Source organism: Tiliqua scincoides, chromosome 4 (genome assembly GCF_035046505.1).
Source record: "Tiliqua scincoides isolate rTilSci1 chromosome 4, rTilSci1.hap2, whole genome shotgun sequence".
In the NCBI taxonomy this organism is placed as follows: domain Eukaryota; kingdom Metazoa; phylum Chordata; class Lepidosauria; order Squamata; family Scincidae; genus Tiliqua; species Tiliqua scincoides.
Window position 1 is genome coordinate 7,401,211 of NC_089824.1, and position 70,827 is coordinate 7,472,037.

General features: G+C 47.5%; 4 protein-coding genes and 2 pseudogenes across 4 annotated transcripts in view; 5 read left to right on the top strand and 1 right to left on the bottom strand.

Annotated features, from left to right (window-relative positions):
- Positions 1-2,775, top strand: part of LOC136647586 (mas-related G-protein coupled receptor member H-like) — a 2,849-nt gene extending 74 nt beyond the window's left edge. The window contains exons 1-3 of the mRNA XM_066623211.1: positions 1-47; positions 1,870-2,097; positions 2,141-2,775. The exon at positions 1-47 is cut by the window's left edge and continues 74 nt beyond it. Coding sequence (XP_066479308.1) covers positions 1-47; positions 1,870-2,097; positions 2,141-2,775 — 910 coding nt within the window. The remainder of the gene's footprint in view (positions 48-1,869; positions 2,098-2,140) is intronic.
- Positions 2,776-5,804: 3,029 nt separating this feature from the next.
- Positions 5,805-7,809, top strand: LOC136647587 (mas-related G-protein coupled receptor member H-like; annotated as a pseudogene).
- Positions 7,810-20,056: 12,247 nt separating this feature from the next.
- On the top strand, positions 20,057-21,037 carry LOC136647589 (mas-related G-protein coupled receptor member H-like). Its single transcript, XM_066623212.1, has one exon. It carries the CDS (start codon positions 20,057-20,059, stop codon positions 21,035-21,037), a length of 981 nt encoding a protein of 326 aa, XP_066479309.1.
- Positions 21,038-26,421: 5,384 nt separating this feature from the next.
- Positions 26,422-27,405, top strand: LOC136647591 (mas-related G-protein coupled receptor member A2-like). Its single transcript, XM_066623214.1, has one exon. It carries the CDS (start codon positions 26,422-26,424, stop codon positions 27,403-27,405), a length of 984 nt encoding a protein of 327 aa, XP_066479311.1.
- Positions 27,406-34,345: 6,940 nt separating this feature from the next.
- LOC136647594 (proto-oncogene Mas-like) lies at positions 34,346-35,265 on the bottom strand (annotated as a pseudogene).
- A 16,073-nt stretch (positions 35,266-51,338) lies between these two features.
- LOC136647595 (mas-related G-protein coupled receptor member H-like) lies at positions 51,339-52,325 on the top strand. Its single transcript, XM_066623223.1, has one exon. The coding sequence runs from the start codon at positions 51,339-51,341 to the stop codon at positions 52,323-52,325; it is 987 nt and encodes a 328-aa protein (XP_066479320.1).
- Positions 52,326-70,827: the final 18,502 nt, after the last annotated feature.

Here is a 70,827-nt window from a genome sequence, read left to right on the forward strand (position 1 = left end):
TCTCTGGCACAGTGGCTATTGGTCGTGCTTGAGGAAGTGGCACAGGGGTTCGTGGGGTGTTTCACCCACAGGTCAGACACACAGTCACAAGGACAGCAAGAGACTGATAAGCAGAAGACCGCACACACAAGAGTCTGGTGCACCACCTTTGTGTACCTTTTTCTCCCATAGAAATGTACAGAATCTGTTGTGGAGGAAGCTCTAGAAAGAACCTTCCACTGAACTGAATAGAATCTACTTCTGTGTGGACCTGATCAGGTCTGTGCTGTTCCTGCCTCTTTACATCTCTGTGCTCAGCTGTGCTTTACTGTGTTAAAACTAGCGTTGCAAGGACTCCTTTTTGTCACCTTCCTTTTTGGATTGCCAGTGATCAATAAAGCAGCTTTTAATCACAATCTGCATACTGTGCTTAAGGGGAGACAGACAAATCTGGCTTCTTTCAAGAGGTAGAAACTCACTAAGCAGATTCTCTCTGTTCTGTCCAGGTACAAGCATCAAAGGTGTGAAGGGTGTGAAGGGTCAGACTTATGTTAACTTCCCAGCTGCCACATGGACCCTGATGGGACTCCTCAGAGCAGTACTAAGAACATAAGAACATAAGAACAGCCCCACTGGATCAGGCCATAGGCCCATCTAGTCCAGCTTCCTGTATCTCACAGCGGCCCACCAAATGCCCCAGGGAGCACACCAGATAACAAGAGACCTGCAAGGCTTCCTGGGAATTGTAGTTAAGAGCATAAGAACAGCCCCGCTGGCTCAGGCCATAGGCCCATCTAGTCCAGCTTCCTGTATCTCACAGCAGCCCACCAAATGCCCCAGGGAGTACTTGCTCTGTTGCTGGCATAATTCTTAGGAACTGTAATGGAAATGCACAAGATCCCTCGAGGAGGTAGCATGTGGTGTCAGCAGTGGCCCCTTTAAGGGTTAAGGCCTGGACATTCAGCAGAGGTTTTGCTGCACAGCTCCAGCCACTAGAGGCAATGAGGCTCTAGGGATATAAGGAGCACCTTATAGGAAGGAGGTAGGAAATTCTGAGATGGCAACTGCTGAGGGACTGAAGGACAGATGGGGTAAATGGACTTCTGACAACTGCTAGAGTCACTGGTTGGTGTGTGGCTGCCATGCCCAAAACCTGCTGAGAACCCAGGTGCTACTGTAGTGGCAGGAGGAGCTGTGGGGAGGAAGGAGGACCTCTGCAGGTTGAACAGGTGAACTATCCTGGTGGTGGGGTTCAGCAGTGCTGAAGGGCAGAACTAGGACCACTGTTGGGGAAAGAAGGGGAGCTAATTAGCTTAAAGTGGTTATAATTCTCTAGATGGAGCTTGGCCTTGAGATCAGGCAAAACAGGTATACTATACCACTCAGCTATACTAACCTGTTCCCCTTGCAATAACACTGAAAAGGCAACAGGTGTGACAATGACAGAGCAAATGAAGAATAGTTAGGAGCATTTGGAATAAATCTTGCTGTGAAAGGTCAGGGCTGAATAACTCTCCTGTCCTGACACTCATCTGCGTGTCAGGGAATAAGAACTGAACTGACCAGTTTTCAGCAACATTGAAAATGGAAGCAGCGATTGCTATTTTTGGTCTGAAGCTCCATTGATACCAGCCACTCACTGAATGCAGGAGGCCAGCAGAACCAGAGGGAAAACTATGCCTCTTATTACTGCTTGTCTGCCAGGATGGCACAAATTAAATCCAGGTCTCTCTCTCTCTATTCCCCCAGACAGGAGTGTTTGTCCAAGAAACTGAGTCAAGAATCAAAAATTTGAGATGATCAATTACTGTTACACACCCCCATCAAATATTATGAGTGCTAATCATACAGTGGACAAAGGCACTGCTGATTCTTGGCATAATGCAACAGTTTTAAGAGTGTCTCTCCTTTGTGCCTTCACCTGTCTGGTCTGCATATTTGGACTTGCGGGGAACGGAGCAGTCCTCTGGCTTCTTGGCTTCCGCATGAAGAGGACTCCCTTCAGCATCTATATCCTGAACTTGGCTGTCGCTGACTGTGGGGTCCTGATATCATCCATTCTTATGGCTATAATAACTATTGTACGAATGCATCATCTTGAACAAACACATCTCTATAAGAGTTTGCTTTCTGTTTATGCTGTGAGTGGATTTATTTTCTTTTTTTTTTTACAGCTCCAGTCAATTTCTACTGACATCAATCAGCATTGACAGGTGTACATCTGTCCTCTTCCCATTTTGGTATCGATTCCGCCGCCCTAAAACGTTTTCCACTGTTCTGTGTGCCCTGATATGGCTTCTCACTTTCCTGGTTCAAGGAATTTGCCTCACTGTCTACTTTACTTGGAGCTCTTATGCTTTGTTCGCACTATTCCTTGGAATTTTGGTGAATGCTGTGGTCTGCCTCCCACCCATTATGGTGTCCACACTGATTCTGTTTGTCAGATTCTGCTTTAAATCACAACAGCGCCAGCGGGGTAAGCTTATAATGGTCATCTTGCTGACTCTCTTCTTCTTTCTCATCTTTGCCTTTCCATTGAACATCATATATTTAATTAGGTTTAGTGATTGGTCTTCTCTGGAGGATTGGTTAATTGTAACATGCTACAACCTCCCTGAATTTGGTTTGTTACTTTCATCTCTAAACAGCTTTGTTAACCCCCTGCTGTATTTCCTGGTTGGGAGAAAGAAGAGGGGTCTCTGTAGGGAGAACCTGAAGCTCGTTCTCCGAAGAGTTTTCATAGAGGAGGAGGAAACCTGTACAGAAGAACCGGAAACCCAGTTAGGTGATCTGTAGAAGCCCCCTCCCCTAAGTAAAAATCTGGCTTTTTCAATTTCTCATGCAGATATCCTGTAATTCCGAGTTTCAGCTCATGTAAATACAAGCATTCCCCCCTATCCATGGGGGATACATTCCAGCAGCCCCCTACAGATACAGAAACCACCGATAAGAGGGGACCCTATCTCTTCCCCCTGCACACGAAATACCTTTGTTTTTCTTCTTACCAGTGGTGCCAAGCAAGAGTGTCTCTTCCTTTTACACAACACTATCAGCATGCAAGCTTATAGAAAGGGAGGCAGGCAGGCTGGATGCTAGAGGAACATAGCCAGACGATCAACAGGAAGAGATGTGGAGGGAGACCTCAGATGTGCAGTTCCCCACTGGAAGCATAAGATTAGATTGAAAATGCCCTTGAGTTCCAGATAAGCATGTATAGGATTTCAGTCTGAAAGCGAAAACAGGTACTGTGTATGGGTGAGACTCATGCTCCGCTGCAGTCCTTGGTGGCCCATATAGTACAACCCTACCTGACCTCTCTGTGCTGGTGTCCGAAGGAGGTCCACTGCCCTGGAACGCTCCTCATCATTGTCATCAACCCTTCCTATAGTATTGTATCGAATCATAGTACACTCCTTCTGTATTCCAGAACCACAATCAATGGGGGACTTTCCTGCTGTTCCTCAGTCACACACACCAAGCATTTGTGTTTGAACTTTCAGGAACGGCAGCCTCTTCACAATCAGGTCCATATCCTGCCACCCTCAGACTGCTCCGTGCTGTGGCGTGGCAGGCCCACGGGCCTTGGGCCCTCAGCATGATTGTCTGCCCACCTCATCGGCCCTTCCTATGGAATTGCACTAGCACACCCCTCCTGTATTCTGGAAATGACAGGCGATCTCCTAGTTAATAGGATCACAACTGCTATGGCATGACGAACAGCCAGCACCTCACTCATGCGCCACTGCAGACCCTGTTGGTCCATAGAGCACAGTCATATCTGACCACACTGTGCTGGTGCCAGAGGGATGACCTTGGGTCCTCCTCCTCATTGTCATCACCCCTTCCTTTCGTATCAACTCATATTGTATCATGTATCGTATTGAATCTTATTGCATCGTATCAAAATGTGTTGCATTGTATCGTGTCATATTATACCATACCGAATCATATCGTGGGCAGCCCATCGCCTCTGGAAGACCGAAGTCATGTCTGAGCCATGCCACTGGGACATGGGTTCCCCCATGAGTCTTCCTGACTGCAGGTCAGTGCACCATTCCCTTCAGACTGGAGATGTGTCTCTGAGCGGCACAACACACGTGATGGCCAGGCCGCTGCCTGCTTGACATGCAGAGGGTTGTCTCATGTCCAGGGTTCTGTTAGGCTGTCATTGTGCACCTGGATGGTGGGTACTCCCCCCCCCCATCTTGGAGAGTTGAACGCCTCTCTTCCAGAAGTATGAGGCAGCCTCTGAGTCGGGAGCTCCACCAGCAACGGGCTGCTTGACTCCAGTAACTCTCATGAAGTTTGCCTTATGGCCTGTCCAAGTTCTGATGCCTCCCTGTGGCTCCCAGGCAGTCAGCACTGTCCTACCATCTGTGCTGATTGTATAGTGGTGTTGTGTGTGTGTGGAGGGGGGGGGAAGAGTTGTTGCAGTATGTTGGCACTTCTGCCTCTTGCCTCCCAGAAGCAGCGGGAAAACCTGTAGTGTGGACCTGGAGCAGTGTCCACCCACAGTGACGTACTCTGCTGAGACAGCCCCACCTGTCCTGGGCCCACCAGAGTGCCTGACTTTCTCGCTGCATCTAGCCCATGCCAGTTCCTGACCCCAGTGCAGCCCTCCCTTTGTGACTGAGGCTGCAGCAGTAAGCAACCCAATTTGCAGGCATTCAGAGTAGATCATAAAACTTGAAAACTTCCAAGATGACTTACTTGTGGAAAGTGTCCTGGGCTCCCTGACTGCTCCCCACTGTAAGTGTCAGACTACACCCCTCCTGTCTTCTGGAAATGATAGGCGCCCTCCTATAACCCCAATAACTGATTATCTGGATCCATTTCAGTCTGGCTTCAGGCCGGGGTTCGGGACGAAGACGGCAATGGAATTAAGAGCAACTCCATCTCTGGAGACCTTTCAGCAGGGCCTCGAGACCTTCTTGTTTATGAAGGCATTTAACTAACACTGGGGGCTAGTGCTTTTTTTAAAATGACTTCTATTTTAATAGTGGGTGATCCTGGGTGTTTTAATGTTTTAATTGTTTTAATGTGGATTGTTTTTAATAATATATTATTTTATGTTATTGTTAATTGCCTTGAGTCCCCTTTGGTGTGGGAAAAAGGCAGGATAAAAATCCTATAAATAAATAAATAAATAAATAAATAAATAAAATTAAATAAATCACAGTTGGTCTGCCACCTGGCCTAGGCCGAGCACCTGCCTGATGATCCCAGGCACTTACAAATGCTTAATAATCCAAGACTTCTTTGCTGATTTTCCATGGAAAGCGGCCTCCCTGCTTTGTCCTTGGAGTGACTGCATCATCATCATCATCATCATCATCATCATCATCCATCTTGCTGCTCTCCTCCCACGGGGTTTGTGTCCCTTCCTTCCTGTGAAGGAAGAGGACTGGGAGGGACTTCAGACTTCCCATCTCTTTCTTCCAGAAATGCCTCTAAGTGTTGCCCTACATCGGTGAGAAAGAGAAGGTCTGGGGGGCCCACCCGTGGGGCCTCTGCCTCAATATATGAGCGGCACAATTCAACCAATCTGGTGCATTGTCAACTTTTTGAAAATCTCCCACCCCCCATCTCGGAGAACAGGACACCCTTTCCTTTCTTCCAGAAACACCTAAGCGTGCACGGGAGAGCCACATTTCCGTCCAATCTGCTGCATGCACAGTTTTATGAAATCCTCCAGCCCCCCAACTTGGAGAATATCCTCCTGTCCTCTGGAAACGTCCTGCTGTCAGTCATTGTGTGCCTGCCTAACGAGCAGCATCTTGTGTTTCCAGCCTGCCTCCCTTGATTAAGCCTACCTGATGGGGTCCATGGAGCTCCTCCTGGTGCTGCCAGCCATCCACCATCTCATGCCAGTAGCAGTGCCACCACTAGTGCCTTCTCCACCCCTGGGGGTCTGGCCACGTTGGTGGCAGGCAAGCAAACAAGTGCCCTACCTACTGCTGCTGATTGCGGGAGTGGAAGAGAGGGCGGGGATGGGTCGAGCACCCCTCTGACACCTCCAGTTCACACTTCGGTCAGCTGTGTGTCTGAGCTGTGAAACACATGCTCACGAAGCAGAGTTAGGTGAAGCAGGTTGCACACCAGAGGGGTGTGTGTGTGTGTGTGTGTGTGATTCTTGACTGTGTGCTGCTTGCTTGACATGCAGAGCGTAAATCTCTCATGTTTGGTTTGTTAGGCTGCTGTTATTATGGGACACCTGGACAGATAGTGGGTACTTTGGCTCCCCCAGAACATCCTTCCTTTCTTCCAGAGTCATGCCTGAAAGTAACTGAGCAGCATTTTTTTAGCGATCAGTGGCAGGCTGAGACTTGAGTCTTTTTGAGTCGCGAAACTCAGAAAGTCCGCCTGTTATGACTCGTTTTCGAGTCGAGTTGTGGGGGCGGAGACTTCGATTTGGGCCAAGCCACGCCTGACTCATCCATCCATGCTGTATCCTATCCCCCTTCCTGGATCTGAACCGCTGACACAGATCAACATGGACTTTCGCCAGTGATATTGCTGATGCAGGTTCAAGTTCACCCATTGCCGCTGTTAGGGCTTACCTTGTTCCCCTTAACAAATTCAGTTTCTAACCTTAGCTAGCCAGGATTCCAGATCAATAATAAAAACATATGAAGATAAAGGACAAGCTTGCATAGTACCCCAAGAGGAAAGGTATCTAGGTGAACAGAACCATGATCTGGAAACTATTCCTCTTATTACTGCTTGTTCACCTGATGGCACAAACTAAATCCATCTCTCTCTCTCTCTCTCTCTCTCTTCCCCCAGACAGGGGCATTTCTCCACGAAGCAGAATCAAGAACAACAAACTTGAGTTGTTTTTTTTCTGTGACCCATATCCATCACTTATGAGTACTAAACAGGACAATCATGCAATTGTCAATGGCACTCTTGATTCTGGGCATTATGCACCAGTTGTAGGATTTTCTCTCATTTTTACCTTCACCTGTGTGGTCTGCTTATTTGGACTCCTGGGGAATGGAGCAGTCGTTTGGCTTCTGGGCTTCCGCATGAAGAGGACTCCCTTCACCATCTACATCCTGAACTTGGCTGTGGCTGACTTTGGAGACCTTGTATTCTCAATTTCTATAGCTGTAGTAAGCATTGTAGATATGCATCTTGTACCAAGGCATTTTTTTTCGCAGTTTGCTTGATGTTTATGTTGTGAGTGAAAGTCTTTCCTTTTTTTTTTTTTTATAGCACTAGCCAATTTCTACTGACAGCCATCAGTGCTGACAGGTGTGTGTCTGTCCTCTTCCCACTTTGGTATCGATGCCGCCGCCCAGAAAAGTTGTCCACTGTTCTGTGTGCCCTGATATGGCTTCTCACTTTACTGGGTCATGGAATTTGCAACACTTTCCTGTTTCCTTGAAAACTTCTAGTCTTCTCCCACTATTCCTTGTAATTTTGGTGAATACCGTGGTCTGCCTCCCACTCATGACGATCTCCACACTGATCCTGTTTGTCAAATTCTGCTTTAAATCACAACAGCGCCAGTGTGGGAAGCTTTTAATGGCCATCTTGCTGACTCTCTTCTTCTTCCTCATCTTTGCCTTCCCATTGAACATCATATATTTAATTGAGACTAATCCTTCGTCTTCTTATGAGGAATGGTTAAATTCACTTTGTTATAATGTCGCTGTCTATGGTTGGTTATGTGCATCTCTAAATAGCTTTGTTAACCCCCTCCTGTATTTCTTGGTTGGGGGAAAGAAGAGGGGTCTTTGTAGGGAGAACCTGAAGCTCATCCTCTGGAGAGTTTTCATAGAGGAAGAGGAAGCCCATAGAGAAGAACCAGAAACCCAGTTATGAGATCTGCAGAAACCCTTTCCCTTAAGGAAAAAATCTAGCTTTGTCAGTTTCTCATGCAGATATTCTGTGATTCAAAGTTTCGGCTCATGTAAGTAAATGGGACCCTATCTCAGTCCCCATCCCGCACAAAATTCCTTTGTTTTTCTTCTTACCAGTGGTGCCATGCAAGAATGTCTCCTCCTTTTACACAACACTATAAGCATCCAAGCTTATAGAAAGACAAGCAGGCAGGCAGGCTGGATGCTAGAGGGACAAAGCCAGACCATCAATAGGAAGAGATGTGGGAGGGAAACTTTGGCTGGGCGGTTCCCCACTGAAAGTTTAAGATTGGGCTGAAAATCCCATTGAGTTCCAGATAAGTTTGTATAGGATTTCAGCCTGAAAGAGAAAGCAGGTACCATGCATGGGTAAGATACTGGAAACTTATGATAGTTGGTCACTTGGGGCAAACGGGTTCCCTGATGTAGGAGGAAAAACTCCAAGCATGTACAGAACAATTCTCTCAGAAATTTCAGACATTTGCCTTCCCATGGATGCTCTCAGATGGTTGTCTGTCGGAGAAGTGCTTCAATTCACTTCAAACATCACTTTGTGTGAAACCCTAGATGGGTCGATCGCCTGATTTGACAGGCTGAGTTAGGCAGAGGAAGAAATGAATTATTCTCCTCCACCCAAACTCCAGCATCTCCATGGGATGCTTTCATAATGCTCCCATCTCCTGCTTGCAAATGTATCTGTAGTGCCTATAACACACCTAGGAAGCTGGTCTCATGTTATTGTCTCCTTTCCTTTCTTTACTTCTCTGCAGCTTTATTCTCTGATGAGAGGAAAGATTTTCTTTTTGTAAAAAGATCCTCCAGATATAATTAGGCTATATGAACCTAGTGGAAGAGTTGTCCTTTAATGTCTCTCTTAAAATCCACCTGCAGCATGAAGCTTTGCGCTGCCTTCACAATGTGACTGAGTATTTTTATGTATTGCAACTTTCTGGTATTAACCATTTTTGTGTGAGCATCGCTGGGGGTTTAATAAAGTCTTGTTTATATGTTTGACTGTCTCTTGCTGAGAGAGAGAGAGAGAGAGAGAGAGAGAGAGAGAGAGAGAGAGAGAGAGAGATTTGAAGCTTGATCTTGAGCAGGAAATTCCAAATTTTCCACACTCCAGAATATCCCTCCAAGAAGTTCTTCCCTCCTCTCATTTTCCTTGGTGACTATGGTGGTTTTGGGTCTCCTGGCACACTTGAGGAGGAGGAGGAAAGAAGTATGAGTTGCAAAAAGGTGAATAAAGAACTTTGGGAGGCAAAAAGAATGTTCTCTGGGATCTGGGTGGTGGGTTTCCAGCCTCATACTTTAAGAACATTCTTTTTGCCCACCAAAGGTCTTCATCCATCTCTTTTTTCTTCCTTTACTTATTTGTTTGCTTTGAGGGGTCATGGCATGAAAAAGGTTGAAGACCACTGTCCTAAACATAGCAGAATAACTGGCTAAAAGCTTCTAGACCAGAACGCCCAACATACAGCTCCTCTGTATTGTCTGGCTTGAGTTCTAGTTTGTTCTCACCCATTCTGTCCCAACCAGGTTCCAGATACAGGCTCAGGATTTCTACGTTGTTCAGCTTTCGAAGAACAACCCAAGTTTTTTCTAAGTATACAGTGCAAATTTTGCTGGAGTTGAGCAACTTCCTCCTCACTCATGAGATTGCAGAAGCACCCAAGCTCAGGAGCTTCTCATTTCCTGTGGCTAACAATAAACACATCTGTGGGAACTGTCATTGTTCTGTGAAGCCCGTGCCCCACCCGAGCAGAACCAATCTCAAGCCTTCTCAGATGTTCTTTGCTCAAGACTGGCTGCACAATGTGGGATGAACAGATTCTTTGGAATCCAGTCGAAAGTGTGACTGAGACCCTCCGGGAAAGGATCATCTGCAGTCTGTTTGCTCCCAGGTATAAAACATGGGATTGGAAGAAGGAAGGAGATTCTCTGCATGAACTCTTCTTATGGAGCTGACTTCTCCTCTTGGGACCAGCCCCTTTCTTTCTTCACATTCCTCCCCAAGTGCAACACTGCTCACTTCTCAGGCAAACCAAAATGAATCTGAACCATCCAGGAATGTCTCTTTTCAGCCCTGTTGTTTTGGTTCCTCCATTTGAAATTTGAGAGCCAGGGTGGTGCAGTGGTTTGGCAGGTGGACTTAGACCCTGGATGAATTGAATCGGCCTTTTCAGCCACACTAGACGCTGTTCCAGAACCATCATTCAGAGCGCGATACCAGAGTCTTTCGAGACTGAAGGTTGCCAACAACTAACTAAGTATTTTATTGTCTCCTTTCCTTTCATTCCTTTTCTACAGCTTTATTCTCAGATGATTCGCTCACAACAGGAGAGGAAACTGAACGCTTTCCACATGCGCTGCCTCCGACGCATTCTCGGCATCACCTGGCAGGACAAAGTTCCTAACAACACAGTCCTGGAACGTGCTGGAATCCCTAGCATGTATGCACTGCTGAAACAGAGACGCCTGCGTTGGCTCGGTCATATCGTGAGAATGGATGATGGCCGGATCTCAAAGGATCTCCTCTATGGAGAACTCGTGCAAGGAAAGCGCCCTACAGGTAGACCACAGCTGCGATACAAGGACATCTGCAAGAGGGATCTGAAGGCCTTAGGAGTGGACCTCAACAAGTGGGAAACCCTGGCCTCTGAGCGGCCCGCTTGGAGGCAGGCTGTGCAGCATGGTCTTTCCCAGTTTGAAGAGACACTTGGCCAACAGTCTGAGGCTAAGAGGCAAAGAAGGAAGGCCCATAGCCAGGGAGACAGACCAGGGTCAGACTGCACTTGCTCCCGTTGTGGAAGGGATTGTCACTCCCGAATTGGCCATTTCAGCCACACTAGACGATGTTCCAAAACCACCTTTCAGAGCGCGATACCATAGTGTCTCGAGACTGAAGGTTGCCAACAAAATTCTCAGATGAGAGGAAAGATTTTCTTTTTGTAGAAAGGTCCTCCAGATATAATTAGGCTATATAAATGTAGTCCTATAATGTCTCTCTTAAAACCCGCCTTCAGCATGCAGCCTCTGGCTGACTTAACAACATGACTGAGTATTCTTGAGTATTGCAACTTTCTGGTATTAACCATTTTTGTGTGAGCATCTCCGGGAATTAATAAAGTCTTGTTTATATGTCTGACTGTCTCTTACTGATGAGACACAGCACTAGGGAGAGAGAGAGAGAGAGAGAGAGAGAGAGAGAGAGAGAGAGAGAGAGAGAGAGAGCTTTTCTTGTACCTTTTCTCACAGGGGAACTGGATTCAGGTGACATGAATACAGCATACCTGAGCACGGAAATTCCAAGTCTCCACAGTCCAGAATATCCTTCCATGAAGTTCTCCCCTCCTCTCACTTTCCTTGGGGACAGTGGAGAGTTTGAATCTCGCAGCACACCTGAGCAGCAGCAGCAGGAGGAGGATAAACATTAGTTGCAAAGAATAGAGAGGTGGGCAAGACCTTTGGTGGGCTTTGTCATGCACTAAGAGAATGTCCTCTGGGATCTCAGAAGAACATATGGGGAAGGGGAAATGAGATGTGCAAAATGTCCCTCCCCAGATGTCTTTCTGTCCTCTGCCCCATTATAAAGGTAACAACAAAAACAGCATCAGAATTAGCCAGTGGTCCTGGAGCTGGAATGAACTCCATTCAGTTCCATACAGAGGTACTAGGAAACTAGCTGTTGTTTTCTGCTTTGTTTTTAACCTGAGTCAGAAAAAGATTCAGGGGCCTTGTAACCTCTCCTTTAAGATGAGCTTTAACAAGCCCCTGTCATTTCTTCCTGACTATGGCTATAGAGGGTTTTGCTAGCATCAGCACAGAAGATGCTAGCACAGAAGATGTGCAAAGAGGGCATTTTAACTGGGCTAATCTCAGGCCAGCTCCATAAACAGTTCAAAAATAGAAAAACAACCCAATTCTCCCCCCCGCCCCAGACCAGAACATGCAATACTGCTGACAGAGCGTGCTCTGCATGCTATGGGATGGGTGACCAGATGACGCAGAAGAGGTAAGTCAAAACCCTTCAGTTGCAACAACTAAATGACCTCCAGTGGGTCAGACCTAGGCCAGCACATTTGCTATCCAAGGAGACTCCAGGCACTCACCCGGAATGAGTCTTCCAGGTGCTGTTTGTCTGCTACACAGCAGCCTGTCTCCTAAAACAAAACGTTTGAACAGCACTGATGCAACATCTGCTGTAATGTTCCATCCCTTCCGTTGATGCCTGCCTGAAAAAGGCGATGCCAAGCAAGCATTCAGAGGGTTTTTGGTCAATGTCATGGTCTGCCGTCCACTCATCACAGTCTCCGCACTGATCCTGTTCATCAAATTTTGCTTTAAATCACAACTACGCCAGCAGGAGAAGCTCTTAATGGTCATCTTGCTGGCTCTCTTCTTTTTCCTCATCCTGGCTTTTCCAGTCAACGTTATTTACATAGTTAATGTTGCCAAATTCAATAGTGATTATGACCCTGTGAAAAAGTACCATCTCATCCAATATGGTTTGCTCTGTGCATCTCTAAATAGCTTTGTTAACCTGCTGATTTATTTCCTGGTGGAGAGGAAGAAGAGGGGTCTATGTCAGGAGAACATGAAGCTCATCCTCCAGAGAGTGTTCAAGGAAGAGAACATCTCTGGAGAAAGAATAGGATCCTCAGAACAAATTCAGATATAATGTCTGAATACAGTGGCATAGTTAGACGGGGTGCAGTTAATTGAGTTTTGAAGGGCAGCTGAACTAGATGGGCCGTTGGCCTGATCCGGCAGGGCTCTTCTGATGATCTTATGTTAAGATGTACCACAAACAATGATTTCGTTATCAAGGTTTGTAGCACAAGTTAAACCCAATTGCAATTTGGTGTCTCGCTGCAGGGTGTAGGTGTAAATAGAATGATATATGCAGGGAGGTGGCAGAGAGATGCACATATGTCTTGTATGTGTCTTGTCTAGTCTTGTATGTGCTCCCTGAGGCATCTGGTGGGCCACTGTGATATACAGGAAGCTGGACTAGATGGGCCTATGGCCTGATCCAGCAGGATCTCCTTGTGTTCTTAGTCTTGACAAAGTTCTTTTGGAATATTATCCCAACCAGAGAAGATACTCAGATCCATGTGTTGCTTAAAAACCTCATCAATTAAAAGCATAGGGAATTTCTCTTGCAAAAGGTATCTTATGCATTTTTTCCAGATTACTAACACATTTTAAATAATAGAGCTGTTACTTACCTGAGCAAATTCTGTACTAAATGATGTTTCAAGTAGGGCTATCAAACTGATCCTTATCAGTAAAGGACTTTCCTTCGAGGCGCATAGGACAAAAGTGCACAATGCCACCCCCCCATGCAATGCTGCCCCCATACTTACCGGGAGAAATAGAGCCTCATGCAATGCCAGAACCGACAAGCGAAGCATTCTAAGGCGGTCTTAAACTGTACAGGAAAACTGGAAGAACAGTCTCTGATCATGTTGGGAGCCTAAGTATAGTTTCCTGCTCGGTCCTAGAGGCAATGTTTAGCCAGGGCATTTGCCCCATTTGCTCAGTGCCACGTCTGCCACTGATCTTAATAAAAGCTTTTCTGAAGTCCATCACGGGTTACAAGTCATGATAGGTATGTGCAAGTTCCTGATTTTAGAAGCAGGCTGCCTCGGAATGCCAGATGCAGGGGAGGGCACCAGGACACAGGTTGTGTCTTGTTGTCGTCTGTGCTCCGTGAAGCATTTGTTGGGCCACTGTGAGATACAGGAGGCTGGACTAGATGGGCCCTTGGCCTGATCCAGCAGGGCTCTTCTTATGTTCTTATGTAAATTTAATCCCATCAAGAGATGAAGAAATAAAGCCAGGTGTGGACCAAATTTAAATCCATCTCCATAAGCAATGTAGGGTATGGTTCAATGAAATGTAGGGTAATGTTTAGTGTCAGTGAATGGAAAAAACTACAGCCCTGAAGACATCTGAACCATGTAGGGCTCTAAGGGTCATAACTGCACTTTGAACTCAGCCCAGAAACTGTTATGATATATGCCCCAGGCCTATAGTGAATTTACAGGCTGGATAGGGCAAGGCTAGGCCCTGATGTCTTGGCCTGCATACATACAGTGTAGCACTGCTGCATCATGGGATTGGCTGATGCATCACCATGTTACCAGACATGTCACCAGACAATGAGTCATAGGATCACCAGATCGTAGCCCGCCTCTCGTTGGCCAGTGCCAATATATATTGCAGTGTGTGCAAGCTGCTGTGTGGGAGAAGTTATGTGGAGTATCTGCGGGAAGCTACGTCGGTGGAGTTGGTGATCGGAGAATTGAGAAGTAGTGCTATCTGTGCTGATTGCTTGCTAAACTGCCTTTGCTCTGTAAATATTGTACATACTTCAAGTAAAGGACATCTGGTGGTGGAGCATTGCCGTGTGCCTCGTTATTTACCGGGAGTATCTGCCTGACTTTGAGTCTCTGGAGCCGCGGTGTCGGCTGCGTACTGCAACAGAAACAAATTTGTAAATAATCCTTGTAAATAGACCTTTGTAAATAATCAGGGATGATGTGGTCACACAGAGCAGCCTGAGGGCCCAATCCTATCCAATTTTCCAGTGCTGGTGCAGCCGTGCCAGTGGGGTACACACTACATCCTGTGTTGGGGAGGCAGTCTTGGAGGCCTCTTCAAGGTATGGGAACATTTGTTCCCTTACCTCGGGGCTGCATTACTGCTGCACTGGTGCTGAAAAGTTGGATAGGATTGGGCCCTGAGTCAACAACCTGGCTGTTGCATCTTGCTGCTTCTTCATGGGCAGCCCCACATAGAGTGCATTGCAATAGTCTAACTAGGAGGGGACCAGATCATGGATGACTGCAGCTGGGTCAGCCCTTGCCAGGAAAGGTTGCAGCTGGTAAATGATCCAGAGATGATCAAAGAACCTCCTTGTCACTAAGGTTTCTTGTCTCAAGAAGAAGCTCTGGATCCAGGACAACCTGAAGACTGTGAACTTCAAGTTGATGCAAACCCATCATGGGACAGTTTGAACATGTTGAGGAATTTAGCGTAGTGCCAGTTCTCAGCAGAGCGCAGCAGAATGCTAGCTCCAAGGACGGAGAAGGTGTCTGAGTCAAAAACAACACAGACGAGGCAGATGTCCACCACCAGTCTGTATTTACAAAACTATTTACAGATAAGCAGTTCCTTTAGAGCAAAACAGTGTATGTATTTACAGCTACAAGCTCCAACTCTCCGACATAGACTCCCGCTCTCTCCATACAATGACCCTTGCAGGTGTGCTCTACCTGCCTTGCTTATATACTGCTGCACACCAATCACAGTGGAGATGACCTCATAGTATGACATCATAATCTCACGACAGATTGCATCATCTCCCATGGTGCACCAGCAGTACCTTACATTCACTTGTATTACAGGTGCTTTGTCACTCTGACTCAGCATTTCTACATACACTTGGAATGGTCACATGGAGTCACAGAGGAATATACAGACATGCTTTCAGGCTTACATGTTGTCCTATCCCAATTTTCCCTATCCTGCCGACTACGCCAATTTGTCCCATCCAAATATTCCAACTCCCTTCTAATGCCCACTTTTTGGCTAATTAACACCCTCCTTTTCCAAGAACAACACCTGTGGTGTGCAAAGAAATGCAAACTCCTTATCAGTTGAGCAATTAACAAAATTTATTGCTACAAACACATACACTCCCTGCAAGTCCTCTTGTCCAGAGGCTTTCCCTCCCCAAAACTCCACAACTCAGTGGGTGAAAGTCTGAAGCCTCCAGTCCAAGTCCAATTCAGTCTCCAAAGCACAGTCCAGTCTTCAGCAGAGTGTCTCCTCCAACAGAGTCCTGGTAGTCCTCTCTTCTGTGTTCTCCAGCAGAGTCCTGGCAGTCCCCTTCTCCCGTAGGTCTGGGTCAGGTAGCCTCTGGGGTCCCTCTGGTCAGGTAGCATCTCCCTCTGGGTCAGGGTAGCTCTTGGTCAGGTAGTATCTCCCTCTGGGTCAGGGTAGCCTTTGGTCTGGTAGCTTTGCTCCTTCTGAAGTTGCCTTTTATCCTGCAGCCCCTTGTTATGTCCAAATGCAGCTCAGCTGTGAGCTACCTCCTTAGCTCATTCAAAGTCCCATCAAGGTCAAATGAAGCTCAGGTGTCCATCCAGGTCTCCATTGGCCTTGATTGATTACAGCTGTGGAGCCAGCCCTGCCCTTCTCAGAGCTGTCAACCAGCTGTCAAAACATGGAATCGCTGTCAACACCACATCATCCACCTGATGATCTTCTGATCTTTCATTACACATGTTCAGTCCCAGACATCAAGGCCTTGCTCTATTCAGATTGCAAATTTCCTCAGGGGCATTTGGCAGAATAGTCCTGACAGAAAAGCATCCCCCAGACCAGTAGAACACCCAGCCGAGAAGCTCTTCCATTTTGTCTGAATTCAGGTTCAGTCTGCCCTCTCCATTGAGACTCAGACAACTAACTGACCCATGGATTCTGGGTTTGCTCAATACTCAGCTTTCAAATCTCACTGCAAGTTTTAACCATGCAAACTTATCTGATGTTTAGGAAAGACTTTCTCCAAAAGCATTGAGGAACTAAGCATTTCCTGTGGCAAACAGAAGAAGAGATAATGCCTTTGTGAGTGAAATCATTGTTCTACGAAGCCTGAGCCCTACCTGAGCTGCAAAGCAACAGAGAGCACTTCTCAGACGTTCCTTGCTCTGGGTTGGCTGCTTAGTTTATTTGGGGAGAACAGATCCTTCTGAATCCAGAACAGGATTTGACTGAGAACATCCTCATCTGAGAAAAAAAGAAAAAAAGAAAAAAAGAATCTCCAGCTTCTGTGCTCCCAGGCGTGAAAAGCGTGACTTGGAAGAAGGTAGGACATTCTCTGCATGACATCTTTTATGGAGCTGAATTCTCATTCGTGGTGTCAATTCCTCTCTTCCTTCCACCTTCTCCATTAGCGTCATCCAAATCACAACAAAGTCTTTTTATTCTCATTGTTGTGTTTCTCACTCCTGTAATTTATGGGAGACTCTTTGGGGAGTTTTGGCGATCTTTTTGGGGACTTATGGCAGTGGATCTCATGATCTTGCTGTCATTCACTGTGGGACCACTGGCGCAAATGTCTGGAGCCCCCACATCTGCAAACCGGTAATTGCCAGATTATTCTGCCACAACAGGTAAAGTGGTGGCAGGGAGTGGTTTGAGAGGAATTCACGGGTAGATTGGAGCAGGGTGGGCAGGGAACGGTTTGAGGGTGAGCTCGTGTCCTTTGCATCAGCCTGGGACTGTTGCAAATGTGCCATAAGGCACATTTGCACTGACTGGTGAGTTGGCTGGGCTAGCACAGGTTCGCATGTCCGTGGAAGCCAGATTCGTTAGCCTATGCACTAACGCGGACAAATAAGTATACGCGGGCCAAGCTTCGCTGGTGCAGGGGTCGTGGGGGGCAGTGAGGAGGTGGGAGGGGGTGTTTTAGGGCAGGAGGAAGGTGGGCAGTGGGCAGGCCCATGGGCAGGCAGGGAGCGGGAGGTGGGGCCAGGATCCAGCACTTATGCCTGATCCTAGCCCTGTTCCTGGGCAGCCTGGGCCAGCCCAGGTTTGCACCACCTCTTGAGGTGATGCAGATTCCAGTAGCCCCATTGAGACTGCTGTGGCTCTCCCCAAGGTAAGGGGAATTGGTTTTCCCCTTGCCTAGGTCCGGACCTCAGCCAGCCCCAAACTTGCACTGGATACAGCGCAGGCCTCCTGGCCTGCCTTTCCCAGGACAAGTTAGGATTGTGATGTAGCTGTTATAAAGTCCTCTGCACATCACAAGGAGTTTGTTTCGTCAGATCTTCCCTCAGTACCAGCTGCTTGTTCATGGAAGGCATACCCCATTATCCCACTAGCTGCCAAGGTCAGAATTCGTGGAACAACAGAAGCAGCCGACAGAATGGACTGAGCAAAAGCCGAGCAGCAGGATGTTGGTTGGAGGTGAGAGAATGGAAGGGGAGAGAGGGGAGGTGAGAGCAATGGGGCTACTCAAGCCTGCCTCAGCTGTTTAGCTGGCTCAGAGTTGAGTGGTTCTGTGGTGGGCCGGGAAGCACGATGCTGGGTTCTGGACCCAGCAGGGCAGATCTCTGCCTGTCCCGCCCACTCCTCCCTCTCCCCATCCCTCCTTCTCCCCACCCTCCCCTGCAAGGAATGCCTCCCCCTGCCCCCACGCACCTCTCCACTGCCCAGAGCAAGGGACAAGCTCCGGGCAGCTCTCTGGCCGGCACTGGCTCAGCATGGACCGACTCTGAGCCAGCGCCAGTGCTGACCCGGCCGTGAGTCTCATCGGCACGCCTTATGGCATGCTTGCAACACTCAGCCCCCGTAGAGGCTCCTGGTTCAGAGACTGGCCAGGGGGGCTATTTCTTCAAATTGATCTCTTGAGTGGCAGGGCAGCTTCTCAGCAAGACCCACCCTGAGCAGTAAACTACTCTACAGCTGCAATGGCTGCCTCACTGCCTCCTCCATGAGCCCCGTGAGTTACTTCTTTGGCCCCATTTACCCACCGTACACACAGACAGGGAGGAGAAAATGTCACCCTGTTCAATGATGCCTTTCAGGGAAGGGCGTATTCTCCAACAGAGCTTCTGTCTGCTGGATCGAGCTTCAGATGTTAAGTCCTATTCCTGCTTATTCCAAGCCCCTGCATAGGAACAAACACCCTGGGATATTTATGGTTCACCTCATATATGTACCAGAACATGCCTGGTTTCCTGGGACTTGAAACTGGAGGACGGGACACACCCACTCCAAAAATGACACATACTGCTTGAAAAGGAATGGTTCAAAATAAATAATATTTACTCAGAGCTGGATACAATACAAAAGAGGTAAAGGCAAAAATAAGGAGAAGAGCAAGTTGTTCCCAAAGCCAAAAGTAGCAGTCAGCAGAGCCTGGAGGAGACTGGTGGAGATCTGGAAGGAGGCAGAGAAACAAAGGAGCGACTGTAATAAATTCTTAGGCAGCATTTCTTGTTTCCTCTGACTAATCTTTTCGTTTGGGGAGTGGGAGGCAGGACTTGGATCCGGAAGTTGTGCCGGATCCCAAACCCTGTTCCTGGGGAGCTTTGAGCCGCTCCACTCTCCTCGGACTTGCGCCACCTCAGGAGGTGGCACAGATCCTAGGGGACCAATAGGGGCCAGGGTGCCTTACCCAGAGTTAAGGGAAAAAGTTTCCCCTTACCTCTGGCTGAGCCACTTTGGGACCCTGTCCTGCGCTGGATACAGCGTAAGCCTCTTGGCTTGCCTATCCCAGCACAGGATAGGATTGCGCCCTTATTCTCAATGCCTTTTCTAATGACACCAAGCATAGAATTGGCCTTCTTCACTGCCGCCGCACACTGGGTCGACACTTTCATTGAGCTGTCCACCACCACCCCAAGATCCCTCTCCTGCACTAGCGTAGCTAGAGGGAGGCGGTGCACTAAGTTTTGCAGGGAACCTCCCTGCATGTGGGTGGGGGGTGGTGGTGGTAAACGGAGGTGAATGGCTCCCAAGGGGAGGGGTAGGAGCTGCTTGCAAGCTGCACGGAGGCTCCCTGCAAAACTTAGTGCACTGCCCCCCTCTAGCTACACCAGTGCTCTCCTGCTCTGTCTCAGCTCAGAACCCATTAGCCTATATGGAAAGTTTGGATTTTTTGCCCCAGTGTGCATGACTTTACACTGACTTACATTGAAAGGCATCTGCCATTTTGCTGCCCGTTCTACCAGTCTGGAGAGATCCTTCTGGAGCTCCTCACAATCACTTCTGGTCTTCACCACTCAGAAAAGCTTGGTGTCGTCTGCAAACTTTGCCACTTCACTGCTCATTTATGAAGCAGGTCATTTATGAAGAGGTTGAAGAGCACCGGTCCCAGGACGGATCCTTGGGGCACAACACTTTTCACCTCTCTCCATTGTGAAGATTGCCCATTGACACCCGCTCTCTGTTTCCTGGTCCTCAACCAGTTCTTATTCCAGGAGAGGACCTGCCCTCTAATTCCCTGACTGTGGGTTAATTATACATTAAATGCATAAGGCCAACAATAAAAGACTGGAAATTATTCCTCTTATTACTACTTGTTCTCCAGGATGGCACAGATTAAATCCATCTCTCTCTCTCTCTCTCCCCCCCCCCCCCCAGACAGGGTAATTCATCCAAGAAGCGGAGTCAAGGACCACAAACCTGAGATGATCAATTTCAGTTACACACCCTCATCACCTATGAGTGCTAAACACGAAAATCATAGAACAAACTATGGCATTTTTGGTTCCTGTAATAGTTCTGGGGGCCACACAACAGATTTAGGGTTGCCTGTCATTTCTACCTTCACCTTTGTGGTCTGCATATTTGGACTTGTGGGGAACGGGGCAGTCGTCTGGCTTCTTGGCTTCTGCATGAAGAGGACTCCCTTCAGCATCTACATCCTGAACTTGGCTGTCGCTGACTTTGGGGTCCTCATATCCTCAATTCCAAGGGCTGGATTCCACATTGTAAGAAAGCATCTTGATGACATTATGCCTAAACTTCATTTTGTGAGTTTAGGGCCTTTTTATTTCACCTACAGCATGAGTCAGTTTCTACTGACAGCGATCAGCATAGACAGGTGTGTGTCTGTCCTCTTCCCACTTTGGTATCGATACCGCCGGCCAAAATCATTGTCCACTGCACTGTGTCTCCTTATGTGGCTTCTCTACTTCCTGGTTCAAGGAATTTGCCTCACTATTGAGATTATTTGGGAACTTAAAACCCCGCTATTCTATGCATTTTTGGTGAATTCCTTGGTCTGTCTCCCACTCATTACGGTCTCCACACTGATCCTGTTTGTCAAATTCTGCTTTAAATCACAACAGCACCAGCGGGGGAAGCTTTTAACAGCCGTTTTGCTGACGCTCTTCTTCTTCCTCATCTTTGCCTTCCCACTGAATGTCATATATTTAATTAGATTTAGTCCTTGGTCTTCTCCTGAGGTTCGTTCAAATGTAAGATGTTACAATGTCACCGAATATGGTTTGTTATGTGCATCTCTAAACAGCTTTGCCAACCCCCTGTTGTATTTCCTGGTTGGGAGAAAAAAGAAGGGTCTGTGTAGAGAGAACCTGAAGCTCATCCTCCAGAGAGTGTTCATAGAGGAAGAAACCAGTAATGAAGAACCAGGAACCCAGTCATGAGATTGGAAGAAGCCCCCTCCCCTAAGAAAAATGATGGCTTTGTCAATTTCTCATGCAGATATCTCATGATTCAGAATTTTGGCTTATGTAAATACAGGCATATGGGGGGATACGTTCCAGCCCCTCCCCACAGGTACATAAACCACAGATGAGACCCTATCTTTGTGTCCGTCCCCCCACATGAAATACCTTTGTTTTTCTTCTTACCAGTGGCGCCAAGCAAGAGTGTCTCTTCCTTTTGCACAATGCTATAAGCATGTAAGCTTATAGAAAGACAAGCAGGCAGGCAGGTTGGATGTTAGAGGGACATAGCCAGACCATCCACAGGTAGAGATGTGGGAGATGTGCAGTTTCCTGCTGAAAGGATAAAATTAGACTGAAAATCCCCTTGAGTGTCAGATGTGTGTGTATAGGATTTCAGCCTGAAGGAGAAAGCAGGTACCATGCATGGGTGAGACACTGGAAACTTATAATAGTCGGTCACTTGGGGCCAACCTGTTCCCTTATGTCAGAGGAAAAACTCCAAGGATGTGTAGAGTCATTCTCTGAGAAATTTCAGACACACTTGCGTTTCCATGAATGCTTTCGGAGTGATTTCTGTCAGAGAAATGCTGAAATTCACTTTAAACACCACTTTGTGTGAAACTTGGAAGGTTCGATCACATGGGTTGATCACCTGATTTGATATGCTTTGTTGGGCAGAGGAAGGAAGGAATTTTTCTCCTTCACCCAAACTCCAGCACCTCATTGGGTTTCCAAAATGTTCCTGTCTCCTGCTTGCAAGTGTATCAGTGGTGTGCGTAACACACCTAGCAGGCTGGTTGGCAACCTTCAGTCTGGAAAGACTATGGTATAAGCCTACAGCACCCTGTATTCCCAGGAGGTCTCCCATCCAAGTACTAACCAGGCCTGACCCTGCTTGCTTCCGAGATCAGACGAGATCTGGCATGTGCAAAGTAACAGTCTCATTTTATTGTCTACTTTCATTCCTTCTCAGCCCCTTGATTCTCTGATGAGAGGAAAGATTTTCTTTTCCTAAAAAGATCCTCCAGATATTTAGGCGATATGAATGTAGTGCAACAGTGGTCCTATAATGTCTCACTTAAAACCTGCCTTCAGCAGGAAACTTTGGGCTGACTTGGCAAACAGGACTTAGTACTCGAGTATTGCAAATTTCTGGTCTTAACCACTTTTGTGTGTGCATCTCTGGGGACTAATAAAGGCTTGGTTATATGTCTGACTGTCTTTGGTTGGTTACACACAACATTAGAGAGAGAGAGAGAGAGAGAGAGAGAGAGAGAGAGAGAGAGAGAGCTCATAGTCACATACAGGAGGAAAAGACAGAGGCAGCAAGTGTTGTGTCAATTTTGACTGAACAGAAGACAAGAAGATTGAGAAGCTTCTGAGGGTCATTGGCTCGGCTTTCTCAAGGGTCAAGGTTATCTAGTTGTTTCTACTGATTCAGGTGCAATTTGTTGTCAGAATTTCAGGGCTAGGTTGCCAAGCAATGTCCTGATTGAAAAGTGGGGTGCACATGTGGAAGGAACTTGGAAACAAACCCAAAAGTTAGGCAGTACCAGAATTCCTTGTAGGAAGGGAAGAAGGACGAGGGAGCTGAGGTTGCTTTCTGGGGGAGATGGGGTACATTGTGAGCAGCCCACAAAGCAGGATGGCTGACAAAGTGCCTTTCTGTTCAAGGCTGTCTACTATTCAGCAGTGGATCTTCTTCTCAGTGGCTATTGAAGCAGGTTTCTTGGTTCTGCTCAATGGAAGTTTCTAACTACTTTTTCATGGGCAGCGCCACACAGAGCACATACAGTAGTTAACCAGGAAGGCAGTGGATCATGGACAACTGTAGCTGGGTTAGTCCTTGCCAGGAAAGGCTGCCACTGGGAATGGGCCACAGTTGAGCAAAGGCAACCTTGTTGGCAACCTTCAGTCTCGAAAGACTCTGGTATCGCGCTCTGAATGGTGGTTCTGAAACAGCATCTAGTGTGGCTGAAAAGGCCGATTCGGGAGTGACAATCCTTTCCACACTGAGAGCAAATGTAGTCTGTCTCTTGCTATGGGTCTTCCTTCTTTGCCTCAGTTTGTTGGTCAAGTGTCTCTTCAAACTGGGAAAGACCATGCTGCACAGCCTGCCTCCAAGTGGGACGCTCAGAGGCCAAGCTTTCCCATCTTTTGAGGTCCAATCTTAAGGCCTTCAGAACCCTCTTGCAGATATCTTCGTGTCTTACAGTGTAGCTCCTAAGGCCAGCCCTGCTCAGCCTGTTACCTCACAGGGTTGTTGTGAAGATGCAAGAAATAGGGGGAAAAGGGGGGGTGGCAACAGGGATGGGGGTGGGTGGATGCATTCCCAGGCAGAATGCCCAGCTAAAAGCTTCTAAACCAGAACACCCAGCATACAGTTCCTCCATACTGTCTGGACTGAGTTTAAGTTTATTCTCCCCCATCCCTTCCCATCCAGTTTTTAGTTTCAGGGTTTCTACAGTCCTCAACTTTCAAAAACCAATTCACGTTTTTCAAAGCATACAGTGCAAATTTTGCTGGAGTTGTGAAGCAATTTCCTCCATACTCAGGAGATTGCAGAAGCACTCAAGTTCAGGAGCTTTTCATTTCCTGTGGCTACAAACAACAAACACGTTTGTGGAAACTGTCATCCTTCTGCGAAGCCCCACCCAAGCAGAACCAAGCTCAAGCTTTCTCAGATGATCTTTGCTCAAGGCTGGCTGCGCAATGTGGGATGAACAGATTCTTTGGAATCCAGAAGAACTTCTGACTGAGACCCTCCTCTTCTGAAAAGGAACATCTCCAGTCTGTTTGCTCCCAGGTGTCAAAAGTGTGAATGGGAAGAAGGTAGGACTTTCGCTGCATGAACTCTTCTTATGGAGTTGATTTCTCCTCCTCTTGGGACCATTCCCTCTCTTCCTTCACATTGCTCCCCAAATGCAACACTGCTTACTCATCAGGCAAACCTCAATGAACCATCTAGGAATGTCTCTTTTCAGCTCCATTGTTTTGGTTCCTCCTCTTGAAATTTCAATGGTATATCCCTTGAGGCAGGAATCTCTTTATTTTATGGTGTTCCTCTGAAAAGCCCCCTGTTGATAGTATAACCAAGTGTACTTTCAAACGTGCGTAACATGCACACATGGTGGGGAAGAAACAATCTCATGTGCTGGGATCCTGTGTAGTGACCAAGGGGACTGCTCAGTGGTTTGGCGGGGAATGAGATAATTTGAAAGGTGCGGCAAAAATTTAGAAGTTAATAATCATATGGAAAGGGATTCAAACTGAAAGACAATTCAGTGTTTTTAGCCATTCACACAGCTAGATCATAATCATAAGCAGTTGTGTGTGTGTGTGTGTGTGTGTGTGTGTGTGAGAGAGAGAGAGAGAGGGAGAGAGAGAGAGAGAGAGAGAGAGTCTTTAAAAAGAACAGGGGCATGTAATGGTACAAGTAGGGAGGGGGGAAGAGAGTGAATGATTCCTCTTAGTCAATATCCCAAGTTTCTTAACCAATGTCCCAAAGAGACAGAGAGACAGAGAGACAGAGAGACGCACACTCCCCCTCTTACCCTTCTGAGTTTTCATGGATCTGTTATGGGGAATTGTTTGTTGGAGTGCTGAGATCAATCTCAAAGCTCTCTGAAAAGAGGTTAAAAACCAACTACACTTAACATATGTACTCTAGAGGAGGAAAATGGCAGAGGCACTAAGCATGTTGTGACTCTGACTGTGCGCAAGACAAGGAAAGAGAGAAGGGCTTTGTGGTGAATGGTGAGTTTCTGCCAATGACCGTATTCCCCTGACCTTTTCTGCTGGTTTGCATGCAAAGCATTGCAGGGATCGGGGATTAAGAGCCCAATCCTATCCAACTTTACAGCATCGGTGCAGCTGCAATGCAGCCCCAAGGTAAGCGAACAAACGTTCCCATACCTTGAGGAGGCCTCTGTAACTGTCTCCCCACCACAGGATGTAGTGCACACCCCATTAGCACAACTGCACTGGCACTGGAAAACTGGATAGGCTTAGGCCCTGGGTGGCCAAGACCAAGTGACCGCCAGGGTGGAAAGCAAAATGGCTGCTGAGCGCACACCTCAAAGGCTTCCAGGGCATGCACTATGTGTTCCCACATGGTCTGTGCACCCCTGACCTCCAGGGTGGAAAGCAGAATGCAAAAGACAGAAAAGGGCTTCCATCTACCCTGAGTCTCGGCTATATCTTTTTCAATTTGTAGGCAGGGAAGCCAAGTGAGAGAGCTAAAGTGGCCTTCCCAAGGGGTAGGGACATGTTGCATGGCAGCCCCCCAAAGATGTCTTGACCTCTCAGACAAGCAGCTGTCAGTTGTGCTCAGGGAAGCAGCAGAGAGGAAGAGGAGTGGGAAGAGAAGGGAGCTTTTTCTTACCAGCCCTGGGTGCTAGCTTGCCAGGGTGGCTCTTGTAGCATTTTGGTGCTACTTGAGGAGCAGCCCGTGATGCTGCTTTGGTGTGGCAAAGAAGCCATGGCAAGAATTAGACAACAGACACAAGTTTCAGAGAGGTTGAAAGTGCTGGAAGCAGGAGCAAAAATGAAATCAAGGGAGAAGTGAAGTGTCTCCCAGCTCCTGACCCAGCTTTTTATTAAGTCTCTAAACACATGATATAAGGCTACGTAATAGGGAGATTTCTAAGAGGATGTTGACATTCATACTGGCTGTAACCCGCCGGCTCTAAAGCTTAACCGCAAACACATTCCATAGTTACGATTTCTTCATAACATCTTCAAGGCTAGCTCTTTCTATAACTTTCCACTATTTTCCAGGGCACTGGCTTTTCAACACTAAACATAGATAACAAAGCATTTGCGCAGTCGCAGGTGTGCCTGCCAGATTGCCAAATATGCAAAGACATCTCAAAGCTCAGCGCCTGTACATTCTATATTTACTACAGCTCTTGTGGCTGAAACAAATGAACACTGAGGCTGCAATCCTATACGCACTTTCCTAGGAGTAAGTCCCATTGAACACAGTGGGACTCACTTATGATTAGACATGTGTAGGACTGAGCCCTAAGGCAAAAAAAAATGAGAGAAAGATGAAAGACATGAAGGTTTAGTGATCATCCAGCCTTTATATCTTTTTCTTCTTTATCTTTATATCTTATTTTTCCTTCTGAGACTGAAGGATGCCAATGATGATGTATCTTTTTCTTCCATAGAATCCTACAGGATCTTTTGTGGCGTGAGTCCATCAGAGAAGCTTCTCTTGTGACTTGACAACCCTGGAGGACTCGTCCCCAACCCTACATGGAAACATTTATTGTTTTGCACCTTGCTGAGGGTGAGGCAGAGGATTCTGGGGGCCAAGCTCTGGAGGCCAAGAAGAGGATTAAGACAAAAGCATGATGACCAATTTCAGCCTGACATTCCCGTCACTTCTGGTTGCTGAGCAGGAAAATTTTCCAAGGTTCAACAGCACTGTGAACTCACGGAAGGGCTTGTGGTATTATTACGCACGAGATTTAGGACTGACTGTCAACTTCAGCATCATTTGCATGGTCTGCATATTTGGGCTTGTAGGGAACGGAGCAGTCATCTGGCTTCTTGGCTTCCGCATCAAGAGGAATCCCTTCAGCACCTACATCCTGCACTTGGCTGTCGCTGACTTTGGGGTCCTCCTCTCCATAGCTGGAACGTACATTGCAGAATGTAGTTTCACAGACATGCCTCGTTTCCATCATTGCCTTATCGTGGCTCAGTCCTTTTCCCAGTTTGTGTACAGTGCCAGTCAATTTCTGCTGGCAGCCTTTAGCATTGACTGGTGTGTGTCTGTCCTCTTCCCCATTTGGTATCGATGCCACCGGCCCCGAAACCTCTCCACCATTGTGTGTGCCTTCATCTGGATAGTCTGTTTCCTGGTTCATGGAATTTGTGCCATTCTTAAGGAGGTGTGGGCGCTTAGATATTTGTTTCCAGTATTCTACGTGCTTTTGGTCAGTGTCATGGTCTGCCTTCTGCTCATCACAGTCTCCTCACTGATCCTGTTCATCAGATTTTGCTTTACATCACAACTATGCAAGCTCTTAGTGGCCATCTTGCTGGCTCTCTTCTTTTTCCTCATCCTGGCTTTTCCATTCAATGTTATTTGCATAATTAATGTTGCTAAATTTAATAGCGATTATGAGCCTGTGAAATTGTGCCGTCTTGTCCAATATGGTTTGCTCTGTGCATTTGTAAATAGCTTTGTTAACCCACTGATTTATTTCCTGGTGGGGAGGAAGAAAAGGGATCTGCATCAGGAGAACATGAAGCTCATCGTCCAGAGACTGTTCAAGGAAGAAAACATCTCTGGTGAAAAAATAGGATCCTCAGAACAATTCCAGATATAATGTCTTTTTCTCAGGGCTGGACCAAGACCTCCTGATGCCAGAGGTTGGTTCCAAGTGCTGCCCACCTCACCCAACGATGTACCAATGATCTGCTCCTCCCATTCTCCCGTGTTCTCGCTCAGCACTCTCCTCCCCTCCAGTTGTCCACCCATATCGCTTTCGACTTTGATATCCTTTTGTCTGCCAGCGCCTCCATCCAGAAGACCCAGTTACTTGGCAGTGAGGTCCATTAGATTGAATGGGATTTACTTCTGAGCAAACATGCTTTAGATCACACACATCAAACACTCTTTTCTTTTTATGTAAATAATTGTGTGATGAAAAAGTGTGTTGTTTTGTTACTATTTTGACAGTTGGTGTCTGATGTGCAAGAGTCTTACTTTAGCTGTATATTCAGCTATAGGTTCAAAAAGTGATGCAATAAACGGAATCACTGTTAACTGAGGACTCAATTCTCTGGTTTGGGTTGGCATGTAGAAGTCTTTACAATAGTGGAACACAGGAGTCTCTGGGAAGTCTGTCTGCCTCCCCCACAAAAAAAAAAAAATTGGAAAAGGAAAAATAGGTGGAAAATAAAATGGGGCACAAAGCATTCATCACACATTAACAGAGACCTGGTGTTGGTAGGAGAAGTTCCGAGTGGGGGTGACTGCTGCCCAGTTTACTGCCTAGAAGCTGCTCTCCTGGCTATCCTTGGAAAACTAGCTCCTGATTCTCCTTGCAGCAGAAGCACCTCTTAAAGACCGCTGCTCTTGGGCTAGACAGAGCTCAGTGGCACCTGCATGGGTGTGTAAGGACATGGCAGTGCCAGCTACTTCCTCGTGCCTCTCCTCAAGAGCAGGCTTGCTTGAGGGACGCGAAAGCCTTCTCATGGCTTGCGGTGGTGACTGCTCAGATTGACGCTGAGTTGATGGAGAGTCAGGCAAGGCATTCTGAGGTTTTCTTCCTCTGGTTCTGAAAAATCCTGCTTTCCTGTGACATCTTTCTGCTACCCCTGCACTTTCAGAGTCTTGTGCTTGTCTCAGCTCATCTCAGCTCATCAGAAGTGGTTTGCTACATTCTCTTCCAGCAATTCTGTAGTGACAATCTTGGTACCTTCTAATTCCTTTTGTAATCAGTCAGTCTCCTCCTCCTTTTGGTTTCCTGTCTGGAAGAGTACTCTCTCTCTGTGTTTGTGTGTGTGTGTGTGTGTGTGTGTGTGTGTGTGTGTGCTTCTATTCTTTCTACAATTAAATTTCTGCTTTTTAATGTATAACATTAAGGCTGCAATTCTATCCTCACCTGGGAGTAAGGCCCTTTGACTATAATGGGGCTTACATCTTAGTAGACATGTTTAGGCTTGGACTGTAAATGTCTTGGGGTGCAAGCCTGACCTGAAGTTAGGCTGGCACAAGTGCCTTGCGCTGTCCCATCGTCATCACGAAAGTACCATAAAGCACTTTTGTGCTGACGTAAGTGGGGTTAGGCTGGCGCATGGACTTGCGCCGACCTTCCTGTGCCAACACGGGCCCCAGGGAAAGGGTGAGTTGCATCAACCAAGCTTGGCTGATGCAGGGATCTGGGGAGGGTGGGGAGGAAGCAGTAGGGAGGCATTTTGGAGTGGGGAAGGGTGAGTGGTGGGTGTTCCTGGGGCAGGCGAGGAGTGGGAGGCAGGGCCAGGATCCAGCAGTCAACCCCAGGTAGCCTAGGGCAGTCCCAGGCTGCTAGGATTTGTGCCATGTCTTGAGATTGTGCAGATCTGAGTAGCCCCCTTGGGGATACTGTGACTTTACCTGGGGTAAAGGGAAGCGATTCCCCTTACCCTGGGCTGAGCGGCTTTCAGTCCCAGTCCCAACACAGGCCAGGTTAGGATTGTGCTGTTGGTCACATTTTGCTAATTGTTAGAATTGCTTCCCCTCCTACTGTCTCAATATCTTGCTCAACTAATCTTCAATCTGTTTTCCTTTATGTCCTCCACTAACTGAGGTTTGCTGTGGTTCCTCCTTGCTCCTCCACTTGCTCTTCTGTCTTTAATTTTAGCTTCTTGGCAAGGCTCTGAAGGCTGCCTGATGCTTTCCCCAAGGCATGTACAAAAACTGTTTTTTTCTCCTTATTTGGCTTAAACTTTGCATTATATTCCTTGCATTGCTGCATTGCAGTCATGAGAATATTATCCCCTCCCTTAAAATAACCTGGCTCCCGAGGGTCCTTTGCTCTCTTCGCTAACCATTTCACTACACAGGTCTTCTGCTGCAAACAACCTGCCTCATTATCTTCTCTTTCCTTCCCCTCCTTGACAAAACAAGGGAAGTGCTTATTTCTTAGCCAGTGATCCTGAACACACTTACATGGGAGTGACCCATTCATTGCACCTCCCATTGAAATGAATTGGATCTACTTCTGAGCAGTCTTAGTACTTTGCATCCCCTCTAGCTACACCACTGCCTTGATCCAGAGAGATAGGCTACCTCAGTGGTGAGGAGGGCCTTTGAACAGCCATTTTCAGTCTTTCCTGGCAAGGACACACCTACAGTTGTCCATAATCTGCTCCCCTTCTGGTTAATTATTGTATGTCCTCTGTGTGGGGCTACTCATGAAAAAGTTGTCAGAATCTTCCATCAAGCAAAACCAAGAAATCCTGTTTCAATATCCACTGAAAAGAGCAGACAGCCTTGAGCAGAAAGGCACTTTGTTGGTTCATGGTGGGCTGCTCCCAATGCACTCCTTCTCCCAGGAAAGCAGCCTCTGCTCCCTTGTCCTCCCTCCCTCCATTAACCTAGCCATGGTATAGCCTCGCCTCTGGGTCTGTTTGCAAGTTCCTTCCAGTTGTGCATTCCACTTCTGCTAGGTCTTGACAAGTACTGAGATCTTGGGGATGCTGGTGGACAGCTCAGTGAACATGTCGACCCAATGTTTGGCATCTAAAAAGGGTTTGAGAGTAAAACAGCTAATATTATAATGCCATTGTACATAAAAAGCCCCTGAGGACGGACATGATTGAGTCAAACAAAAAGCTGGCCTAGATGGACCTTTGACCTGATTCAGAAGGGCTCTTCTTATGTTCTTATAAACCAACCCCAGGCTGTCCTTGGACTCTTTGGACACAAAGCTACTGGCCTAGATCTGAGGAGACCCACTGGAGGGCAGGTGGCCTACAGGGAGGTAAGTAAAATAAAGGTAAATAAAAGTGTTTTTACCTCTCCTAAGCCACGTGGGCATCCATCCCATAGCATGCAGGTGTGCTCTGTCAGCATTGCTGTATGGTCTGGGCTTGTGGGGGAGAAGATTGGGCTATTAGTGTATATTTGTACTGTTTAAGGGGCAAGCCCAAGTTCTGCCCAGTTAAAAGAGTGAGAGGAGTGAAAGACAACCTCTAGCATTGTTACCATCTCTCCTTTCTGAGCATCCCTCTATTTCCCTGGGTCTCGGAGGTCCCAGAGAACATTCTCTTTCCACCACCAAAGGTCTTTGACCACCTCATTGCTCTATGGAACTAATGTGTCTCTCTTATGGTGGATTTCCCGGGGGATTCAAGCCCACTGTTGTCACCAAAGATAATTTGAGGAGGAGAGAACTTCTTTGAGGGATATTCTGGAGTGAGGAGTCTTGGAACTTTTTTTCTCAGGTATGTTGTATTCATGTAGCCTGTAACCAATTATCCTGTGAGAAAAGGAACAAGTTTGAAATGACTCTCTCTCTAATACTGTATTGTTTTGGGCAGGAGGTCTGGTCTAGAGGGTAGAGCCTCCATTTGCCTGAAGATTAACATCCACAAGGTCGCCAGTTTGAGACCACCAGCACTGTGCGACCTTGAAGCAGCTGGCAAGCTGCAGCTGAGCTGTTCCATCTGCTCAGAGCGTGGGAGGAGGGAGGCCAGAATGTTAAACCAGATCGGAGTGTAACACCTTGAATGTAGTGGTTCTTGAAAGAAAGAACCTTCTTTCAATTTGTAAAAATCCCTGCGTGGATTTAATAAGCCTGCCTATGTAAACCGCCTTGAATAAAGTCTTGAATAAAGACCAAGAAAGGCGGTATATAAATACTGTATATTATTATTAAGAGACCATCAGATATATAAACAAGCCCCACACAGTAATGGATTTAACAGTTGAATATTGCAATCCTCTGATCTTAAGTTGAATATTCAGTCATTATATTAAGGCTGCAATCCTAACCACACATTCCTGAGAATATGCCCCATTGAATGAAATAGAACTTACTTTTGAATAGACCTGGTTAAGATCATGCCCTAAGTCATCCCATGGCTTCATGTTGAAGGCAAGTTTAAAGAGGGACATTATAATGTTTCACTACTTTCAGGTGGGTCATCTAATATATCTGGAGGGTCTTTTTTAAGAAATTTTTTCCTCTCATCAGAGAATAAAGCTGCAGAGAAGGAATGAGAGGAAAGTCAACAATAAAATGAGACCAGCCTCCTAGGTGTGTTACATGCTGTCCTGATGCAAGCAGAAGACAGGTGCATTCTGGAAGCCCATTCAGATGCTGAAGTTTGGGTAGAGGAGAATAATTCCTTCCTTCCTCTGCCCAACTCAGCATGTCAGATCACATGATCAGCCCATCTAGGGTTGACTTCTAAGTTTCACACAAAGTAACATTTGAAGTGAATTTCAGCAATTCTGAGACCATTCACAGGAAGGCAAGCCCAATCCTGGGCTCAGAGGGCCTGTTCACCGCCAGTGTTTCGCTGGTTGTAGCTCAGCACCTGCCTGGGCTAGTGCCAGTCGAGCACCGTAGCACCGCAGTGGTGAGGTAGGTGGGGGTGTGGGGAGAAGTGGGGAGGAGGCGTTCTGGGGCAGAGGAGGCAGAAGGAGGGTGGGGATAGGGCAGGTAGAAGGCGATCCAGGGAGAGGGAGTGGGGAGGTAGCGAGGAGGGACTAGGTAGAGGTAGGAGATAGAGAGGCGGGATCCTGAGCCTCTATTTTGAGCTGCAGGCACAACACGGAGGCTCAAAATTCTACACTGACCCAGGGGCCACTTCAGCCCTGGACTCTGGGAGCTCAGGATTGGGCTGTAAGTCTGAAATTTCTCAGGTGAGTGTTCTGCACATCCTTGGAGTAATCCCACCTACATCATAGAACTGGTTGGCCCCTAGTGACTGAATGGAAGTTTCCAATGCTTCACTCATGCATGATATCTGCTTTCTCTTTCAGGCTGAAATCCTTTAGACACTTAACTGGAAATAAGTCCCATTGAATTCAATCAGACTTACAGCCCAATCTAATATTTCAGGGGTGCCTTTTGTGATGGCGCTGACTGCCATCAATCAGTCTGTGCTTGTCACAAAAGGCATTGCGACAGTGCATGACTTATGTTGCCAGGAGCATCAGCAGGAAGGTATGCACCTTCCTGCCCACATCATTGCTCCTCCTGTGGATCAGATAGATGGAACTCAGTGGGAGAGGCAGGAGAGGTGGTGCAATTGTTGAACCAGGGGGAAAAACAGGATGCAGGAGGGCAAGGGTAAGAGCAGGACATGGGCAAATTGAGACCTGGGAGGGGACAGGATCAACGGTGATCCTGGATTGTGTCTGGGAAGGGTATTAGGATATTGATGGCACCATCAACGGTGATGGTGCCACCAATATCCTAATACCCTTCCCAGGCACAATCCAGCAGCACGGGTCTATGCGGACATGCAGTACCAAAATAGCTGTTGCATGTCAGAGTAGACCCATCCACACCACAGAGGATTACCTTTGAGTATGGGGATGATAGTTCCCTTACCTGGAGGAGACCTCTGTAACTGCCCTCCCCAACTATAGATGTAGCACTCACCATTTTGGTACTACTGCATTAAAGGGAGGTGGAAGGGATAGGATTGAGCTGCTACTCCTTAGTAGACACCCAAAGGATTTCACTGTCACTCTTTTAATCTAATCCTGCTATATGGAAGATACCACAATAAATGATCTTTTCTTCAAGCGCCACAAGATACTTTCTTGAGCTTCAAGATGTATCTGTCTTGTAAAGCATATAGTCATATCACTGTTGTTGGCATCCTTCAGTCTCCGAAGACTATGGTATCACGCTCTGAATAGTGGTTCTGGAACAGAGTGTCCTCTCCAGTGCGCGAAGCCTGGGTAAAGTAGATATGGAGGATAGGCTGTTACCCATGCAGCAAATCCCCCCTCTCCACATTGCTGAAATGGTCCAATGGAAAGGCAGAAGCCAATACGGTTGGTTCCAGCGGCGTCGCAGGAGTTGCCAGAATGTGACTGTGTTCAGCCATGAACTGCCTCAGGGACTCTGGCTCTGGATTTTGCCTCGAGGTTGACTTGTGAAGCCTTTTCCATAACTGGATGTAGCCACAAGGCAGTGGAGGTCTGGGATCAGAGTTTTCCTTCTCTCAGATGAGCTGCCTTCCCAGGCTGACGAGTCCCATCTACCCAGTGACTGTTTAGTCACCTCTTACCACAAGTACAGCCAAACTGAGGGCCTATTCTTATCCCCAGCCCCCAAGGGACAGTCATATCAGTAGATATGACTATCTACCGATAGTAGATATCAGTTATCCACAGTTCTCCCCCCCCGTCCCCCTGATTCCAATTCCCTTTGTTTTTGTTCTTACTTGTGATGCCAGGCAAACATGCCTCTTCCTGTTAAGTGTCTGGTTGCATCCATCTAGCATCCAGTCTGCCTACCTGCTTGTCTTTCTATAAGCTTGGATGCTTACAGCATTGTGTAAAAGGATGAGACATTCTTGCTTGGCAACATCAGTAAAAGAGGAAAACAAAAGGAATGGATGCAGAGGGTCATAAGGTTCCCTCTTATCTGTGGTTTCCATATCTTTGGGAGGGGGCCTGGAGTGTCTCACAATGGATATGGGGGGATGCCTATATTTACATAGGCTGAAACTCTGAATCAGAAGTCTAAAGGATATGCATGAGAAATTGACAAAGTTATAATTTTTCTTGTGGAGGGGATGCTTCTGCAGATCTCATTACTGGGGTCCTGGTTCTTCTCTACAGGCTTTCTCCTCCTCTCTGAAAACTCTCTGGAGGATGAGCTTCAGGTTCTCCCTGCATAGACCCGTCTTCTTTCTCCCAACGAGGAAATACAACAGGAGGTTAACAAAGCTATTTAGAGTTGCACATAACAAACCATATTCAGTGACACTGTAACATTTTACATTTGAACAAACCAGAGTAGAAGACTTAGGATTAAAATAAACTAAAAATATGACATTCAGTGGGAAGGCAAAGATAAGGAAGACGAAGAGAGTCAGCAAAATGGCCATTAAAAGTTTCCCCCAGTGGCACTGTTGTGATTTAAAGCAGAATCTCACAAACAGGATCAGTGTGGAGACCGTATTGAGAGAGAGGCAGACCACGGAATTCAACAAAAATGCAAAGAATATTGGGGGGTAATGCGCAAATGTCATAGTAATATGGAAACCGAGGCAAATTCCCTGCAAAAGGAAAGAGAAGCCATATCAGGGCACACAGGAAAGTGGACAACTTTTCTGGCCGGTGGCATCGATACCACACCGAGGACAGACACACACCGGTCAATGCTGATGGTTGTCAGTAGAAACTGACTCGTGCAGTAAGCAAAAAAGAAAAGACCTATATTCACACCATGAAGATAAAACAAACTGTGAGGAAGACGCATTTTTACAAGGCTAAATACAACAATAAAAACTGAGGATATGAGAACCCCAAAGTCAGCAGCAGCCAAGTTCAGGATATAGACAGTGAAAGGAGTCCTCTTCATGCGAAAGCCAAGCAGCCAGATGACTGTGCCATTCCCCAGAAGTCCTAATATGCAGGCAACACAGATGAAGATAATGACGTCAAGCAGTTTTGTATCTGCTCCATAATACCAAGGAACCAAACAGTCATTCAGAGAGCCATTGCCCATTGTATGTTTTACTTGTTTAGTAGTCGTATGTGATGGGGATGCGAAACTGAAATTGGTCATCACACGTTTGTGGTTCTTGACTCTTGGACAAATGCTCCTGTCTGGAAAAAGGGAGAGCAACACATGGATTTGATTTGTGCCATAAGGGTGAACAAGTAGTGATAGAGGAAGAGCTTCCAGTCTGGTACTGTTGGCCTCAAAATTGGATGAGTGACCCATATCAATGGAGATTCAAAATGAGAACGACTATTGCTGCTTCAGTTTCCAATGTTGCTAAATACTGATCAAACATTCAGTCTTATTCTGTGACACAGAGATGAGTGTAAGGATAGAAGAATTCAAATATTTCACCCCAATATTCACCCAAATATTCACCCCAATCGTTCACCGCCAGATTTATTCCAAATGCTCCTAACTATTCTTCTTCGTTGGCTTGGTCATTATCACACTCCTTTCCCCTCTGGTGTTACTGCAAGAGGGTGGTTATAGTTGAGTGACGGCATGACATGATCCACCCAGGAGGAGCCCTGAGCAAATGGATTAGTTGAAGGAGACAAGAACTGCTGCCTAAGGAAGGGGTTTGTTCCAGCCACTCCTTTGCTTCTCTGTTTCCTTCCTTGTCTCCACCACTCCCCTCCTGGCTCCTGCTGACTCTCTTCTCCTCCTTCTAACCCCCCTTATGAGTTTCCTCCTCTTCCCTCTTAAGGGTTTCTTGCTCCCCTTGTTCCCCTCCTGGCTTTTCCTCTTCTCCTCCCTCTCTTGAAAGAGCAAATAGCAAAGGGTTATGGGTAAGCAATGAGTTGTCAAATGTTGACTTAGGCTTTGTCCCATCCTTCTGTGGCTCAAACACTGGCCTGGCCTAGGCCTTTTCCCTATTTTTGGATTTCCCTATTTTTTATTGTTTATTTTGTTTGTTTTATTTTATTTGTTTTTTTTTATTGTTTATTATTAAATGTTATATTATTCATTTTGAACACTTGTTCTTTGGGGTGTCCTTTGTCATTGTTTGGGTCAATTCTTGGTGGGTTTGCCATGTCCATTAGTTCAAGGTCGCAGGGGGAAAAATGCATGCTTTATTACATATATGAAGTGTACCATATGTGTTCCAGGGTATCTGTGCCTACACAGGTACTTGGCCTCTGCAGGAATAGGACTGAAAAGTTGAACCTCTTTCCAGCTGAGCCAAAACTTTTGTGGAAGAATAAGCCAATGATGTCCAAAGGCATCACTGGACAGGGTGGTCTTTGCCCCTCTGAGCATGAAAGTGGGGAAATGTGGCCATAGAACACACTCAGGGGACTCACAGAGAAGGCTTTGAGTCAGCCATTGCGGCTGAAGTGTAATTTGCTGCTCAGGATGAGTGAATCTTGCTGAGAAGTGGCCCTGCCCACCCACTCAAGCAAACTCCGTTGAACCATTGTCTGCCCACCTCCCTCCCCTTCCCAATTCTCCCCCCAACCACACTTGAACCATTACCACTGCAGCTTACCTGCTCCAGAAGGGTGTTCATGAGCCAATGGCCCAAGCAAGGGGGCCTCCTACCATTAATGCCTGTGGTCCCAGTTCCACTGTGTACAACAGTGATGTGTGCTTTGCGCCCCCACACTGTAACTTACGGCAGAAGATTATGAGGTTTGCTGTTATAAGTCCCCAACAGAACTCTCAGAAGTCCCCAAACAGGAGTGGGACATAGGTTTTAAGAGTGGAAAACACAACAAAGGGGATAAAAAGACCTCATTGCAGTTAGGCTGTGGTCTAAGAGGGGTTACTTTTGTGGATGAGTTTGAAGGAAGAGAAGAATTGGTGCCACAAAGGAGAATTCAGTTCCATAAAAGTTTCCATGCAGAGAATGTCTTACCTTCTTCCAATCCACACTTTTCAAGTCTGGGAGCAAATAAGCTGGATATATTTGCTTATAGCATAGAACGTTCTGGAGGTGTTACTTTTTCAGATTTGGAAGGTCTCAATCAAAACCTCTTATGGATTCAGAAGAATCTGTTCATCACACAGTGAACAGCCAACCCTGAACACGCAAAGTCTGAGAAGTACTTTATACTGCTTTGGCATGCGGGGAGGGTTTATAGGCTACACAGAATGATGAAATCACCTACAAATGAATGATTTGTTTTTCTCTTAGGCACAGGAAATGTTAAGTTCCTGAACATGGGTGCTTCTGCAATCCCCCATGCAGAGAAAATGACTCCACAGCACAGCCTGGCAGCTGTGTGGGACGGGGTGGGGAAAAACAAGCTGAATTTTAATCCAGACAAGATGGAGTTGCTGTTAGCTGGGTGTTTTACTGGTCAGGGAGATGCTGTTCAAGCTGCCACAGGAGAGGTTGCACGCCCTGACAAGTGCACAGTTTGTGGGTTGTCCATGATCCAAAGCGTCTTCTCGAGACAGGAGGCCTCAGTGATGAGGAACACCTGTCCCCAGCTTGGGCTCCTTTTCCAGCTGCTGCCTTTTTGTGGCAAGGACTGAGTCAGTTACAGTTCTTCATGATACGGTCACCTTCTGCTTAGTCTACAGTCATGAGCTCTACATGGGGCTTCCCATGAAGGAGCATTTCAAAACTTCCACTGATACAAAATGCAACAGCCAAGTTGTTAAGGGGCAGCGCGGGGCTGCCACAGGGCCAAAAATGGCTGCCGTGGTATCCAGCACACCCCAGGCAGTTGCTTCTGCCTCCTCAGGAAAAGGAGATTTTCTTCCCCTTCACCTTGGTAAGGGAAGTAGCCTCACAGATATGGAGCTGCTGCAGTATCAAAGAGTCCTGTGTCGGGCCATTCAGTCTGACATGGGGCTCAGGTTCCAGTGGAGCTGAGCTCCACCAGCCTGCGCCCTCCCTCACTGCACCCTCCCCTACCATGCCTCCTTCCTGCCCTCTCCTCTCCTCCCCCACCCTGGAACACTTCCTCCCCACCTCTCCCCATGCACCCCCTCACCTTGCCACCCCCTGGCAGTCTGGGCAACCACCAGGCAGCGGACCGCCAGTCTCCCACCAGCGCTACCCAAAAGAACAGTTGACAGCTCAGAGAGAATGATGGCGGAATAAGGCATTGCACAGCCAATTCTTACAGAACATCAAAGATGAGGTAGATACAAGCGTGAGTAGCCTCCCGGGACCAGGTGCCTCATTGGGACCGTATATTGGCAACCTTCAGTCTTGAAAGACTATGGTATCGCGCTCTGAAAGGTGGTTCTGACACAGCGTCTAGTGTGGCTGAAAAGGCCAATCCGGGAGTGACAATCCCTTCCACACCGGGAGCAAGTGCAGTCTGTCGCTGGTCTGTCTCCCTGGCTATGGGCCTTCCTTCTTTGCCTCTTTGCCTCAGACTGTTGGCAAAGTGTCTCTTCAAACTGGGAAAGGCCATGCTGCACAGCCTGCCTCCAAGCGGGCCGCTCAGAGGCCAGGGTTTCCCACTTGTTGAGGTCCATCCCTAAGGCCTTCAGATCCCTCTTGCAGATGTCCTTGTATCGCAGCTGTGGTCTACCTGTAGGGCGCTTTCCTTGCACGAGTTCTCCATAGAGGAGATTCTTTGGGATCCGGCTATCATCCATTCTCACGACATGACCAAGCCAACGCAGGCGTCTCTGTTTCAGCAGTGAATACATGCTAGGGATTCCAGCACGTTCCAGGACTGTGTTGTTTGGAACTTTGTCCTGCCAGGTGATGCCGAGGATGCGTCGGAGGCATTGGGACCAAGTGCCAAGGTAAACGAGTTTAGCAGCATGGCAAGGAAGCCAGAGCTGCAAACATTGTTCTTCACTTCCCTTGAGAAGAGGGGTTGCAAACTACAAAAAAAACATAGCTATGCCGTCAGATAGCCAGCAGCAGGCTGGGGGCTATCCAGTGTTTTGCACTCAGATGTATGACTATATACTTCTGGGGTGCAAGTCATGGGTGTGCCCTTAGTTCAGGAAGCTCCAGGGACACAGGAAACGAATCCTTGAACCCTTGGTTGCGGACCTAGAGAAGCAGAGGCAGATAGCGAGGGACCACAGTGAAATGTGCAGGCATCCAGGAATGTGCAGGCATCATACCACCCTCAAGCGGGCAGCTCCTCAGCTGCCAGGGTAGGAAGTCTTGGGGATCAAGGACATCAGGGGAAGGAAACAATCCCGGGGGGGGGACACCCTTCTTTGAATGATGGGCCCATATCCCGTCACACTAAGAATAGACCTTGGGGGAAAGCGAGACGGTGGCTCCTTGTCTGGGGGATTCTATAGAGAGTGGGATCTGCGATGGATGTGAGGACCTCATGGTGACTTGCCTGCCTGGCGCGAAGGTTGCGGACATCACATCTCATCTAGATAGGCTGGTTGAGAGTTTTGGGGAGGAGGTAGTGGTTGTGGGGCAGTTGCACCAGCAATGAGAGGAAATGTATCCAGGAGGCCAAATTTAGGCTGTTAGATAGGAAGCTCAAAGCCAGGATCCCAAAGGTAGCATTATTTTAAGCGCTACTTGGTCCACGCGCAGGACCAGTTAGGCTGGTGGAGCTTAGGGATCTCAATGTATGGATGAGATGGTATTGTCAGGAGGAGGGATTTAGCTTTGTTAGGTACTGGGGAAGTAAACTGGGCTTGAGAAGGGAGCTGGAATTCAGTGTGTACCACCACTCCTGCCAAACCCACCCCCTTCCAGCTGTCTTCTGAAGTCCTTGCTGCCTCTTCTGGGTCATGTGGAGACCCCTCCCTTTGCATCACATTTGGGGCACCACATACTTACTGCAGGCACTTTTTACTCTAGTTGCACCTCTGGTCCTATCTAACAATGAAACTCCTTTGGGGAACTGCTCGCCTCACCCACTCAGAATTGCGGGGCTTGAGGGATGGTGACACAGGTGGTTGACTCCCTCAGCAAAGTCAACTGTGTTATTTGGAGGTGGGGGGGCAGGTCTGTGCCTGCAGTTGGTTTCCAGCTCAACTCACCACCCTGAGAAGGGAGAGGAAACTGCACTACCCACTGGGGTTTGTTTCAGCACGTGTTGATATGTTAGCCTACAGATATCTGTTAATGAATGAATAAATTGTGACCCAAGTTTCATCCAATTAAGTTGTTTCATCTTTCATGCCCATGTGCAGGTGTAACCTGGTGGAACAAGAGAAACTAGTGGGATACAGTTATTCCAGAATATAAATTCTATAGAAAGGTGAAGGGGGTGTATCGGCAATGGTGTGGCTCTTAATGTCTAACTGGGTAGAGAATCCAGCAAATTAGAAAATTTAAAGAGACTAGACTCTTCCGCAGAATCATTGTGGATAGAAGTATCAGGTCCAAATAATAACTAAGGGCACAATCCTAACCAGGTCTACTCAGAAGTAAGTCCTATTTTGTTCAACGGGGCTTACACTCAGGAAAGTGTGGTTAGGATTGCAGCCTTAGTCCTGGGGAAGCACTATCATTTTCCTGATCAAAATGCTGAGGATGACCTCGACGGAAAAATAGACATTTCTCTCACATAGACTGGATAAATTCATGATCAGGCTTTGAAAAAGAGAAAAAAAAAATCTAGATGCACTAAATAACTGTACCTGAGAACAAGTGGATTTGGAAGTTATCAGTGAGAAGTCAACTGTAGATTTAATCCTCTGTCACGCCCAAGATCTAGTGCCAGATGCAAGTGTTGTTAGACCAATAGGGAGCAGTGATCAGAGTGCCATTTAGTTCAACACCCATGTGACAGTTTCCAACGAAATCCAACACAAAAATTCATTTGACTTCTCAAAAACAAGACTGCTGCTTAAAAGGAAGCTGAAAGGGAAAGTCAAGAGGGTCAGATCTCTCCAGAGTTCATGGAGGTTACTGACACCATGATAGCAGAAGCTCCGCTAGAACAAGCATCACTCAGCAGGGAACACGCCTGCAGGTGCAGGAGAAGGTGAGAAGATCCTGAGAGAGGTAAAGGAAGTTTTAAGAAATAGAAATGGAAGCAGTGCCCAAAGAACAACAAAAAGGAACATCAGGAACTCTGGCAATGTAAGCTGGTAATACGTAGGTTGTTGGCAACCTTCAGTCTCGAAAGACTATGGTATCGCGCTCTGAAAGGTGGTTTTGGCACAGCGTCTAGTGTGGCTGAAAAGGCCAATCCGGGAGTGACAATCCCTTCCACACCGGGAGCAAGTGCAGTCTGTCCCTGGTCTGTCTCCCTGGCTGTGGGCCTTCCTTCTTTGCCTCTTAGCCTCAGACTGTTGGCCAAGTGTCTCTTCAGACTGGGAAAGGCCATGCTGCACAGCCTGCTTCCAAGCGGGCCGCTCAGAGGCCAGGGTTTCCCACTTGTTGAGGTCCACTCCTAAGGCCTTCAGATCCCTCTTGCAGGTGTCCTTGTATCGCAGCTGTGGTCTACCTGTAGGGCGCTTTCCTTGCACGAGTTCTCCATAGAGGAGATCCTTTGGGATCCGGCCATCATCCATTCTCACGACATGACCGAGCCAACGCAGGCGTCTCTGTTTCAGTAGTGCATACATGCTAGGGATTCCAGCACGTTCCAGGACTGTGTTGTTTGGAACTTTGTCCTGCCAGGTGATGCCGAGAATACGTCGGAGGCAGCGCATGTGGAAAGCGTTCAGTTTCCTCTCCTGTTGTGAGCGAAGAGTCCAGCAAAGAGCGAAGAGTGAAGAGCAAAGCTGGTAATAAAGGATGCCAAAAAAAGAATAGCATCAAAGCAAACAATAAACATGTATTTAAGCACATTAAAGGCCAGAACAAACTAGGGAGGTGGTTTGATTGGAAAAAGATGAGGAAGCAAATTGGAAGCTTAAAGGCGGTACGAAGATTGCCACAAAAGTAAGCAAATGATTTGCTCTTGACTGCCGTACAGAAGACAGAGGGCCAGGGATGTGCGCTGACATCCTATGCTGGTGAGGCAGAGAATGTCACAGCTCCCTGTAACCTGAAAGTACTTGCGATGTACTTTCACAGCTCCTCCTTCTCTCCCCCTTTTTAAAAGGAGGAAGGGGGGGGTTTCAGAGTGGAGCAGAAAGGCTCAGAGAGCTACTGAGCAAGTGCAGCCACTCTTGGAGTCTCTCAGAAAGGCTCAGGGTGTGTGAGTGATTTCAGACAGCCTCCTCCTCTTTAAACAGGGGAAGGAGAGAGCAGACCAGACCTCAGGACCCCCCAATCCTTCCCCCTATTTAAAGAGGAGGGCCTTTCCTTCTAAGGGCTGGAGAAGGAAGGAGGTGGGTGGGAGGAGGTGGGTGGGAGGCGTTTCAGGGCAGGTGGAAGGTGTTCCAGGGGGTGAGAGGGCAGAGAGTGAGCCGCAGGGCTGGGACCCTGCAGACAGGCCAAATCCCAACCATGTTTCCCGAGCTTTAGCGGAGGCGGAGCGCGATCGCTCCGCTTTTACATTCACTGCTGCAGGGAGCCCTAACAAAGGTTCGCACCAGGCTCCCTACACCCTGAGCAGGCTGCAGGAGGCTTGGGTAAGTGCTCCCAAGCCCCTGCAGCCCCCTGAGTGGCACGATCCTGGGGATAGCACTGCTGCCTTCCACCCACCCCCGCACCTGCAAGAACTTACAGTGGCTCAAACTCTCCTAGAGAGTTTGAAAACCACTGCCTTAAAGCCAAAGCCTTACCAGGGGAGGCAACACAGGGAGGGTCACTTTGGGGCATTGCAGGCAAAGAAAAGAGTCTCTCCAGGATCCTTTCCAGCCAGCTGCTTCTGGCTCCTACCTGCTTCCACCTTCAGGCTCGCTCTCACTCCCTCCTTGCTCTCGCTGCTCGTCCTCACTCCCTCCGCGTTCCCACCTGCCGGGATCTCTTCCAGGCTCCTCTGGCTGGCTGCCCAATCAGCGCACGGGGCAGGCGCCAGCAACAGCGGGAGCATCAAAGCCCCTTCGCGGGCTGCCCCTTTTTCTGCTGCTGCCACGCGAGGCTCCAAAGCTTCTCCCACGCGTGCAGCTGCTGCCGCTGCCACCTGACTCCTTGGCCCTGTGGCACACCTGAGACAGCCTCACGGCACACCAGTGTGCCACGGCACAGCGGTTGAAAACCGCTGCTCTAATCTATGCACCAAACTATATGCACATATCAGACTCATGCTCATGGCAGATAAATGTCAGGAGTATGTTGTATAAATCTTATCTGAGCATATGGCAGGGAAGGGCGACCAGAGCTTATCATTAGAATATCATTTGTGGGTGGATTATCATTGTGGTAGAATATCATTTGTGGGTGGATGCTGATCAGGAAGTTTATGAAACAAGCATTGCCCTCCTTGTCCCCAATAAACATGTGAGAAAAGCCATCTGGAATATAGGTTGGGCCACATTGATTGAATGAGGGCACAAGCCTAACCCTTGGGTTAGGCTGGCACAAGTCACTTGTGCTGACTCGGAGGTGTTGCAAATGTGTCATAAGGCATGTTTGTGCTGACTCAGGAGTCAGGGAGGCCAGTGCAAGGAGTTGCTCTGGCCTCCCTGCCAAGGCCCTGCATGGCCCAATGGCGTTTGGGCCTCTTCAGCCTAGAAAAGAGATGCCTGAGGGGGGACATGATTGAGACATACAAAATTATGCAGGGGATGGACAGAGTGGATAGGGAGATGCTCTTTACACTCTCACATAACACCAGAACCAGCGGACATCCACTAAAATTGAGTGTTGGGAGAGTTAGGACAGACAAAAGAAAATATTTCTTTACTCAGTGTGTGGTTGGTCTGTGGAACTCTTTGCCACAGGATGTGGTGACGGTATCTGGCCTGGACGCCTTTAAAAGGGGATTGGATAAGTTTCTGGAGGAAAAATCCATTACGGGGTACAAGCCATGATGTGTATGTGCAACCTCCTGATTTTAGAAATGGGCTATGTCAGAATGCCAGATGCAAGGGAGGGCACCAGGATGAGGTCTCTTGTTAGCTGGTGTGCTCCCTGGGGCATTTGGTGGGCCGCTGTGAGATACAGGAAGCTGGACTAGATGGGCCTGTGGCCTGATCCAGTGGGGCTGCTCTTATGTTCTTAACTACAATTCCCAGGAAGCCTTGCAGGTCTCTTGTTATCTGGCGTGCTCCCTGGGGCATTTGGTGGGCCGCTGTGAGATACAGGAAGCTGGACTAGATGGGCCTACGGCCTGGTCCAGTGGGGCTGTTCTTATGTTCTTAACTACAATTCCCAGGAGGCCTTGCAGGTCTCTTGTTATCTGGCGTGCTCCCTGGGGCAATTGGTGGGCCGCTGTGAGATACAGGAAGCTGGACTAGATGGGCCTGTGGCCTGATCCAGTGGGGCTGTTCTTATGGTAAATTTGTGTAGGCTGAACTTGACTGCCTCAGGGATCTGGGGAGGGCAGGGGGGGAGGGGAGGAGGCATTTCAGGGCAGGGGGAGGGTGAGCGGCAAGTGTTCCCAGGGGTGGGGGGGATCAAGAGGCGGAGCCAGGAATGTGGGTCTTCCAGATTCACTGGTCGTCCTGCACTTTCAGGTTTCAAGGCAGTGCGCGGCTTCAGCAGATGCTCCCTCACCCTGCTGCTTCTCCCGCAACCAACCAACTAACTTTCCCTGACCTGAAAGCACAGCAGTGGGGAGAATTATTGCTGTAGAGAAGCTGAAGGTCCGGAAGGAAGGGGGATGGCAAGATGCAACTGTGCCTCAGACGTGCCTCAGTAATGTGCAGCTTGAGGCAACAGTTAAACTTGCCTCACCTCTCTCTCTCTCTCTCTCCTCTCTCTCTCTCTCTCTCTCTCACACACACACACACTGTATTCTGTGTACAAATAACACAGAAATGTGATTTCACAAATACTTCTGTTGCTTTCTGTTCACGGAAAAAGTGATAGTGAGTTCTGCTTTTCACCAATATATGTATTTCACATTGCAAGAGATAATGGGTTGGGTTTTTTTTGTTTATTGGAAACCCACTTTTCACAAACATACATTTTCAATCAGTCAAGTGTTTTTTTTTTATTTTTCCTAATGTTATGATGTACATAGATACATAAATATTTCAAGCCTTCAAAATTCTCAGTTCAATAACCAATAAATAAAGACCTCCATTAAATGATTCATTTAAAAGGCAATCTAGACCTATATCAGCATCTGTACAGCAGCATCTGTTTAAATAATGTTCTTGTGTTCCAGACTTTTTTTTTTTTTTAACAAAATGACACTGTGGGGCATCCGGCAGAAGTTGCAATCCTCAGTATCCCTACACAGATGCAAGTCCTATTGAATTTAGTTCAATGGAACGAACTCCCTAGTAGATGTGTACAGAATTGCAGCACGATCGCAGATATTCAAGAGGGCTGTTTGAGCACAGAGACCGTGTCCGGAGTTTGCCTCCAAACGAATGACAATCTTGATAGACAGCACAAGAACATTTTCTTCCTGATTTGGGCAAGCTAAGAAAGGCAGCACGTGAGTCTTGCAGTGAGCTTGGTAGACAACATCAGATATTTACACAGAGAAGAAAAGTTACTCTGAAAGACTCCCCATTGCCTGGTCTTTCAGTGCTGAGCACTGCGCCACTTCTGTCTTCCACCCACCAGCTCTGAACAATGCTGATTCCAACTTACTGTCAGGTATGTGAGAACCCCAACTTGAAGTTCTCAAGGTAGAGAGCATGTGTGTGATAGAAAGCCCCTTGTTCCCTTAGGGATCGGACTGGCAGTATCCTACTTCATATCTTAGAGGACCCTCTGCCAATAGGAGGAATGGTTTAGATTGATTCGCAGGGGAAATGGTTGTCTCTGGGAGAGGTGACTGTAGTGAAGAGTGAGGACAAGAGATGACCCAGGTGTGTACTAGAATTTACAGGGAGATGATCCACTTTATTTTATTATCCATAGTCCAATTAAAACATTCCTTCCGAAGCTCAAAATAACTCAGTGTTCCATTCACCACAGCCTCTCATTCTCTCTCTGAGTTCCACAGACTAACTACACACAGGGTAAAGAAATATTTTTATTTGTTCTAATTTTCCAGGCACTCAATTTTCTTGGATATCCCCTGGTTCTGATGTTGTGTGAGAGGGAAAAGAGCAGTGCATTTTTTTTTGTAAAAAAAAAAAAAAGGTGCAGGAACTCACAACTTGTTAATCTTTTATTTATTTATTTATTTATTTATTTATTTATTTATAAACCATTTTTTATTGGAGAAATAAAATATTTTTAATGTGCTTCCCCCCTAAAGATGAACTTACTTCTGAGTAGACATGAATAGGATTGGGCTGTCAATCTCCACATCCCCTTCCCCCAGCTACTTTTTCTACACATGGGGAAAAATACTGTACAGGTGCACTTGTAGTGTGTAGTATGTAGTGTGGCACTACTTCGAAGGAGAGGAAGCAGTGAATGGATTCCAAAAAATGGCTTACATGAGATTCCATGTAGTAAAATTACTCTAAGCAACTGTGGGAGTAAGAACAAAAAAGGAATTCTTACACTAGAGGGGTCCTTAGGTGCACATAGAAACAGCTACATTTGCAAACAAGCAATTAAATATGGTTTAAATCAGGTATCAGAATACTCTGTGTCTTTGGGAAGGTGCTTGGCATGCAATTGCATGTTCTCTGCTGCCCTGAGCAGCTGCTTTGCATTGCTGGAAAGGAGCTGCAAACGCTGGCTGGCGGAGGGCATGCTTGTGGGGGAAGGATGAGGATGATCTCTGGCAAGGCTGGACAGCATGTTGTACACACATAGAATCCCTTTTCACCTGCCCTTAGCATGTGAAAACGGGTGCAGATATATCTCTCTGCCAGGATTAAGAACCCAATCCTAGGTATGTCTACTCTAGTTAATGGAGCTTACTCCTAGGAAAGTGCCTAGGATTGCAGCCTAAGAGCCCAATCCTATGCATGTCTACTCAGAAGTCCACTTTAGTGAATGGGGCTTACTGTGGATAGGATGGCAGCCTCAGGCCCAATCCTGTGCCTGTCTCCTCAGAAGTCAGTCCCACTAGAGGCAGTGGGGCTTCCTCCCAGGAAGGTGTGGAGAGAACTGCAGCCTCAGAGCCCCTCCTCTGCCTGTCTCCTCAGAAGTCAGTCCCAGTAGAGGCAGTGGGGCTTACTTCCAGGAAAGTGTGGAGAGGACTGCAGCCTCAGAGCCTTTCCTCTGCCTGTCTACTCAGGCTGCAAGGCTATGACACTTTCCTGGGAGTAAGCCCCATTGAACACAATGGAACTTACTTCTGAGTAGACATGCATAGGCTTGGGCTCTCAGGCTGCAAGGCTATGCACCTTTCCCAGGAGCAAGCCCCCTTGAGCACAATGAGACTTACTTCTGAGTAGACATGCCTAGGTTCGTGCTGCAGATTGGCACGGGGGCTGCACCAGCCAGTCTCCTTCCCCTCCTCCTCCGCCAAGCCAGTACCTGGGCGTTCCGTGGGTAGCGCAGCCCGTCTCCCTGCCTGGCTGGCTGTCCTTCCTCCTCAGCATAGGCGCATGTCCCCTATGCCCTCCAGCAGCTTGGAAGCTGCGCAGGGAAGCAGAGCATGGGGGGAGGGGAGGCGGGCTGGGCTCAGGCAAGAGCTTGGAGATGGGGGCAGGAGGGGGCTGTTGTGCAGTCAGGCAGGGGCCAGGCGCCCGCCCACCCTGCACCCCCCAGCAAATGCCTCTGTTTTGCTCCCCCCCTCCTGGAATGCCTCCGAAGGGGAGGAGCCCCTGCAAAAAGGTGCCAGAACTCCATTCCCCCGCGTTCCATTAGAAAAAAAAGCCCTGGAAAAGAGTATCTCTCCATCCATTCTATCCATCTCCTGCATAATTTTGTATCTCCCATTTTTTCCTGAGTCTTGAACACACAACTCTCTCTCTCTCTCTCTCTCTCTCTCTCTCTCTCCCCCCCCCTCACACACACAAGGCTGTGCTTTCCTAAAGTCCTGTGGTCCCCTTCCTGCCCCCCCCCACTGCCCCTCATGGGGTCCACCCTATCCTCACAAGCCGGTCTTGGCTCAGAGGAAAGTTTAAAAAGACACCCCAGCAGTGCTTCTGCGCACATCTCCTTAAGAACACTGAAACAAGGGGGGAATGTTTTGACTTCTACTTCATCGTGCATTGGGAAGCTTTGTGTCTGGCTGGCTCTTCATCTTGTGGGTGAGGAGGAAGCAAACCTGACCTGGGCAGCTCCTTCCATGGGGTAGCTTCCACAATGGAGAGTGAATGGAGGTGGGGTGGCACAATCTGGAAACTGCTTCCAGAACACCTGGAGTCTGCCCACCAGCTTGCCACACAAGGTAAGAGAAGCTCCCCACACAAACTTATTTCTTGTTGAGAAACATTATAGGGATGTTTTTACCACTGATTTCTGTCACTGCTGGAAACATGTCATTTCCAGTTTGGCTACACACAAATTTTTTTATCAGTGGGGTTTGGGGAACACAACCCTCGCCCATAAGGAGGTTTGACCTGTAGTTGCAGTGATTAAAAAAGGATGGTTCCTTTGGGAAATATAAAATACTTGTCTAAATACATAGCAACTGTGTATTCCTTCCATGATACTTTTCAATATGCCAGTAATGAGACAAGGGACCACCAGTCAGAACAGCACCTGGATGAAAATTTATGGCTGATGTGCGCTCTGTAGGTAAGAAAACTTCAGAACACAGTCAAAAACCTCTTGCCTTATATTCACAGCAACATGGTTATTCCCAACCGTTCTTATGGGCAGTAGTGTAGCTGAAGGGGGTCTCCTCCGTTTTCCTCTTGCCAAGGGCAATAGCTCCAAAGGAGTAGGGGGTGCCTGTAAGGCACAGTTCAGGCACCTGCAAAACATAGCACTGTGACCCCCCTCAAGCTATGCTACTGTTTGAGGCAAAGCTGAACTAATTGGTTGTGGAGCATTTGATGCATGAAGACATTACACAATATATACACCATATATAGCCAGCTTTTTGCAATGACCCTTGCGACAACCATTTCCCCTGCGAATCTAAAGACCAACCTCTAATGGGCTTGGTGCACTTCCAAGTTGCAGGGCAAGCCTTGGGAGAATCTGAGAAACTGGAACAGAGAAACCCCAGGAGACAATCCAAGGACTGGAAGCCAATGGATGATGAACCGGCAACTAGTCCATGGACCACACTTTGAGTAGCGCTTGGCAAACACACATTTCCTCTGCTAGTTATTTCTGCTTTTCCTGGAATTCTGGCCTCCGGTGCTTACTAGGACAAGAGGGTGTGCCTTCTGTCAACAAGCACTGATTCCAAGGCAGTTGGGCACTCAGAGGAGCATCTGGGAGGAGTCCTAAGGTGGGGGGAGGCTACACATGGCATCTTTGGGTTGCAGAACACAGGAAGAGCCCTGCTGGATCAGTCAAAAGGTCCATCTAGTCCAGCTTCCTGTATCTCACAGTTGCCCATCAAATGCTTCAGGGAGCACAAAAGACAGCAAGACAAAACCTGTGTCCTGGTGCCCTCCCCTGCATCTGGCATTCCGAGGTAGTCTACTTCTAAAATCAGGAGCTTTTACATGCCTATCATGACTCGTAACCCATGTTGGACTTTTCCTCCAGAAATTTGTCCAATCCCCCCCTTAAAGTCATTTAGGTAAAATGCCATCACCACTTCATATGGCACAAAGTTCCACAGACTAATTAACACTCTGAGTAAAGAAATATTTTCTGTTAACTCTCTCAACACTCAATTTTAGTAGATGTCCCCTGGTTCTGGTGTTATGTGACAGGGAAAAGGGTATCTCTCTCTCTATCCACTCCATCCATCTCCTGCATAATTTTGTATGTCTCAATCATGTCCTCCCTCAGGCCTCTGTGGCTATTTGCAGGACTTAGAGCCCAGGTCTACCGGCTTGGGTAGACCTGGGCTCCAAATTGAGTTTATAGCCTCTGTGGCCATTTGTTTGGTGGGTAGACCTGGGCTCCCATTCCAACCAATCTCCTTGGCACCCACCCAGTGGGTGTTTCCCTGACACCCAATTTTGCTCTCCATCCCAGTGGGTGATGGAATAGTTAAGAATTCGTGGAGGCCTCAGAAAGGTACCTTCGTTTTTTAACGAAAACCACAAGTACCTTTCAGAAGTGTCCTGAGAAATTCTGAGGCACCTGAACCCTGCCTGCGTCTGAAAAAATGCTGGTTAACTGAACATGCTATTGAACCTCTAACTGAAACAAAAGAATATCTTCTCCATGAACACCCTTCCTCCATCATTTCCCTTGATCCTACCTGGCTTGGAAGCCCATTCAAGCAGGGATCTGCCTTGTTACACTGTGTGAAGCTTCTGCGATAGCACCGTGTAGAAGCAACCCCTAAGCGCAGCCACATCAAGGCAGGGGACATATGCTGCAACTAAATCTTTTCTCTGAAAGAATGTACCCCTGGGGTACATTATGTATGCCTGGGGTTAGCCCATTCTATAAATGGGTTTCCTGTTTTATTTTCTAATTTTAGTTTTCCAAGGGGCATTTCAATAGGACTTCTGGCTAAAGGAGGGTGATGAATCCTTGTAAACTTTTGATTTAATTGATTGATTGATCAAATATTTTTTTCATTATATGGGGGTGTTAAAAATTTTATGTGCCCCCAGGTCCCAGACGCCTTAGGTAAGCCACTGCAGTATTTCACAACATTTGGAACAGCTATAGCCCCTTTCAGTCTGCAGCTTCTTTCAGTCTGAAGTATATTGTGTGATGTTTTCATGCATCAGATGCTCCACAGCTGATTAGTTATCTTTGCTTCATAAGTAGAGGTGGGAGAAAATGGTTTTAATGAAATGAAAACATATACCACTTTCTGCACTACTCAATTTTGTAAAAACACAAAACTACACTGGAGTGGCAGAGGGCGAGACAACAACAAAGCAAATGTGATCATTCGGAATATATCTTTTTCTGAAACATCAGGTTCCTGCATAGCCCTAGAACAGCACATCTGTGCTTGCCCTCATCCATGGGTCAGAGCATAAGAACTGTTGGTCAACGCTGAGCAGCCTTGGAAACTGAAGTATCAATAGACGGTTTCCATCTGAAGCTGCATTAGTGCATGTCACTCATTCAATGCATGAGGCCATCAGTAGCAGACTGAAAAACTCTTCCTCTATCGCTACGTGTTCACCAGTCTGGCACAAATTAAATCCATGTCTCTCTTTTTCTTGTCAGGGGCATTTATCCAAGAAGAGGAGTCAAGAATCATAAACAAGCGATGACCACTTTCAGTGTCGTTCCCTCATCTCCTGTGAGTGCTGAACTAGAAAACTATACGTTAGACAATGGCACTCTTGGTTCCAATAACAGTTCATGGTGTTATGCTACAGATGTAGAACTGGCTGTTATCTCCACCTTCATCTGTGTTCCCTGCGTATTTGGACTTCTGGGGAATGGAGCAGTCATCTGGCTGCTTGGCTTCTGCATGAAGAGGACTCCTGTCACCACTTACATCCTGAACTTGGCTGTTGCTGACTTTGCAGTCCTCCTACTTATAATTCCTATAGTTCTTTTGCCTCTTTTTGAGAGTTATTGTCTTCCACTTCCCTTTATTCGTGTTTTCATTACGGCTCTGCCGCTGTTCCATTTAATGTTCAGCGTCAGTCAGTTTCTCCTGACCATCATCAGTGTTGACAGGTGTGTGTCTGTCCTCTTCCCAATCTGGTATCGATTCCACCGGCCGGAAAAATTGTCCACCATACTGTGTGCCCTTGTATGGATCTTTTGTTTCCTGGTGCACGGAATTTGTTACAACTTTGTATTTTTGGAAGGAAATTTTAAATTGCTGTATCTTATTTTTGTGAATGCCCTGGTTTGCCTCCCAGTCGTCACTATCTGCTCGCTAATTCTGGTCATCAAATTCTGCTTTAAAACACAACAGCGTCAGCGGAAGAAACTTTTAATGGCCATCTTACTTGCTCTCTTCTTTTTCCTCTTCCTTGCCTTCCCATTGAATGCCATACATCTTCAGGTTCTGTCTTCTGATGACTTTTCTTTTGTACAAATTTATAGTTTAGGTGCTGGGTATTTATGTGCATCTCTAAATAGCTTCATTAACCCACTGATTTATTTCCTGGTTGGACAAAAGAAGAGGTGTCTGGGTGGAGAAAACTGGAAGCTCATCTTCCAGAGAGTTTTCAAACAGGAGGAGAATGTCCATGGACAAGAACTGCAGCTCTCTGTACAAATCCAAGTTTCAGTGTAAGTGTATATAATTACCTTCCCCCCCCCCTCAAATTGGAGCATTCTCAATTAAGTTGATACCCTGCAGATTCTTCTAGACTTTTGACTGAAGTTTTGGGCTGATGGAAGCTGATAAATGGATTGAGATAGTCCACCATTCCCTGTAAATATACTGTGGACATGAAGCTCATCCTGCAAAGAGTTTTTGAGGAGGAGGAGGATGTCTCTGGAGAAAAGAAAATGGAATCCTCAGAAAAATTCCAGATTTTTTGGTCCAATCTTATAACACGCAGACGAGCCAGCACTGATTCCGCTGTATGCAATGGGCTGGCTGGGGATCATGACGTGAGGGAGAGGGAAGTAACAGAATATCACTTTCTGCTACTCAGGTCATGTCAGCTCTTTGGCTGGTGCCAGTCCAAATGGACTCAAGAGCACATGCAAATCTGAGTGGGGAACACAGAATATTTCCAGCGCCATTGCCACCAATAGCCAGCCCTGTCCTCTCCCGCACTTCCCAGTGACTCCAATCCCATCCGGATCCTTCCCACCCTGCCCACTGCTCACCCCCATTGCCACCTTGCCTTCTCCAGCGGTGGCTTGGTGTTCAGGTGGTGCATGGACACGGTCACCAGTCATTTGCGCTGGTGGTCCCATTGCGAGTGTTGGTGTGCCTGCAGTGCTGACAGAGAGGTCCTTCAACTGGAACGGTGCGAGTTCCATCAGTGGAAGAGGCCTATGGGATTGATCTAATAATGTTCCCCCCCCCGCGCTAAACTCTAGCTTTCTCAATTGAGTTAAAAGCCACAAATGCCATTCAATTTTCATAGATACAAAGGACAGTGGCGTAGCTAGCTGGGGTCAGAGGGGTGGGAGGGTGACACCACTAGTGACCAAAATCGCAAAAATTGTGGTTGTTAGGAATAATAATACCATTATGTTATATACAGTTTGATGTGTAGTTTGCAACAGAATGCAATGAAGAAACCAGGGTGTTCTATCAAAAGTTATGGCCAAAGAACCAGAAAACAAAAATACAACTGTTGTACGTAACAAAAAGTAGATTTCCTTAAATCAAAACGGAACGATGAGGTTGATCGTTCAAAGAGCCAATGAGATGTTATTATGATACAGCATGGAACCAATACACTATTAGGAAGGTGACCCCACTAGTGACCAAAATTGTGGAGATTGTAGTTTTTAGGAATAATATCATCATGTTAAATATCATTTGATGTGTAATGCAGAATGGAATGAAACAAACCACATCAAAATATCTGTGTTCTAACAAAAGCTATAACCAAATAACCAGAAAAAGGAAGTATAAATGACTTATGTAACAAAGGGCACAATCCTAACTTTTAGTTAGGCTGGCCTAAGTCCCTTGGGCCAGCCTGGGAGGGTCACAAACATGCCGTAAAGCACGTTAGTGCCTCCGTGGGAGGAAGCTAGGCTGGCGCTCTCAGAAGTGCCGGCTCCCCCATGGCTCCTTGCGTCGGCTCAGATGCACCCATGCAAGGGTAAAAGGTAGGCGTGGGAAGGCGGGGAGGGGGAGGGAGGGAGACGTTCCTGGGCAGGGGGAGGGAGGGCAATGGGCGACCCTGGTGGCAGGCGGGCAGGGAGAGGGAGGTGGGGCTGGGATCTGGCAGTTACGCCAGATCCCAACCCCTGTCCCGACAGAGAGCAGAGCAGCTTCAAGCCGCTCCACTCTCCTCGGACTTGTGCCACCTCGATGTGGCACAGGTCCGAGAAGACCCAAAGGTGCCAGCAGCCCTTATCCAGGGGTAAGGGGAAAGGTTTCCCCTTACCTCTGGCTGAGCTGCTTCTCGCCACGATCCTGCGCTGGATACAGTGCAAGCCTCCTGACTTGCCTGTTCCAGGGCAAGTTTGGATTGTGCCCAAAGTGAATTTCCTTAACTCAAAACTGACCAATGAGTCTGAGTGTTCTGGGAGTTAAGGAGGTGTTATTTTGACCCAGCAGGGAACCAATAAGATGTTGTTATGAGTCAGCTCCTTTTTCCATATATAAGAGCTAATACTAGAATTCCTACTCAGTTGTGTGTCATCAAGTTGGCCATTTTAGTTAGTTTGTTTTCTGGTTGGATACCGATTGGTTGGGTGACCCGTACTGTTTGATAGTAAAATGAATGAATGAAGTTAATGGGGGTGACACCAGGAGTTACCAGTCCGGATGACACCAACCCCAGTGATTACAGTGGGGGGAAGGTTAGGTGTTGCTGGTCACTGGCTTAGTTGACTTATAGAGCGGATTCTGAATATTCATGACGAACTACAGTCTCTCAGTGGTTGTAAACCATGATGGCTACGTTGAACCAGACGTAGAGGCAGTAGATCATTGTGTACATAGTGCAGGAGCAATAGCAGGAGAGGGCACGTGTCCATCCATTGCTTGTGGGGAAATATTCGCTGCATTTATTTTCTGGCCATTATTATTATTCATTTCATGTCATGACAATTGACTGCTCACCTACCTCACAGGGTTGTTGTGAGGACAAAAGAAGGGGAGGAACCACGAACACCTTAGAAAAGGGTGGTATAAAAATGTGAAAAAATATTAAATAAATAAATAAATAAATAAATAATTTTGTTGTATGACCTAGTTATGCCACTAAGGCTGCAATCCTAACCACACTTTCCTAAGAGTAAGTCCCATTGAACAAAATAGGACTTACTTCTGACTAGACCTGGTGAGGATTGTGCCCTAAATATTCCATCGGTCTGTTTAAAGAGGAACAATGCCAAATCAAAGGCGAAAAGGGAGCAGTGATGACTTGGAGGCCTGTATTGACTGCTTGACAAAACAGGCACATCTTAAGACACAAGAAAGAGTCATGTGGCCTCTCGAAGACTGACACATTTGTTGTGGGATTATTCATTATTGAAGATGAGATTCAAAGACACAGAGAGAGAAACGAGATGTGTCATAGGAAAGCGAGACAAGCAGTGGCGTAGCTAGAGGGGGTGCAAAACACTAAGTTTTGCAGGGAGCCTCACTGCAGCATGCAAGGGGCCACTCCCCCTCTCCTTTGCAGCCATTTCGGGCAGGGGAGCAAACCGGAAGTGAAAGCCAGAGAAGACCCAGGGAAGAGGCAAATGCTTCTGTTTGCTCCCCCCGCCTGGAATGGCTCCGAAGGTGAGGGGGAGGGGCCCCTTGCACACTCCAGTGAGGCTCCCTGCAAAATGTAATGCTTTGCACCCCCTAGCTACACCACTGGACAAAGGGAACTTAATGAAACTCACCACCCAAGCCTATCCTTTTTCCTGCCATTGTATGTAGTCATGTCAAAGCAGGCTGCACTGCTTGCGATGGTGTGGGGCGGCATATTGGGAGAGGTAAGTGAAAGCATTTTCCCTTGCAGTTACGTAAGCCCCACGATTGGCAATGTGTCTCCTTGGACCTGCACCAGCTCTTTAGTTCAAGGAGACAAGGGGGCGTGATGGCTGGTTCAAGAGGGGATAGCACCTGTGCAAGTCGCCCATGCCGGAGCCACCCCTCTCAGCCCCAACATGCCCCAGCCCTCCCCCATTCTGCCATGATCCTCCCACCCCATGTTGCCTACCCTGCTGACTCGCTATCAGCGAGACTTCTCTTCATCGATGTCATCTGCAGTGGCAGCCCAGAAATGCATGACCCTACATTTCTGATGGTGTAAAGCATATGCCACCAGCAGAACACTAGTTATGGCGACAGTAGTGCCAAATAGAATTGGGCCATCAGTCACTGGAGGTCAACCAGCTCTCTGATGCAGGAAGGCTAGTAGAGGTCTGTACAGAGCCCCTGGCCAAGGTATTTCACTCCCAGAACTTTGTTTGGCTTCCCTTCAACATTCTCAGATGATTTTCCTAGGGATAAATCATGAAATAAACTTAAATTTTGCTTTATGTGAAGCTTTGGAGTCAATCCTTGATGGAAGGGATCACTGATTTCGGGCTGCTGACTTTTGACAAAGAAAGAAACAAATTCAGAGCCCAATCTGATTTCCCCCTCCCCCAGTAAAGCCACACCAAAATGGGTGCATTGTGCCCCTTGGGGGGGGGAGATCCCCTTTAAATCCCTTTACACCTCCATAAGCATCCTGCTCCACAATGGGTCTCCTTGAACCTATGCCAGCTCTTTAGCTAGTGCAATTCCAAGAAGAAAAAGGGGGCGAGGAGGCAGGGGATGCAGGGGATAGTATCCAGCACACCCCATCACAGCCGGATCTACCCCCTCCCACAGCCTCCCTGTCCCCCACTCTGCTCCCTCCCCACCCTATTCCACCCCCTCCCTGTTTAGTTTTGCCTCCTCCCTGTCTCTGTTCAGCCCTTCCCACTCCTACCCTCCTCTCTCAACTCCCTACCTGCCTTGGAGAGTCCATTATTACATTTTACAGCATCTGAAAAGGAAGAAACACTATTTTACCGAGTTCTGGCAATGCTAGTCCCGGAATGCTACTTAGTAGAATGCTAGTTTTGGAGTGACAGTTAGCGGAAGGCTAGTTCCACTACAAGCCCCATAGCATTGGGCTGTCATTCTGTTCCACCCAAGCTCCAGAGAGTTTTTCCGAGCCTGGATTGGCTTCATTAAATAACCACAAGCGGCTCCTACCTGCCTGAGTCAATCCACTCTCACTCCTCTGCAATGCGCCCCTCTGTTGTCCCTCTTAAAACCTAAGTACAAAGCCTTGGGCTGACTTCACCCCTTCATCTTCAATGCTGTCTGAAACTCATATTCATTCATTGGAGCCTTTTCCTTCCTTCTAGCAGTGTAGCAAGAGGGGTGCAAAGCATCAAGTTTTGCAGGGAGCCTCATCACAGCTTGGAAGAGCCATTCCAGACAGGGGGAGCAAAAAGTGAGGCTCCTGCAAAACTTAGTGCTTTGCACCCCCTCCAGCTATGCCACTGAGAAAGCACCACATAGCTGGGGTTTTCAGACAGTAATAGTTACCCTGTGTTCTATACCTCAAAAATACCAGGACATATTTAGGCCCATGCTTGTGGTAGGAAGCTGTTATCCGTTATTGGCTAAATCTTGTCTAAACATGTGAGGTGAACTGTTAGATTATCTTTTGTGGGTATCTTCTGATAAAAAAACTCATATAACAAATATTGTATTGCTGTTCAGAATGTCTTTATGACATATAACCCTTGTGCAGAACTGCCCTTTTAGTGGACAATTATGGGTAACGTCTGTAAGATGGTAGAAAGACTCATCAAAGATAGAACTTAAAACACATAGGGCGCAATCCTATCCTGCGCTGGAACAGGCAAGCCAAGAGGCTTGAGCTGTATCCAGCGCAGGATTGTGGCCAGAAGCAACTTAGCCAGAGATGAGTGGAAACTTTCCCCTTACTCCTGGGTAAGGGCTACTAGCCCCCATGGCTCTCCTCAGACTTGCGCTACCTCTGGAGGTGGCGCAAGTTCGAGGAGAGTGGAGTGGTTTGAAGCCATTCCATTCTCCCTGGGGGTTGTGATCCAGGATAACTGCCAGATTCCAGCCCCACCTTCTCCTCCCCACCCGCCTGCCCCTGGGGCCGCCCATCGCCCACCCTCCCCCTGCCCAGGAACTCCTCCCTCCCTCCTCCTCCCTGCCTCCCACACACCTACCTTTTCCGCCTGGGTTGGCCCAGTGGGGCCGACACAAGCATCTGAGGGGAAGCCAGCACAGAGGCTTATGTCAGCCTCCGCAGGCTGCTGTTTTCTTGGAGCGCCAGCCCAGCTTCCCCTTGAGGAGGCGCAAATGTGCTTGATGCCATATTTGCGACCCTCCCAGGCCAAGGGACTTGAGCATTTGGTGGGCCGCTGTGAGATACAGGAAGCTGGACTAGATGGGCCTATGGCCTGATCCAGTGGGGCTGTTCTTATGTTCTTATGAGCTGGCCTAACTACTAGTTAAGATTGCGCGCTTTAACAAATCAGATCCCAATGGAGTTTCCCCCGTTGGGGTTCCCATTCTTTGACTCTGAAGGGCTGCTCAAGCAAGCTATGTGGTTGGGTTTGGGGGTTCCCCTGTGGGGGTTCCCTCAGATTGTTGGTTATCAGATTTCTCATATGAAATACTCCACTGAGCTTCCATCTACCTGGGAGAGTAGTATTCAGCACAGGGCAGGGCAGTCAAGCATGTTCAAATATTTGATTAGTGTGCGCCCCTTGTTCTAAAGTGTTGGGGTCCACCTTTCAGTTGCCAAATCTGATTTTTTTTAATGGACTTGCAGCAGGGCTTGAGAAACATTTTAGTTCCTAATATGGGGACGAGGGCCAAGTGCCAGGCTGCCCCTCATGTGACAGGAAGCATGCAGGTCAGATAAGAAGCATGTGTATTTTGTGTCCATCCTGAGACAGTATGGTCAGGGGACCAGCCAAGGTTGATCATATGTTGCTTGCCCATCTCAGTGAGACTGGTTGGCAGACCCCCTGGCTGTTTCCAGCAAAGGATGCTTTAAGGCGTGAACTGGGTGATCTAGTGCAATCCCACTGCTTCGACCCTTTGAAGTTGGCCATGATAGGCTTAGTCAAACTCTGACTGACTTGAGTTAGTTGGTATGCCTGTTGATCAGTGGTGTAACTAGCAAGGGGCAGGGGGCAGTCTGCCATAGGTGCCAGCGTGGGGGGGTGACACCACAAGTGACCAAAACAGCTAAAATCATGGTTTTTTGGAATAATACCATCATGTCACATACCATTCAATGTGGAATTGACAGAAGAATGCAATGGAACAAACCAGAGTGAAATATTTCCATTCTATCAAATGTTATGGCCCAAAAAACAGAAAACAAAAATGCACGGAGCCCTATGGGAAGTGAAACCAACCACGAGTAAGTAAACTTGACTTCATCCATCAGGCTGAGGGCAGGGCATGCTGAGAGGAATCCAAAAAACAGCCGAGAAGGAAGACCCCCCCCAAGCTGGCAAATGTATTGGGCCCTATGGAAAGTGAAACAAAGTCACACATTGTGTTTACTCGCGAGGAAGCAAATGTACCTTGGCTCGTAGTCAGGTCAGGCAAAGGGGAATGCAAGCCCACCAGAACAGTCCTGATCTGATGAACATGGAGCTCAGCAAATGCTCCAGAAGGCAGTCCCCCCCCCTCAAATTTTGTGACCAGCTAGTAGGAGACAGTCAGACATATAAAAAAGACTTTATTTAACCCTGTAAATGCTTCAACAGTAATGGATTTGACAGTTAGTACCAGATGGTCAAGTACTGAGGGCCCTATTCAAATTTTGAGCACTGATGCAGCCACAATGCAACCCTGAGTTAAAGGACATTTGTTCCTTTACCTCGAAGAGGCCTCTGTGCCTGACCCATAGTGCCGGAAGCAGCACACGCCCCATTGGCATGGCTGCAACAGCACTGGAAAGTTGGATAGGATAGGGGCCCCAGTCATGTTGTTAAAACAGCCCAAAGCTTCATGCTGAAGGCAGGTTTTAAGAGGGACATTATAGTACCACCGTTGCACTACACTCATATAGTTAGCTGGCAACCTTCAGTCTCGGAAGACTATGGTATCGCGCTCTGAATGGTGGTTCTGGAACAGAGTGTCCTCTCCAGTGTGCAAAGCCTGGGTAAAGTAGATATGGAGGATAGACTGTTACCCATGCAGCAAATCCTCCCTCTCCACGTCGCTGAAATGGTCCAATGGAAAGGCAGAGGCCAATACGGTTGGTTCCAGCGGCGTCGCAGGAGTTGCCAGAAAGTGACTGTGTTCAGCCATGGACTGCCTCAGGGACTCCGGCTCCGGATTTTGCCTCGAGGTTGACTCCTGAAGCCTTTTCCATAGGTTTGGGATCAGAGTTTTCCTTCTCTCAGATGAGCTGCCTTCCCAGGCTGACTAGTCCCATCTACCCGGTGGCTGTTTAGTTGCCTCTTATGACAAATACAGCCAAACCGAGGGCCTATTCTTATCCCCCAGCCCCCAGGGGTACACTCATAAACCCTAATATAATTGGGGGTCTCTTTTCTCTCATCAGAGAATCAAGTGGCAGAGAAGGAACAAAAATAGACAACAAAAAGAAACTACTTTTCTAGGTGTGACACACGCACCATTGATGCAAGCAGAAGAGAGTGGTTCTGGAAGCCTGTTCGGATGCTGGAGTTTGGCTAGAGGAGAATGAATTCCTTCCTTCCTCTGCATGTCTCAGACTCAGCATGTCAAATCAGGTGAGCAACCCTTCTAGGGTTAACTTCCCAGTTTGACACACAGTGACATTTGAAGTGAATTTCAGAAAGGCTTCCAAAGAAAATCATCTGTGAACATGCACAGGAAGGCAAGTAAGTCTGAAATTTCTCAGGCAAGAGCTCTGCATATCCTTGGAGTAAACCCACCTACATCAGGTTACTGGTTGGCTCCTAGTGAGTGTCATACATTTCCAGTGTTTCACTCTTGCATGGTGCCTGCTTTCTCTTTCAGGCTGAAATCCCATAACACCAGTGATTCCCAAACTTTTTAGAGACCTGATTTATAAATGTCAAGGGTTGTGGCTATAATGGTGATTGGGCAGCAGTACTTCCCACCCCCTGCAAACAGCACCTTGGTGCACATAGCCTGATCTGCCATGTCAGTTTCACAACCCAGGAAAAATTGGGTCATGATACACTGGTCCGTTCTGGACCTGCAATTTAGGAACCACTGCAATATACACTTACCTGCAAAGAAGTCACATTGAACTTTAAACTTTGGGACTTACTTCTGAGTAGACACACATAGGATTATAATGTGAATCTTTTAATCTAATCATGCAACATAGATGATATTCCAGTAAACATGATATCACAATAAGCATGTTTCTTCTCAAGGGTCCACAAAATTCTTCCTTGAACTTCAAGTTGCATCTGTCTTGTAAAGCTATTAATATAGAGTTGGATATCATAGCAGCTTCTCTTTCACCTTTTCTTACATTTAAGTGCCATTACTGCTATTTAAACCAGTACACACACACACAGAAAGAGAGAGAGAGAGAGAGAACCACAACTCTAAAGGAATCTACATGACAAATAGACAAAGTTAGAAATTTTCTGTGCTTCTGAAGGTCTCACAACTGCACTTCTGGTTCTTTTCTACGGGATTCCTCGTCTTGTATGAAAACTCTCTGGAGGACGAGCTTCAGGTTCTCCCTACCAAGACCCCTCTTCTTTCTCCCAACCAGGAAATAAAGCAGGGGGTAAACAAAGCTGTTTAGAGATGTGCATAACCAACCATATTCAGGAAGTTGGTATTGTATTGGCAACCTTCAGTCTCGAAAGACTATGGTATCGCGCTCTGAAAGGTGGTTCTGGCACAGAGTCTAGTGTGGCTGAAAAGGCCAATCCAGGAGTGACAATCCCTTCCACACCGGGAGCAACTGCAGTCTGTCCCTGGTCTGTCTCCCTGGCTATGGGCCTTCCTTCTTTGCCTCTTAGCCTCAGACTGTTGGCAAAGTGTCTCTTCAAACTGGGAAAGGCCATGCTGCACAGCCTGCCTCCAAGCGGGCCGCTCAGAGGCCAGGGTTTCCCACTTGTTGAGGTCCATCCCTAAGGCCTTCAGATCCCTCTTGCAGATGTCCTTGTGTCGCAGCTGTGGTCTACCTGTAGGGCACTTTCCTTGCACGAGTTCTCCATAGAGGAGATCCTTTGGGATCCGGCCATCATCCATTCTCACGACATGACCAAGCCAACGCAGGCGTCTCTGTTTCAGCAGTGAATACATGCTAGGGATTCCAGCACGTTCCAGGACTGTGTTGTTTGGAACTTTGTCCTGCCAGGTGATGCCGAGGATGCGTCGGAGGCAGCGCATGTGGAAAGCGCTCAGTTTCCTCTCCTGTTGTGAGCGAAGAGTCCATGACTCACTGCAGTACAGAAGTGTACTCAGGACGCAAGCTCTGTAGACCTGGATCTTGGTATGTTCCGTCAGCTTCTTGTTGGACCAGACTCTCTTTGTGAGTCTGGAAAGCGTGGTAGCTGCTTTACCGATGCACTTGTTTAGCTCGGTATCGAGAGAAAGAGTGTCGGAGATCATTGAGCCAAGGTACACAAAGTCATGGACAACCTCCAGTTCATGCTCAGAGATTGTAATGCAGGGAGGTGAGTCCACATCCTGAACCATGACCTGTGTTTTCTTCAGGCTGATTGTCAGTCCAAAATCTTGGCAGGCCTTGCTAAAACGATCCATGAGCTGCTGGAGATCTTTGGCAGAGTGGGTAACATAATACATTTAAATTATCGTCAACATAGGACATAGGGCTAAAATTAATTAAATACACGATGTTCAACGGGAAGGCAAAGATGAGGAAGAAGAAGAGAGTCAGCAGGATGGCCATTAAGAGCTTCCCCCGCCGACTCTGTTGTAATTTAAAGCAGAACTGACAAACAGGATCTGTGTGGAGACTGTGGTGAGAGGGAGGCAGACCACGGCACTCACCAAAATGGCATAGAATTTTGCAGGGGAAACTGCATATCCCATAAATGGAGTCAAATCATTAATGAAAAAAGTCAATTACCCATTGAGGTGTCCTTAAACTGTTGCAAATATGCATCTTTGCAATGGTGCACAAATGCACCATTGGTAGATGATGGGTTTTAAGTTACTAAAATAAATCCTTCTTGCATTTTGCATCCTCACCACTTGTACCTTTCCTCACTGAAATACAGAGCTGTAGCACTGGCCACTACAGAAGGTCCCTGAAAGTTAAGTTATTCCCACCCCCTCTTATGCACATGTTCCACCTGTTTTAAAAAGCACTGCTATAGCAGAAGGATTTTTAAGGTGGATTCAGATGGTAAAGTAAATGTGCCCAAACACTTTCACAGAAGGATAATATAATTCATCCCATCCACCACATCTACAGGCTGACTGCAGTGTTTGCTATTTGCAACTGTTGTTGTCCAAGAGGCTTTTCAGGGGAACATATGCAAAATGAAGAGATTCCTGCCCCAAGATAGACACAGACTTGCAGTCCAATCTTAGCCTCTCCAGCACAAAGCATGCAGTGACACCATTGGAGCACCAGCTGCATCCAGTGGTGGGGAGAAGTGGCCAGACAGCCCAGGAGATCAAAGTAAAATTATTTTGTATAGTACATGTGTGCGCCACTTAACGACAGGGATACGTTCTCCTACCCCTGTTGTCAGTGCTTTTTTTGTAACAAAAAAGGTGCAGGAACTCACAACTTGTTAATCATTTATTTATTTATTTATTTATTTATTTATTTATTTATTTATTTTTAAACCATTTTTTTATTGGAGAAATAAAATATTTTTATGTGCTTCCCCCCTAAAGATGAACTTACTTCTGAGTAGACATGCATTGGATTGGGGTGTCAATCTCCACATCCCCTTCCCCCTAGCTACTTTTTCTACACACGGGGAAAAATACTGTACAGGTGCACTTGTAGCGTGTAGTATGTAGTGTGGCACTACTTCGAGCAGAGGAAGCAGTGAATGGATTCCGAAAAATGGCTTACATGAGTTTCATGTAGTAAAATTACTCTAAGCAACTGTGGGAGTAAGAACAAAAAAAGGAATTCTTACACTGGAGGGGTCCTTAGGTGCACATAGAAACAGCTACCTTTGCAAACAAGCGATTAAATATGGTTTAATTCAGTTATCAGAATACTCTGTGTCTTTGGGAAGGTGCTTGGCATGCAATTGTATGTTCTCTGCTGCCCTGAGCAGCTGCTTTGCATTGCTGGAGAGGAGCTGCAAACGCTGGCTGGCGGAGGGCATGCTTGTGGGGGAAGGACGAGGAGGATCTCTGGCAAGGCTGGACAGCATGTTGTACACATGTAGAATCCCTTTTTGCCTGCCCTTAGCATGTGAAAACGGGTGCAGATATATATCTCTGCCAGGATTAAGAGCCCAATCCTAGGTATGTCTACTCTGAAGTAAGTCTCGTTCTAGTCAATGGAGCTTACTCCCAGGAGAGTGCCTAGGATTGCAGCCTAAGAGTCCAATCCTATGCATGTCTACTCAGAAGTCCACTTTAGTGAATGGGGCTTACTGTGGATAGGATGGCAGCCTTAGAGTCCAATCCTGTGCCTGTCTACTCAGAAGTTCCATTATAGTGAATGGGGCTTACTATGGATAGGATGGCAGCCTCAGAACCCCTCCTCTGCCTGTCTCCTCAGAAGTCAGTCCCAGTAGAAGCAGTAGGGCTTCCTCCCAGGAAAGTGTGGAGAGGACTGCAGCCTCAGAGCCCTTCCTCTGCCTGTCTACTCAGGCTGCAAGGCTATGACACTTTCCCGGGAGTAAGCCCCATTGAACACAATGGAACTTACTTCTGAGTAGACATGCATAGGCTTGGGCTCTCAGGCTGCAAGGCTATGCACCTTTTTCCAGGAACAAGCCCCATTGAGCACAATGAGACTTACTTCTGAGTAGACACACCTAGGCTCATGCTGCAGATTGGCACGGGGGCTGCACTAGCCAGCTTCCTTCCCCTCCTCTTCTGCCAAGCCAGTACCTGAGTGTTCCGTGGGTGCCGCAGCCCGTCTCCCTGGCTGGCTGGCTGGCTCTCCGTCCTCCTCCTTGGTGTCGGCGCGTGTCCCCCATGCTCTCCACTGGCTTGGAAGCTGCGCAGGGAAGCAGAGCACGGGGGGAGGGGAGGTAGGCTGGGCTCAGGCGAGAGCTTGGAGATGGGGCAGGAGGGGGTTGTTGTGCGGTCAGGCAGGGGTCAGGCGCCTGTCCACCCTGCACCCCCCAGCACCCACCCAGCGAATGCCTCTGTTTTGCTCCCCCCTGGAATGCCTCTGAAGGGGAGGGGCCCCTGCAAAAATGTGGCGGAAATCCGTCCCCCCATGTTCCATTAGAAAAAAAGCCCTGCCTGTTGTTATGCGATTAGGTCATTAAGCAAACATTCAGCCCAATCTAGTGCCTCTGTTGTGTAAACAGATACTCCCTGCCAGATGCTAGCTGGCTGCTCAGACTACTGGTGATTGATTGCCTTTTCTCTACATTAGGCCATTTCTGCCCAATGTTGCATATATACAGCACAAGAACATAAGAGTCCTGCTGGATCAGGCCAAAGTCCCATCTAGTCCAGCTTCCTGTATCTCATGGTGGCCCACCACCATGAGTCCCATCTAGTCCAGCTTCCATGTATCTCTTGGTGGCCCTCGAGGAGCAACCAAGACAACAAGATAGCTGAATCCAGGTGCCCTCCCCTGCATCTGGCATTCTGAGGTAATTCACTTCCAAAATCAGGAGGTTGAATATACACATTATGGCTTTCAACCCGTGATGGACTTTTCCTCCTGAAATTTGTCCAATCCCCTTTAAAGGCATCCAGGCAAAATGCCACTCACCACTTCCTGTGGCAAGGAGTTCCACAGACTAATTACATGCTGGGTCCAACGTGTACACTTGTGGGTTGGGCAGAAATGGGTTAAAGAGCCACTTTGTTGTGTAAACAGATACTCTGCTGAAGGCTATGGGAGACTTGACTGCCTCATTAAGAGTCTCTTTGTTGTGCTTTGACCACCACTGTATATGCGGTCCATTGTTAATCGGAAGGTTGATAAGTGGCACATGCCTGTACTTACTTCCATGTAAGCTGTCTGGTCTCCTCAGTCCTACAGCTGTTTATCTGATGTCCCAGCCAGGGGATGTGTCAGACTGGCAAATGGGGGGGGGATATTTGGTGTGTATAACTGCCAAATGGAAATCCACCCTCATTCAACCATAGCCTTCCCCCCTCCCCCACTCCCACAGATTGTGCAGTTTCTGACATTTGCTGCTATGAGTTCCAAATAGGATCTCCAAAAGTCCCGAAACAGATATGGAATGTAAGTTTTCAGAGTAAGAAACACAACAACGGTGATTAAAAAAAGCCTTGTTATTAGAGCGAGGACTTAGAGGTGTTGCTTTTGTGAAGGAAGAAAGGAACTGGTGCCATAACAGAGAATTCAGCTCCATAAAAGATTCCACGCAGAAAAGGTCCTACCTTTTCTCCACTCCACACTTCTCACGTCTGAGAGCTAATAGGCTCGAGATGTTCCTTTCTAAGAATAGGATAGTCTAATTCACAGCCTCTTCTGGATTCAGAAGAACCAGTGCCTCCCACACTGTACAGTCACCCCTGAACAAGGAGTGTCTGAGAAGTGCTTTGCATTGCCTGGGCTTTGGTGAGACACAGGCTTCACAGAATGACGACATCACCTACCATCATCTGTTCTTCTGTTGCCCACAGGAGAAGTTGAGATCCTAAACATGCGTGCTTCTGCAGGCCCCTAAGTGCGGAGGAAATTGCTCCACAACATTAAAATCCGAAGAGAAATTTGCACTTTATAATTTGAAAGACCTCCAATGTAATATGAAAACTGAGGACTGCTGAATCAGTGCCCTGAAAACCCTGAATCGGTGCCTGGCAGCTGTGTGGAACTAGAAGGGGCTGAAACAGAATCCAGACAAGATGGACCTGCTCTTGCTGCACGTTCTACTGCTCTAGAAGGATTTAGGCTGAAATCCTAGTCACACTTACCTAGAAGTAAGCCCTATTGACTATGATTGGACTTACTTCTGAGTAGACATGCCTAAGCTGGGGCTGTTTGCTGGGTATTCCACTGCTCTGGGGGAGTCAACTGTCTTCTCAGTGAGTTGGAGCACCTTTTAACAACTTTGGCTCATTCTCCAGCCATCTCCCGCTAAGCACTGACCCAGCTATAGTTATCCAGGACCTTATGACCCCCTGGTTAGACAATTGTAATTAGATCCCTGTGGTACTGCCCATGAAGAGGAAGCAATCGGAAACTTCCACTGATACGAAATACAACAGCCAAGTTGATAACTGTGGCTGTTCAGTGGGACCGCTTCGCCCCAATCCTTTGCATAGGTTGCCATTTCTCCCCCCCCCCATCTCACTTCAAGGTGCTGAGAATGACCTTTAAAGTCCTACATGGTTCAGGATCCAGATGTCTTCAGGACAAACATGGACCCTGTGGAATGCCCTAGGATTTTTCATTGAATCCTTCCCTGAGGATTTTGGTTAGTACCTGGCTTTTTGTTTGGCTTCTGATGGGGTGAAAGATGAAGGGTAGAGGCTTTACTTTAATTTTATTGCCATTTTATTCTCTTGTAAGCTGCCTTGGATTGCTCTGTGACAAGAATGGTGGAATTATGATAATGTTTTCAAATAACTGGAATCATTTCTTGCTTTTAGCTGCTGTAAAAATGATTAAACTACCAAAAATCAATTTCTTGCTGTAAAGCATTCCTGGCATGAAGGATGTTAATGGGGCAGGGAGAGTGCAGAAAAAGGCCCAAGAGTGGGGTGGAATCAGCAAAGGAGGCCCCTGCCTGATCCCTTCCTCCCTCTCAGGCCTAGCAGTTTTACACAGAGCTGCTCAGAATGTGCCAGCAAATTATCTTGCATGGATCTGAGTAGCCATACTGGGCAAATTAGAGCATTACGCAGGGAAAGGGGGAAAATCCCCTTACCTGAAGGTGACCTCCAACCTGCTTCTTTGTATTGGCAACCTTCAATCTCGAAAGACTGGTATCGCACTCTGAAAGGTGGTTCTGGAACAGCGTCTAGTGTGGCTGAAAAGGCCAATCCGGGAGTGACAATCCCTTCCACACCGGGAGCAAGTGCAGTCTGTCCCTGGTCTGTCTCCCTGGCTGTGGGCCTTCCTTCTTTGCCTCTTAGCCTCAGACTGTTGGCCAAGTGTCTATTCAAACTGGGAGAGGCCATGCTGCACAGCCTGCCTCCCAGCGGGCCGCTCAGAGGCCAGGGTTTCCCACCTGTTGAGGTCCACTCCTAAGGCCTTCAGATCCCTCTTGCCGATGTCCTTGTATCGCAGCTGTGGTCTACCTGTAGGGCGCTTTCATAAGAACATAAGAACAGCCCCACTGGATCAGGTCATAGGCCCATATAGTCCAGCTTCCTGTATCTCACAGCAGCCCACCAAATGCCCCAGGGAGCACACCAGATAACAAGAGACCTCATCCTGGTGCACTCCGTTGCATCTGGCTAGGATGCACGAGGATGCACGAGGCTAGGATCTGGCATTTCCTTGCACAAGTTCTCCATAGAGGAGATCCTTTGGGATCCGCCCATCATCCATTCTCACGACATGACCGAGCCAACGCAGGCGTCTCTGTTTCAGCAGTGCATACATGCTAGGGATTCCAGCACGTTCCAGGACTGTGTTGTTAGGAACTTTGTCCTGCCAGGTGATGCCGAGAATGCGTCGGAGGCAGCGCATGTGGAAAGCGTTCAGTTTCCTCTCCTGTTGTGAGCAGAGAGTCCATGACTCGCTGCAGTACAGAAGTGTACTCAGGACGCAAGCTCTGTAGACCTGGATCTTGGTATGTTCCTTCAGCTTCTTGTTGGACCAGACTCTCTTTGTGAGTCTGGAAAATGTGGTAGCTGCTTTACCAATGCGTTTGTTTAGCTCAGTATCGAGAGAAAGAGTGTCGGAGATCGTTGAGCCAAAGTACAAAAAGTCATGGACAACCTCCATTTCATGCGCAGAGATTGTAATGCAGGGAGGTGAGTCCACATCCTGAACCATGACCTGTGTTTTCTTCAGGCTGATCGTCAGTCCAAAATCTTGGCAGGCCTTGCTAAAACGATCCATGAGCTGCTGGAGATCTTTGGCAGAGTGGGTAGTGACAGCTGCATCGTCGGCAAGGAGGAAGTCACACAGACATTTCAGCTGGGCTTTGGACTTTGCTCTCAGTCTGGAGAGGTTGAAGAGCTTTCCGTCAGATCTGGTCTGGAGATAGATGCCTTCTGTTGCAGTTCCAAAGGCATGCTTCAGCAGGACAGCGAAGAAAATCCCAAACAAGATTGGTGCAAGAACACAGCCCTGCTTCACGCCGCTTCGGATGTCAAAGGGGTCTGATGTGGAGCCATCAAAGACAACAGTGCCCTTCATGTCCTTGTGGAAAGATCTGATGATGCTGAGGAGCCTGGGTGGACATCCGATCTTGGGGAGAATCTTGAAGAGGCCGTCCCTGCTGACCAGGTTGAAAGCCTTTGTGAGATCCGTGTACAAATGCTTTTATGCGAATGCCCAAAGTCTACGAGCAAAGGTGGGAGAACTGGAATGTCTGGTGACAAGGGAAAATATTGACATAGTGGGCATAACGGAAACCTGGTGGAATGCGGAGAATCAGTGGGATACCGCAATCCCGGGCTATAAACTCTACAGGAGGGACAGGCAGGGGCGTGTTGGAGGTGGGGTGGCCGTTTATGTTAAGGAAGGGATAGAATCCAGCAAAGTAGAGATTGAAGGTAGGTCCGACTCCACCGTAGAATCTCTGTGGGTTAAATTACCAGGCTTGTGCAGCGATGTAATACTGGGGGCGTGCTATCGTCCTCCAGACCAGAAATCAGATGGGGACCTTGAAATGAGGAAACAGATCAGGGAGGTGACAAGGAGGGACAGGGTTGTAATCATGGGGGACTTCAATTATCCTCATATTGACTGGGTCAATTTGTGTTCTGGTCACGATAAGGAAACCGGATTTCTTGACGTGCTAAATGACTGTGGCTTAGATCAGCTAGTCACGGAGCCCACCAGAGGACAGGTGACTCTGGATTTAATATTGTGCGGTACGCAGGACCTGGTTAGAGATGTAAACGTTACTGAGCCATTGGGGAACAGTGATCATGCTGCGATCCGTTTTGACATGCACGTTGGGGGAAGAATACCAGGCAAATCTCTAACAAAAACCCTTGACTTCCGACGGGCGGACTTCCCTCAAATGAGGAGGCTGGTTAGAAGGAGGTTGAAAGGGAGGGTAAAAAGAGTCCAATCTCTCCAGAGTGCATGGAGGCTGCTTAAAACAACAGTAATAGAGGCCCAGCAGAGGTGTATACCGCAAAGAAAGAAGGGTTCCACTAAATCCAGGAGGGTGCCCGCATGGCTAACCAGCCAAGTTAGAGAGGCTGTGAAGGACAAGGGAGCTTCCTTCCATAAATGGAAGTCTTGCCCTAATGAAGAGAATAAAAGGAACATAAACTGTGGCAAAAGAAATGTAAGAAGGTGATACTGGAGGCCAAGCGAGACTATGAGGAACACATGGCCAGCAACATTAAGGGGAATAATAAAAGCTTCTTCAAATATGTTAGAAGCAGGAAACCCGCCAGAGAAGCAGTTGGCCCTCTGGATGGTGAGGGAGGGAAAGGGGAGATAAAAGGAGACTTAGAGATGGCAGAGAAATTAAATGAGTTCTTTGCATCTGTCTTCACAGCAGAAGACCTCGGGCAGATACCGCTGCCCGAACAGCCCCTCCTGACTGAGGAGTTAAGTCAGATAGAGGTTAAAAGAGAAGATGTTTCATACCTCATTGATAAATTAAAGATCAATAAGTCACCGGGCCCTGATGGCATCCACCCAAGAGTTATTAAGGAATTGAAGAATGAAGATGCAGACCTCTTGACTAAGGTATGCAACTTGTCCCTCAAAACGGCCATGGTGCCAGAAGATTGGAGGATAGCAAATGTCACGCCTATTTTTAAAAAGGGAAAGAGGGGGGACCCGGGAAACTATAGGCCGGTCAGCCTAACATCCATACCGGGTAAGATGGTGGAATGCCTCATCAAA

What these genes read in the sequence shown, in the direction of transcription:
- LOC136647589 (XM_066623212.1), top strand. Translation starts at nt 20,057, where the DNA reads ATGATCAATTTCAGTTACACACCCTCATCACCTATGAGTGCTAAACAC.
- LOC136647591 (XM_066623214.1), top strand. Translation starts at nt 26,422, where the DNA reads ATGACCAATTTCAGCCTGACATTCCCGTCACTTCTGGTTGCTGAGCAG.
- LOC136647595 (XM_066623223.1), top strand. Translation starts at nt 51,339, where the DNA reads ATGACCACTTTCAGTGTCGTTCCCTCATCTCCTGTGAGTGCTGAACTA.